Raw genomic sequence first — 72,089 nt, forward strand, 5'->3', positions numbered from 1 at the left:
TCAGCAGGTCAAGAGTTGGTGGGTAGGTGTCCGAAACAAGTTTCTATCTCCCCTTGCCCTTCACTGTAAATTTGCTTTCTAGTTGACCCCCCTATTTGTGCTTTGTGGAAAAAAGCCACTTAGTTAACTACATGCACATAAACACACACACACACACACACACACACACACACACACACACACTTTTCATTAATGGGGCCTTGTGAATAATTCACTGTTCACTCGCTCATCTTCCTCTCCCTTTAAAAGCAATCAATTTAATTTGGTAGCTTCTTTCCTGAGCCACCGGAACTTTGAGAAGCCGTTGCAACTTTCTTAGAACTCAGACCTCAAAAAGAACCCTTGAAAAGTCCTGCTGTTTCTCTCCTTAACTAGTCACCTCAATCTGAAGAACTAAGGGCCTTTCATTTTGAGTACGTCCTGCTGCTTTTTAATAATCTACGACTGAATTAGGCATTTTCGCCTTCAGGTTACAGCTGTTGCGAAGAATGTTTCCTTCCAATCACGAGGAAAATAGTTTAATACTTTCAGAGACTCTGAACAACCTGTTCTATGTAAAAAAAAAAAAAAAAAAAAAGTGCCCGGTTTCTCATCTAAATTGAATTAACTTCATTTGCAGATATCAATATAAAGCTGATTTTGAAAATACTGTTGTTTTTTCTTAATTAGAACAAAGATTTAAGAGCACATTTTTGCTTGCCAATAGGCCAAAGCAATTTTTGTTATTTAAAAAGCATTTTGATATTGTAATCAAGGAACAACCTTTCCTGTGTCTGGTTTCTAAGCGCTCACAGTTTGTGCCGATTAAGTAGCAAACCATTTGGTTGCACTCCTTGCCACCGGGGAACTGACAGGACACTAAATATCATTGCAGTGCAGCAAAGCATGGAGATGCTCTGAGGACAGCAGAGCTGAAAACATGAATACAATGCATAAGCTTTTGACTGGATGGCAGAAGGGCAATGAGAATCTGGGAATCTACAACCATCTGAAATTGTGCAGTGTTTGGATCTGCTCCATTTTAAGAAAAGTATTTTAGACAGCAGAGAACTGGTGTGGTGATTTTTCCATGCCAGCATAGAAGGATCAGCTGCTTTGAAAAAAAGGCCACATTAATGTATTTGTACCCAAACACTTGTAAAAGGCAGACCACCCACAGGGAATGCGTGCTTGTCAAAGCCGCAGTGGAGTGACCTGTGCATCGGAGGGTTTCTGTTGCTGAGGTGATGGGAGGGGAGGCTGGCAGAGACGGCCGCCTTCTGAATTTGCAAGAGCCCATCAGGGCAGTGGCACAGAAAGGGTGCACCCCTCTGTGCATTAGAATCAATCTGCTAATTGTTTCACGTATGGGATTCTGGGGACGGTGTGACTTTAAGGGGTGCTCCAAAAGAAGTTAACTTTTCTTTTCCCTGTTCTAAAATGCCTTCTGTTAAAAGAGCACTGATATAATGGAAGAATGTTACAAGGGCAACTGAGAAATCCTAGGACAGATTATGAAGACAACTGATTGAAACGTTCCTGGTTTTGGTATATTGTAGTGAGATTCACTGTCAGTCAAGAGACTGTGGTCCGTTTTTCATCTAGAAACAGCTGTGAACAGATGGGCATGGGTTTTAAAAAAGGTAGAGTGCTTTAAAATAGAACTTGAACTTTGTGAGTTTTATACTGTAAAATGCCAGTATCACAAACGATTCCAAATACTCCAAACAAATTCCTTCAAAGTCCTATCTACACAGGCCAGAAGATGATCCTCACAGGCTTGCCACAGGGTGCTGTTAGGATGCGAACAGCAACCCCCTTGGACGTGACTGAGTACCCCTGTTGACAGCCTGAGATGAGGGTGGCCCTGGCCATACGGCAGTTTTATACTGAGAACTTGACAATACCTCTCTAGTTTAAGGGGGAGGTAGGTATCGTTTGCCCTCAGTGAATCTTAATGGTTTTCAGGGTTTGGTCCTGCTTCCTTCTTGCACAGATCCCTCCCGTTCCAGTAAGCAATACCCTCAGGCCTCTCATTTAACATTACAGTGTTAGAGACATCACATCTGGACTTCTCAGTTGGGAATCTGTACCTTAAAAGCAGACCCTTGGAGTGGATATCATTTACTCCAAAGAAATCCAGAGAAATCCAGTGTTGGCAATGGCATTCTGGGCATGCCAGTGTGGGCATTTGTTCAGGCCAGTGCAGGAGGGACTGGGAGACAAGCCCAGAACCCCCCAAATTATTTCATGCCCGCAAACTGCCTAGAATTTTAACCGTACTCCGCCTTGCTATTGAGTGACAAAGACCTTATGATACAATCATTTTCTCCAAATTTTTTATCAGAACATTTAACTTAGAGGGGTACTTGGGTGCCTCAGTTGGTTGAGCGTCCAACTCTTGGTTTAAGCTCAGATCATGGTCTCATGGTCTGGTGAGTTCAAGCCCCACGTCTGGCTCTGTACTGGCAGGTCAGAGCCTGCTTTGGATTCTCTCTCTACCTCTCTCTCTCTGCCCTTCCCCCACTCGCACTGTCTCTCAAAATAAATAAATTTTAAAAAACGTAAAAAAATAGACAAAAAAGAGCATTTAATTTAGAAAAATTTATTTTTTTAGACGTAGAATTTGCCTATTGACAGATGCTGCCTTGTTATATTTTAAATTTGAGTGACATGTTAAAAGAAGATAACATTAGGCTAGAGACCATTTTTAGCATCTTGTGGGAACTCTTGATAAAGACAGTGATAGGCAATATATATGGTATATATTTTTATATATTTTACTCTGGTTAGGTCTATATAATATGCACCAGAAGGTGTTACAATGTTTAAGCACTGTTTTTGCTTGAAGATACGATTATGGTTCAAATCAGAAAACGACCAACAAACAGCCAAAAACCAAAAGAAAACAAGTCCCTTCTGTGATTTCAAATTAGCTAATATTATTAAGTGTGTTAAAAAACCAGTGTCCTAATTTTCTTTCACTCATCTCCCTGATTCTTTCTCGTTTTCTCCTCTCACCATCTGACCCGTACTGAAATCGGTCAGACACATTCTGACAAAACAGGACTGCCATTACACCATTCCTGCTCCCAAAGAAGCAACTCCCCGCTTCGGGAGTGACATGGGGGTTACAGGATGCAGTGGTTGGTTCCTGAACACAGGGAACACATGGTGGGCATTTATGATAACCATGCTTGCAGCTTCATAACAAATAAATTCTGGTGTCTTTAGTGCCCCACACAGCACCTGTTTCTTTTACCACTTTGTGAGTCATCTGTTTAAAAAAATTTTTTTTTAATGTTTATTTATGTTTGAGAGACAGAGAGAGACAGTGTGTGAGTGGGGGAGGGGCAGAGAGAGAGGGAGACACAGAATCCGAAGCAGGCTCCAGGCTCTGAGCTGTCAGCACAGAGCCCGATGTGGGGCTTGGTGAGTCATCTGTTTTAAAATTCAAGTCAGGTGGGATGCTTGGGTGGCTCAGTAGGTTAAGCTTCTGACTCTCAATTTTGGTGCATGTCATGATTTCACGGTTTATGAGTTTGGGCCCCGCATCCAGCTCTGAGCTGACATCATGGAGCCTGCTTGGGATTCTCTCTCTCTGCCCCTGTCATCTGCTCGCGTGCGCATTCTCTCTCTCAAAAGTAAATAAATAATCAAACAAACAAATAAATAAGTAAACCTTTAAAAAAAAGATTTAAAATTCAAGTGAGGCAGTTTGCCTGGATTTTGGGTCATATGTGAAGATGCATGGCAAATCAAGACTACATACTCTTCATAAAGCAGATGTTCTGTTAGACAAGAGCCCAGAGCACTGGGAGAGGGCACGTGAGTTGGGAAGGCCCACCATGTCCGTTTTTAGGAGTCTAGGATGCCAAGAAACGAGAGATGGATGTTTTCCCTTGTTCCTGAATAATTCAATGCATTTCCTCGGGGCCCTTATTTCTTTTCAAGCACGCAGCAGACACCAGAAAACCTTACTGGAGAAGGTTTAAAATTTCCTTCGCAATCAAAATCATCATATTGTTTCAAACCAGGAAAAGAAAAAAAGTTGAATAAGGATGTTGGAAGTTGTATTTCATACGGCCTCGCCTAAGCGCTTTGTGTTAAAGTACTTGAAATGCGTGTAGAAAAAAATTAGAAAAATTGAAAAGGCATTTTCATTTCAAAAATAAAATACCCACCGCTGAATGTAAACATGAGTTATAGTGATAATTTTTCTTGTGTGTTTGAATTGTAATTATAAAAATGCCAACTATGGAGTAAATGGCTGGTACCAGGAATTAATTAGCTCACACTTGTTAATGTGTGCAGTTTCTTTCATTCAAGAAGTGCCAAGTAACATACAAACACTGGCGTAAGCTGGAGGTCCACCTCAAACCTATGCCCATACATACACAAATGAAGCCTTTACTGGTTAAGTCTGTCGGTTCTAGTCCCAAATGGCAGACAACTGAGTTGGAGATCAGAGGAATGTTCTGCAGTGGTCCGCTCTCTTACAGGTCATCTGCTTGGCAGTAGGACAATGCTAGACCCATGCTAACAGGGTTAATTGCAGACACACGTAGGTTTTCTTTTTGGATGACAGGGCACTGCCTTGAAATTGATCCATGCACTGTCGAGGGACTAATTCTAGGCTTCCTTTCAGCCCCACCCTCACCCCCGGGACACACTACTGCTGCCCACAGGCCCTCAGACACACTCGCCTGGGTTTGCACCAAGTGTGGGAACAGGCGCAGAGCTGGGTCAGAGGGCATGGAGCCAATGTACATGCATGTCTCTGCTTTTGTGCTGGCCCTGGCTTCATCCTCCTCTATGCAGATTCCACCTCTGTGAGATCCAGATTGTGCCATATGGGATTCCTGTGTATTGCTAGCGAGGACACATGCCTGTGGGAACTATTCTAATGAAGGACCAACCCAGCCACTGCTGCCTGAGCAGTCGCTTTTCCCAGGAGAATTTCCGTGAGGGGGGCTGAGGGGTGGCGTCTGGGGGCAAAGACATTCTCAGTGTCTGGGAAAAGAGTTGTGTGTCTGGTTCTTTGCAGAGTGTGTGTATGGATGGAGATGGGAAGTTTTAGGATAGAATTTTCTAAAGAAAAAAAAACTTACTCTGTTTTCTTTGATTTCTTTTCCCCTTATTTTTTCTCCTTTCTTCCCTTTGTTCTTTTACCATTATTTGTGTGTGTGTGTGTGTGTGTGTGTGTGTCGCTTTCCTTCCTTCTAATTATGCTTAATTTTAAAATGTCATGCTTGGATTTTCTCTCTGATAGGTTCTATTGGTTATCGGTTACTTCAAGTCACATTTCCTTTGCAGATTCTGCGTTCCTTTATCAACCCTCATATATTTTGAGGCTGTACCTCTTCCTCTGTTCCTCCTATGGCTTATAACTTTGTACATCTCCATTCCTCAGCATCGATTCCACTCTCTTCCTTTTCTCCAGACCCTGTTGTTTGTAACTCTGTCATGTGGCTTCATTTAATTATTTTTTGATGGAAACATTCACTTTCTAGTTACTGAATAAAAATAAAAACAAAAAGTACTCTTTTTTGTCTTCTCTGTTTTCTCCTCAGTCTTCTTTACATCCTTGCCCCATTTTTAAGACATACTATTTTTTTTTCATTTGTCTTTCTAATCCCAGAAGTGACTCTTGCTTTCTAGTTCCTGAATGCGTTCATCTCTAAACCCCAATTTCTCTCCATCCATTTCTTATATTCTCTACTGTTTCCACTTCAAGGGAAGATTTTATTGATTGCAGATTTTATTTTGCTTTGTTTAAATAGCTACTATCCTCTGTATAATGCTATTACTTTTCAGAGCTGGGGATTGTCTTATGCAGTCAAAAGAGTACTTAACTTGAAGTCAGATGATCTGGGTAGAGGCCTGATCTAATCTCTTGTCATAGGTTCACTTATATCACTTGTTAGTTCACTCATTCATTCTTTACTGAATTTATTAAACATGCCTCAATGACTTTTCTGTGCCACCATGGTCCTAGGTAAATACCTATTCATTTGTGCCTATGATTACTCTGATCTCATAATCCTCTTCTAGACTGATTGATTCATTTTGGTGGGGCATTCAGGCTTTCTCCAACAAGGACAGTTATGAACCATGGCCATTTTTCTGATGACAACTTTTCACATTGTGAATAGAAAAAAAATATTGAGAGCTGGGATCTACAAGGTTTCCTCTGGCTTACATTTTACAACTTCAGTTGAATGACTTAATGTCTGTTTTCTGATAACCTTGGTCTTTCATAAAGACATATCCCTGGAGTTAGTTTCACTTATATTTATGGATGAAGGTGACTTGATAAGTAGGGCTTCTCTGGCTTGTGGATGGGACTTTTTAACAGGTGCCAAGGAGCCTCTTGGCTTCCCCAAATATGGGTGCTGCTTATACCAGATACTTTACAGTCAGAAATTCATTCCTTTAGTTTATGAAATAGTTTTATGTTAAAATGTAAATACTCCTGGGATGGTCATATATCCAGTCACTAATGCCTCATAAGATCTTTTCCCCTAAAAGGTACATTTTGGTAGCCACAGGAAGCCAGCTTTAGGGGGAAAACTAGAAATTGTAGGGAAGTTTTGTGGCCCTAAAGATACCAAAAAGGTGTATTTTGCTTACAACCAGCCCTACTCCAAAAGGAACTGTTTGCCATAGAATGAAACTTCTCATCATCCTTCATTGTCACAGTGTTTAAAGTTCTTGTTAAACCAGGATAACTTTTAATAGAGGCTCCTTTGACTTTCAAAACTATCCCAATTTGATAAAATATGTAGTCATCCTATTTCAAGATAACATGGTAGGGCAGAGGAATTAAAAGAGAAAAAAAATTAAGAACAGTGTTATATTTTTTGCTTTAAAAATCTATTTCATCATTAATTAATTAATTAATTTATAGTGTATTTGTTGCTGTCTTCTCTATTTCTTTCAATTGATATCTTTGATTCTTTATTCATTATCACTACTTCTTGGTGTAATTTATTGCAGTTTGGGTTCCTTTTCCTATTCTGACCTAAGAACAGATGTATTCCTCTAATTCTCTGATCTGATGCCCTGTGAATGGCTTATGCATGGACTTCTGTTATATGTGTTAGACTTTACTTGGGTGAGACCTTTATTCTGTAAGAATAAAGAAGAAAATCTTTATTCATATTATAAAATTAAGAGCAGGAGATTATGGGTTAAACTTTGAATCTGCCATTTATAGACTGTAAGACTATAAGTTTTGTTTGTTCATTCGTTTGTTTCTTTGTTTGTTTGTCTTTTAGTAGGCTCCGCACCCAATATGGGGCTCAAACCTCATGACCTAGAGACCAAGAGTCACATGTTCCACCAACCCAGCCAGCCAGGCACCCCATAGACTGTATGACTATAGACAAGTTATTTAACCTTCCTGTGCCTCCATTTCCTCTGCTATAAAGCGAGGATAGTATTATTTATCCTGTCAGGGATATTGTGACAACTAAATGAGATCATGTACCGAAGGTCTTGACACAGAGAAGCTGAACAAAAATGTATGATCCCTCTTTACTTCTGTGCATGATTTCGTTTAAAGTAGGTTATTCTTTAAAAGACATGATCTCTAAAGAGTGACATTATTATACTTCAGTTTATTAGTGTGAATAGCCAGGTTCCTTAGGGGATCACCTTCCTGGTGCCAATTTACTTGTGATTCTCTTTTTCCATTGTTCCAGATGTCATTGTAAGATATTCAGGAGACATGGAGGCATTATTTCAAGTTCCATCAGGAAGCAGTGTTGTTGAAAGTCAATTTTTGGCCAAAAGCACAGATTCTCCCAGATTGTCAAGGAAATGGTCATAAATATAGAACAGGCATTATTTCAGTTATGTTAAAAAAAAAAGAAATAGCCTTGAATTTCAAACAGCTTTCCAGGATCTCTGGGAGTTAGCTTGTGAGGCTCTCATAGCCTCTTCAGGTCTGCATTGCTCGGTGGTAGATTTTCAAACCAAGTAATCTCTTTGTTATCTCTCCCATTACCATCGTCCATCCTCCACCAAGGATTTTGGAGAGAAAAAAAGACCAAGCTTTTTTCAATTTCCTCCTTAGAAAAAATCAACTGAAATGTAATATGGAGAATGTTTTAAAATTTTTCCTTGGACTCAACACCCATGTCAATGTGATTATGTGATTTAGACTCAATTTAGATTTAAAAAATATTAGGAAAAAAAATTCTCACCCAAGTTGAATTTTGCTTCCTTTTGTTATTTACTTAAACATGTCATTGAAGGCATTATTATAGCATGATGGTTTTTGAAAAAGCTATGTTTACAGTAACTCCAGAGTCATACCATGAGTTTACCGGAATACCATGATTCATTCTAGATTTGGTGACATGTGAAGTACTGAAATTATGAAGGTAGTCTGCATGCAACAGGATCTTTCTTTGGCTGGCCTGGTATTGGTTATTGGGATAGATCTTATAGGCGCAATTTAGCTGAAAGCCAGAGTGAAGTAACTTTTTGATTTCAGGAGCTTGCATGAAGGGGGTACAGAAGCTTAAGAGATTTCTTATACATATCAGGCTGTACTAGTACTTGTACTGTAAAGATGATATTTGTGTTCATCCTTTCAAAAGAGGATTCTAAGCCCTGATTTTCCATTGCCAAAGGTGATAAGCTATTATAGAGACTCAACTCAGAGAGTTACTAATCCCCATAAAAGGCCAGCGAATTAAGAAGAGAGGTTAAGGTCATTGACTAGAGGCTATACTGTTCTTTACTGATACATGGAATGTAGGCTACAGCAAGTTCTCTTATTTTCAGAACTATTCTACCAAGGGAGAAAGCGTGAACTTGCCACTATAAAAAATAACCTTGTTTGAAACACAACGAAGCCATGTTTTTGGAGCTGTCCTAAAAGAATGAAGCATTCTTTGTGTAAAGGGAATAATGTCCTTATACGCCCAACTTTTCCATAATCGTTTTCTTTTTCATCCAGGTTTTGTTGAGTTGCCACATGTGCACACACATGCCACGTGTGTATGTTAGAAGAGATACTTCTCTGCTCAAAAGAATAGGTCAGCTCTGCTCTCTGATTCTGTGATAGCTTATGTATTAGTGTATCTGCTTCTGCATTTTCCCATATAGCAAGACTGAAATCATTTCAAGGTGAAACCTTAAAAACACTTTTATTCTTTAAATAGAAATGGAACTCTTCTACTATTTCCACTTCTACTGTATGGGGCAGGTGAGGGCCTTCCTGAATAGTGGCTTTTGTCAATCACATGTTTGGAGGGGCCTAAGGAGCCACTGAGATGCCACTATTGTAGAAACACATTTTACACGAAAGTGTGACTGACACTTCCCCAGTGTTTGTTCTCCAGGCTGCATCAGAAAATGAGGTAGACCATGGTACAGTACAGAATGTAGATAAGAGACAACTTCAAAACATTTACCAGACAAAGCCTTGGCTGAGTACTGAACACAGGGTTTTGGGTTTTTTTATTTAAAAAAGGTTTTTTTCATGTTTATTCATTTTTGAGAGAGAGAGAGAGAGAGAGAGAGAGAGAGAGAGAGAGAGAGAGAGAGAACACAAGTGGGAGAGGGGCAGAGAGAGAGGGAGACACAGGATCTGAAGCAGGCTCCAGGCTCTGAGCTGTCAGCACAGAGCCCGATGTGGGGCTTGAACTGACAAACCGTGATATCCTAACCTGAGCACAAAGTCAGATGCTTAACTGACTGAGCCACCCAGACAACCTGAGATTTTTTTTTCTGCTCCAATGTTGCCTTTCATTATTAAAGATATTAAAATATAATGGTTACCATTGACACATACAAACTGTTATTATAATGGCAATATGCATTACTGAGCCCCTTCTAGCCTACTGCAATTTGCCTTACTGCAAATATTCTATATTGCTTTCGATAGTGATTCTTGATTTACCCAATTCTGACCAATAAGGCAAGTTAGTTATCTGTGAATTTAAGTCATATTAATACCTTCAGATCTGGGATGCAATGATATATGAGTTAAGCTGCAATTCAAGTATAGTTGTTTCCTACCACTGTATAACAAATGACCACAAACCTTGTGGCTGAAGATAACATCCATTTTTAATCTAACAGTTAAAATGGTTACCTAGCAGTTCTGCAGGTCCAAAGTCTGTCACAGCAAGACTGGATTTTTCACTCAGGGTCTCAGAAGCCTAAAACTGAGGGGTTTGTGTGCTGCATTCTTCCATAGCTGCGTTCTGCTATGGTTGTGGCAGACATCAGTGCCTTGTGGTTATGGGGCTGAAGATTATATTTCCTTGCTGGCTGACACCTGGAGGCTGCTTTCAGATCCCTAGAGGCTTCCACATTCCTTGCCATGTGGCTCTTCTGTCTTTAAATCAGCAGTGGAGGGGCGCCTGGGTGGCGCAGTCGGTTAAGCGTCCGACTTCAGCCAGGTCACGATCTCGCGGTCCGTGAGTTCGAGCCCCGCGTCGGGCTCTGGGCTGATGGCTCGGAGCCTGGAGCCTGTTTCCGATTCTGTGTCTCCCTCTCTCTCTGCCCCTCCCCCGTTCATGCTCTGTCTCTCTCTGTCCCAAAAATAAATAAAAAATATTGAAAAAAAAAAAATTTAAATCAGCAGTGGAGATTCTATGTTGTAGAAGATTCCTTTTACCTTTTGAATCTTTTTTTTTAAAAAGTGTATCCATTTATTTTGAGAGAGAGCGTGCATGTGCTTGCACAAGTAGGGGAGGGGCAGAGAAGAGAGTGAGGCAGAGGGAGAGGGAGGGAGGGGAGAGAATCCCAAGTAGGCTCTGTGCAGAGCCTCTGGAAGGGCTGAACTCATGAACCACGAGATCATGACCTGAGCTGAAATCAAGAGTCCACCACTTGACCGATTGAGCCACCCAGGCACCCCTTGAATCTCTTTTATTTAGGAAAAGCTCTGTCTCTTTTTAAGAGCTCGGCTAATTGGGTTGGCCCCACTGAGGTTAGTCATTCTAAAGTCAACTGATTTGGGAATTAATTACATCTGCAAAAGTCCTTCAGTGAAGTAGGCATCTGTGGTTTCGCTTTCCCCTGTTTGGCTTTTGCTGTGGTTTCAGTTACCCATGGTTACCTGGAGCAGGGGGCGTGGAGGAACCATTTGATCCTTCTGACGAATGTTCAGAAAGTCAATAGTAGCCTACCTCTATGACCCAATGCCTGCCTCATTCACCTCACTCCGTGTCCACGTAGGCCTTTTACCATCTCACATCATCCCAAGAAGGGTGAGTAAAGTATAATAAGATATTTTGAGAGAGACCACATTTATAAACTTTTATTCCAGCTTACTGTTATAATTATTATACCAATAGTCCTTGAATTGTAATGGTTTGACCTAATGATCTTTCACTTTTGCACTGGTGAGAAAGTGATACGTATTCAGCAGAAACTTAACTTTAAATTTTGAATTTTGATCTTTTTCCGGGCCCGTGATAAGCAGTGCAATACTGTCTCATGATGCAGGCAGCAGCGAGCGGCAGCTCTCAATAAGCCACGTGTGCAGGGGGGTAAACAATTCATACACTTCCAACCATTCTGTACCCATACACCCACTCTACACCTCCTTTACCGTACTCAATAAATTACATGAGCTGTTCAACACTTTAGTATAAAAGGGGTAGATGATGTTGCCCAGCTGTAGTCTAGTGTTCTGAGCACATTTAAGGTAGGCTAAGCCAAACTATGATGTTAGGTAGGTTAGATGCATTAAATGCATTTTCAAGTTAATTTTCAACTTATGATGGTAGACTGGGATGTAACCTTATCATAAATCAAGGAAAATCTGTATTTTGTTATTGTTGTTAATGTCTTACTGTGCAGAATTTATAAATTAAACTTGGTCATAGGTATGTATGTATAGGAAAAAACAATATAGAGAGAGTTTTGTCCTATCTGCATTTGAGGCATTCAGTGGGGGCCTTGGAATATATCCCCTGTGGATAGGGGGAATTACTGGGTTAGTGTTTGGCTACTTGGAGAAGGTGTGTCTGTGCCAGGGAAGAGTTCTGCTTACCTCACTAAGAATGCTATTCTTTCATATCTGAGCTAGTGGGATTAATTTAATTTCCATATATTTTAACTCTAGAAAGAGCCCAGTAATAACAGAAGAATTTGGCCTTTGCCTTGAAGACCAACATCAAAGAACTTAATAAATTACTTAATCTTATGCAGTCCAGGAGAATCATGCCAGTTTGGTTTGGTACTTCTATTGATACAGATATAAAGATAAATAGAAATAAAGATATATAACCATGGATATATACTTTATATCCTTGTAGGGGACACACCTAACATACTGTCCAAACTGAAACCAAAAATTCATTGATCTGCTTAAATCAAGCAACATTTAGCACTTGCTGTGTTCTAGGCGCTGACCTCAATGATGAAGATAGAGATGGGGTGCTATATCTCAAGTTAATTTCTAAATCTAATTATATTTAAGCTAAAACATCACAGGCGTTTTTATGGCATTCTAATTTATGTTCAAGGACAAGAAGGCAGTAATAGTTAATTTTTTAAAAAAAGTATTAATAAGGGGGGATACTTTAAATGATACTTAATAATTTGGCAAGACTACAATGATTAGCAGAGTGGGTCAGCACAGAAATGTAGACAGATTCATAGGACATAACTAAAAACCTAGAAAAATCAGAAACATCTGATATGTATACATAAGACTTTAATATAATTTTAATATATAATAAAATTGCCATTTGAAATTACTGATGTTATGTTATGAGAACTGTGAACTATTTGGGGAAAAATGCAGCTACATTTCTTTTTCATCATACATAAAAATCGATTCCAAATGATAAAAAATGTAAAGATTAACAATGAAGACTTAAAATTATATGAGAATACGAGGTGCATATTTGTATTATCTGGGGGCAAGGAAAATCTTCTTAAGCATGATCCCCAAGCAGATGCTAACACAGAAGTTGATAGATTTAGCTCCGTGGCAAACAAAATCTTCTGCAGATCAGAAGACATCTTCAATAAGATAAAGTGGTAAGTTATGAAATAAGGAAAAAAATGTTTCCACATATATGGCACTGCTGCATAATGAGCTTTTAAAAATCAAGAAGTAAAACAATTCAGGGGAAAAAAAAGCAAAAGGAATAAGTAAGAAATTTAAAATGAATACAAATGACTTCCCTCAAAAGAAAAAGAAAAATGCTCAAAGTCACTAATAATCAAAGAAATTAAAACTAAAACAATGCGATGTAATTTTTGCCTAAGAAAACAGGCCAAAAATGTTTGCACAACAAGTGTTGAAGAAAATGTGGGGAAATGGGCATGCAGACCTTTTGGAAGCTAATCAATTTGCAGACAAGTCCTGAAAGTGGGGCACCTGGGTGGCTCAGTGGGTTAAAGCATCTGAGTCTTGATTTAGGCTCAAGGCATGATCTCACAGTTCATGAGTTCAAGTTCCAAGTCAGAGTCCATGCTGACAGTGCGGAGCCTGCTTGGGATTCTCTCTCTCTCCCTCCCTCTCTACCCCTCCCCTATGCAAGCACCTGCTCTTGCTGTCTCAAAATAAATAAACTAAAAAAAAAAAAAAAAGTCCTGAATGTACAGTCTTTTACCCAGAATTCAGTTTTTATTAATAGATCTTTTAAAATAGCTAAGAATAAATACAAAGATTTAACCACAATATTTATTGCAGTATTACTTATAAAAATTGTACCTAGTATAAATGTCCAATAGTAAGTCATAGTAACTTTATAATACACACTACTATATAGTATTTTTTATTAACTTTTTAAATCTTTATTTTTGAATGAGAGAGAGAGAGAGAGAGAGAGAGAGAGAGAGGCAGAGAGAGGCAAGAGAGAGGGAAACACAGAATCTGAAGCAGGCTCCAGGCTCTGGGCTGTCGGCACAGAGTCTGTGAAGGGGCTGGAGCTCAGGAACTGCAAGTTCGTGACCTGAGCTGAAGTCAGATGCTTAAATGACTGAGCCACCCAGGTGCCCCATATTATATAGTATTTTGAATTATCTTATAAAAGAATATTTCATTCCCTAAAGAGAGTTAATTATATGTATAATTAAAAAATCTTTTCCTCATTATATAACTATATATGAGCAGTTCCTCATAACTACATTCCTCCGTATATACATGTTAATTTTAGGGATATATAGATATAAAATTGTTTTTATATGTAACATTTTTATACAATAATGTTTTTTTTGTATATATATATATATATATATATATATATATATATATAGTATGTGTGCGTGTATAAAGTTTTATATCTATATATCCCAAAAGCTAATAATTTAATTGTGTCTGAATTTGGGGATTATGGGTCATCTAAATTTTATTTTAGTTGGTTTTTATTTTCTAGATTTTCTATGATAAACGTGTTATTTTTAATGATCCACCCCCCATCCCCTTATTATAGATAATTTTATTACCCAAAATAAGCTGGCCTTGGAACATAGAGCAGAGAGCACAGATTTTGGAATCTGGTGGAACTGCCATTGAATCCTGGCTCATAGGTCACTGCTTATCCTGTGGGATGATTGTCCTGGATCAGGTGCTTGCCCTGATCAGCTGTGGCAGACAAAGCCGGGTTATAGTTTCAAAATTTGGCTGCCTAAGGACAAGCCATCAGCACAAGTTGTGAGTGTTGTAGCTAGTCTTGGGGATATGGCAGACTGAATACTGAACTATAGTGCAACAGGAGGTGGTAAGCTTTTGGAATGAATAAAGTGCTATGGAATCATAGAGATGGGGATAGAAGACTCCTGAGAAAACATCACTGAAAAGGTGACTTTCAAATGATATTTCTAGGCAGTACAATTCACTAGCTGGTGAAGAGGAAGCAGGGCAGGTAAAATGTCATAGGAGCAGAAGAGGCATCATGAAAGAATGGTGGAGGCATGAAAACACTGTATTTGGAGAACAGTAGGCAAAATGGTTACTTGAGGAGTGCATGCAAAATAAGCCAAGAAAGGCAGGTGAGAGCTAGCTGGATTCTGACTCTGAATATTTAGGGCAATCCCTTTTGCCAGTTGGTTATTTCTGAAAATGATGATATTTCAACTTGAAGAATCCCTTGCTACCACCTGGGGATTCTCAGCCCCAGCAGCACTTTGGGGATCCCTTTGGAGCCTTTAAAAAACAGAGATGCCTGGGGCCCCAACTTGGATCCCAAATCCAAATTTCTGAGGGTTGGGCTTCAGTATGTGTGAAAAGATTCCTGGGTGATTGAAACAGCGACAAAGAAGGTCAAGAGCCATTGTTGTAGACCATGCTATTTGACTTGTCTCCCATTTTCTGTATAGTCTCTAACTCCCTGTTTCATTTTCAGGCTGTTTGAAAACACATGCCAGGCTCTCTGGGTATAAGTAGATTAGCCTTGGCCTATGGTTTTCTAAGACCATGGAATCCACTGCATGACTTTTAGTGCTTCATAACTCATCTCTGCTTTTAATAGTTTCATCGCTTTCCAGTTTCTTTATGATTTGCAACTATTATCTTATCTTAAAGATAAACTCACCAAGAAATTTCTTCCACCATTTAAACTTGGTCCCAGAGCCATTCTGCTGAGGCCTCTCTAATTGCCCTTCTGGGCAGGCACCTGTTTCCTACTGGCTCTTAAACTCTACCCTGCAGCACTTAACTACCTTTCTTGGCTAGACTAGTTGTTAACGGACTCTTCTTCCTTTTGAGATCTTTTACCTCTCAGATGATTCTTTGCACCAAAGTGGGTGTAGCTTTTCTCTAATCTTTTTATAGGGCAAATTTTTTCAAAGACAATCATTTACTCTTAGAACATCTATTTTCCCTTAAAATTTTCAATATCAGTATCCCTATTTTTTTCTTTGACAATGCTAGGCCTTCTTTACTATCACATTATTTCTGAATATGGCAAACGTGGAAGAATTCAAAGTCTTAAACAATGCTTCTTTTAAAAGAGAACTCTGGTAAGATGCAGATTATTTCAGTTACATTGAGGATTAGCCAGGTTTTCTCACCTCTAACACCTCGTGTAAATAAATCAGGAGATTCATTAACATAACATAAGAGGCACCAACTATGGCCCCATAGTCCTAGAACTAATGAGCACATAATAAATCCCAGCTCTCTCCAGCAAACTCCAAATGACACAGGCTAAAGAAACATGGTCTTTCAATCCATCAATTTCTATCTTACCTTGATAGCAGTCATGAATGCCTTCCAATGCCAAAGCAGGGCAGAGCTGTAATTCAAAAAGAGTAAGATTTGTAAACCTTGAAAAACCACTTTGGATTTATGGGCCAGAATCAAAATTTTATTCCTTCTTCCAAGCATGGAACTCTAAAAAAACAAAACAAAACAAAACAAAACAAAACAAAAACCAACCCCCCCCCCCCCCCCACCCAACACACACTCACAGTGGGAGGGCAAATGGACTTTACCTGCCTTGCCTTCACAGGGATGCAATAGAGTGTAATGTTCTTTTATGGGACTCAAATGCATCAACCCTAACTTTTTCAGCTTTGAGACTCATAATCTGTAAATATTCAAGAATCACTGTTACCACAATTTGCCTAAACATAAGTTTGTCATCCCAACTGTCAGTTGAGTGGATAATGAGGATCATTCTTCTCATCCAGTTAATTACTCTCTGCCTACTGGTTGTGCTTTGCTTCTTTAGATTTTGTCTTGGCTCTCTGAAGTCTTCACTACATTTTCAGCTTGGGGGATTTCTAGAGCCCTCATAGCTTTTGTCTTTTAATGTTATCTCCTGGAATCTTCAGAAAAAGAGTGATCATCTCTGAGAAACTAAATGCTGTCTTTTGGATGATACAAAACCTATACTTAAAGGGCTCTTTTAAATTTTCCTATCCGCTGAAGACATGTTCCTGATTTTCTGTGCAAACATGATTAAATGTTCAATTTATAACTTAATTTAGGAATACATTATGTAATCTACTCTTAGAGACTGTAATGGAACAAATATAGTTTTTTCCAGAATTGAAGTGAAGTGAAACTAAAAATGTTCAGTGGTTTGGCTTACTGTTAGAAATATAAAGAATTTTCCTACACAAGCAAAAATAACAGCCCCACTGTGGATTGACATTTGGAACATAGCTATTACACAGGAATAGGCAATCAGTTAAGAGATCAAAAGCTCTTTGAAAACATTTCTATCTGGGTGCCTGGGTGGCTCAGTTGTTAAGCAACTGACTTTGGTTCAGGTCATGATCTCACTGTTCATGAGTTTGAGCTTGCTTCGGGTAAAACACAGGCCCCACATTGGGTTAGCCCTGTTTCTCTCTCTCTCTCTGCCCCTCATGGGACTGTCCCTCCTGGGATTCTCTCTCTCTCTCTCTCTCTCTCTCTCTCTCTCTCTGCCCCTCACTTACTTGCGCCCTCTCTGTCTCAGAAACAAAATAAAACGTTTCTATACACCATACCCTTTTGTTAACCGTGAAGGGGTGATTAGAATGAAAAGAAACAATTAAAAATTAACATCACATTTTTATTGATAAAAATTGGCTATGGAAAGGGAAAATGTATATTAAAGCATCAATGTAGGATGATCGCGATGCCAGACTAGTCAGAGACCATCCAAGTCAGCCCTTCCATTTCTCATAAAGACCAGATCATGAAGGACTTGCTCAGTGTTCCATGGGAAGTCACTGATAACGTGCCTCTGTTTTCTCAGTATTAGAGATAAAGGTGGAAGTGGGGACTTGTATATGTATATACATACGTATAAATACTATGTATATAATACCGTAAAATTTATATAGGGTTAACCATGGTTAACCCTCTCCTTTATAAGTATATGAAAAAGTGACGAATGATCTAGTTAATTAGATCTAAAATCACTAGTATAGTTTCTGAGGTGACTGTCACTGATGCTTCATGCACTTTGTGAAATATCATAGTCTAACAAAGCAATAATTTACATGATATATTATCGATGAAGGTAACATGTAACTAACTTATGCATGTCTAGATCAGTGTTTTCAAATCACATCCATTGAGATGGCGGTGGTGGTCTCTGAAAGAAGGGCTTCCTGATGAAGTCATTCTGGAAAACCTGACTCAAAGAAAATTTAGGAAGATTCTTTCCCAGAGGGTTACTTAGAGCCTGTAATAATCTAAGAAGCCCTGTGAATCCTCCTGTTGGGGCAAACTATGTAATATTTCTCAAATATATTTGTGGAACTCTTACTTTTTCTTTACTAAATAACCATTCATGTTACACCAGAACGCTCGTGTTCTGAGAAACACAGTTTAGACATGCAGTTCTAAAATGTCTCTTTCAGCTTTTTGAAACTCAGTTTTTCATGTAACTCAATTCTAAATATTTATGTTGACACTTATGATCTCAATTTAAAATTTCCTAGAATTCTATTATGAGGAGAATATCATGCAGATGGGCTCTGTGACTTGCTGGTTGGCTCTCTATTCTCCCTACTCCATTTGTCCAGAAAATGTCCCTTGACATCCTGCTCTCCCTACCCCAGGGGACCCTCTTTCATTCCACTTACCATGGGTGTTACCATTGTTTGTTTGGACTGCTAGCTCCTTGAGGTCAGGGGCCATGTTGTATTCTTTGCATTCCCATTTTCTAGCACAAGGCCTATTGTTTATTAATTCAGCAAATATTTTTTTGACACTGCAAACAAGACAGAGAACTCAGCCTTTTTAGAGCTACCGTCCATTGGGGGAGTGAAAGAAGCATTTGCCTTAAGATGTAAGAAATGCTGTGATAGAAGAAATGCAGACTGTTCTCAGAAAGAACACTCTAGGGAAGGTCTCCTGAGGGATTGATACCTATTTTGAGACCCCAAAAAAGAACAGGAGATATTGGAAAGGTGCGTGTAGTAGTCTTTCATGGAATACTCACTAGAAGAATTAATATATTCCTAGAGAAAACAGAACCTCGATCAACTTATTTTTTGGAACTGTTCTTTGTCCTTTTATCAGAAGCAATTTCTTTTTAATTGTTAAAATGATCGAATCTGTTTTTGAAGTTTTATGAAGGTTTTGGAGACATCCTTAAGAGGTTTACTTTCACATTTTATTGCCCTCACATTCTTACTGCTGTTACTGCTGGGATTCATTTCAAATTTTTATCAATACTATTTTTTTGGTACATACTTTCTGTGTGAGATAACTTTTCTAACATTTACAATTAAAATTTTATGCATAGAAATGGCATAAAGCAGTGAAATATTTACATCCAGCGTGTGTCTGCATCAAAGTATATTTTACAGATAACTAACTTCTTTTATACTGATTTTAATCATTACTATGATGCTCAACAAGTTTTCAGTGCCCTTTTGCATATATTATCTCATTTGAAATGATAAATTCACAAGACTTTCACTCAGTCATTAACTCCCCAAACAACCCTGCAGAGTAGACAATACCAGCATTGTCCCTTTCTAAGTAGTTCCATCTCCACAGATGAAGAAGAAACTGAGTCAGAAAGATGACAAATAATTAGTCTGGCCACAAAGTGGTGTTATATAGGGCGCTTAGCTATTTTTGTATTTCCAAACATTTATTCATTTTGTTTCTTATGTAAATTTGGCAGATTTCTCTATCTCTCTGATAAGCATTTCATCGTAGAGAGCCTTTTGAATTGCTCATGGTCATCTTACATGAGAAATTATTTGTGTTTAGAGAAAAAATAATTGATGCTTTATTTTATGGACCACATAATGCCTAGGGTCTTAAGAAGGGTTGTCTGATAAGAGTTTTAGTTTTGAGTTCCTAGCACTTTCATATTCATTTGCAGAGACGGGTCAAAATGTCTAAGCTCTGTAGACCATAAACAGGTGCAGACTGCCTGAGCACACAATGTTTTGTCACTGGTTGTGTATTTTATGTTTTCTTAGCGTAGGTACCAAAGTGTCCTTCAGTAGTTTACAAGTGAATGATGCATGGGCAGCAGATTAAGATTTATTTCAGTCAGAGCTAGATTTTTTCTTAATACTAAAATAGGAACCTTTTGTTAACTAGTGATTGTCTATAAGGTAGCAGGAAAAGAAGATCATGGTGTGGTTGACACTTCAGAGGTTAAAAATGACCAGATCAAGTAAGTAGTCAGAAAGCAGTGTATTGAATTTAACTTTCCTAGTTGTTGTTGTTGTTGTTGTTTTTTCTACAGACTCTTATAGAGGTTTGAATATTTCAATATTAGGAACACCTGTTTTATCTAGAGATCATTCATTCATCTACTGGGGGATGCAGCTAAGAGGAAGAGTAGAGAAATTTTTGAAAAGCAAACATAGATGTCAACATGTTTTTGCATTATATTTCACATATTAGAGGTAAGAAGAATGCATCATCATTAGCTCACTTAATTCCAAAGTCAGGCTATTGGTTTTCCAGCCAATTAGAATTTGAAATTAGAATATAGAAGTTATTATGGGACACAGGAATATTGATAGCAGTAAGTAGGGACAGCTGAAAACCAAAAGAGATAAACATACATACATACATGTATGTATGAGGACGTACATGTATGAGAAGGTAAGGAAGTATGAAGTAAATTTCAGAAGGAATTTTATAAAAAGAGTTGAAGTCAACCAAAAAAGGTTTTGATATCAAGCTTCACTTGTATGGAAAAATTTCCCATCATTGCTAGAAATAGGAGGTCACTGTCCTTTGTAAAGTAGCTGGGGTCATCACAATGGGGTTGAAATTTCCCCCAGACATTTAAATTTTTAAAAATAATATTGAAAGTCCCAAAAGTCAGAAGCTTTATTTTCTGAGTGATCTTATGAAATGAAAGAGAGATCATAATAACTATTCCCTTTTTAATCATTTGCCCTTTCATTTGTTTTGTTTATTCTATTTTTCATAAGAATTTTGATGACTCTTGTCTTTGTGCCCTCTTCACTTCAGAGAGCTATTTAATGTCTGTCAAATGTCATGTTACATGTTATAATAACACCACATGGTTATCTATAATGCCATAAAAATATGTATGTGACATCTAGTCATAACTTTGACAAAGAAGATGATCCGATTCCATTATACAGTTTAAGAGTCTATATGACATTTACATAGGCTACTTGCATGCTTATCTCTTTGGTGCCAGTTTTTAAAACCATCTTTCTTTTTTTCCTTCAAATTAACCATCACATGGAAAAAAGATAACGCAAAATAAAAATTAAGTTTTATGCAGTTAAAGATACATTCTTTAAAAAACTCACTTTTCCTGTTAAAACCCTGGTGGTTGTTCCATAAATTCTAGACCATCTGAAACAAATTATTTGTGAACATATAGTAATGCCTCTCAAGCATGTTAAAACTTCCCCAAGTTTTAGAAAATTTGTATGAAAAAATTTATGAAACAAGTATAAATCGCACACTGTTATTTTTTGGGGGGAGAAATATCAGAACAAGATTATATATCAAACTAGGAAATATTATTGAACAAAATGAAAAAAAAAACCCACCGAAGTAGAGAATAGAAGAAAGAGTTGTACCTGGAAAAAGCAGAAAAGCTAGAGGAATTTTAAAAAGCTTTATATTTTAATGACCTGGTAACGGAGAGAAAGTGAAGTCACACTTGGTTTGGTTTGCTCTGTGATGATTTTGGTTTGCTCCATGATGACAACACCCAGCCTCTGAATTACTTCCTTTGCATCTGTGAAACAATCTTGGGAGGAATCCTAAGGGATTAACTTTGTTGCACTGGCCATCAGTGTGGGCATTTCCAGATGAAGACTCTCTGGTGTTTTGGGGAGGCTTTTGGGTTGTGTTTTCAGCAACTTTTCCATATCTTCAGGCGTTCCATTAAGAGAGTCTCATGGCAAAGATTTTACCCAACCACAGCAGAAAGCCTTTAGACAGAGCTGAAGTAGCTCATTTTCTTTTGATGTCTCTTAGAAATTAGCTAACTTAAAGCCACTTCATAATTTTAACACTATCAGAACTTAAAATGGAAGAGACAAAATGTTTAATATTCCAAGCATGACCCAAATACACAATACAAAGAGGTCTGAGAGAAAAGACTTTTGCTGAACTCTCTATAGAGAGTTCTAATTGAGAAGAAAAAACCCATCAAAATAACCAATATATAAGTAAAATAAAAAACCAAACCTCAAACCAGACCAGCCGTACACAATCTCAGTGGTTACTAACTTACACTCCGTGTCATTTTCTTTCATGCTAAAGGAATGACTAACTAATTAGAATTTTTGAATAAAGCTGTGTGACACCCCTCCTTTTTTTTTCTTTTTTCTTTCTTTCTTTCTTTCTTTCTTTCTTTCTTTCTTTCTTTCTTTCTTTCTTTCACTTTGCATCCTCTTAGGTATCTGCAAATACTATTTTGTGCCAATTGTCTGTGAGAAAAATATAGGCTAATTAAAATGCTAATCTTTAGTAAACACATAAGTACTTGCATGAAAATTAAACACTTGGGCTGCTAATTTATGAATACGTGCTCACACATCAGGAACACTGCAACTAGTGTGGACTTCACAGTCTTGGGCTTAACAGGCTCGTCTACATGTCAAATCCACTTCAGGGCTGAGAGTATCTACCATTGAAATCACCCAGTGTGCCTTCTCTCAAGAGCGTCTAAGGAGAAAAGAAAAGTGATGTGCACTTTGAGAAGATTATTTAAAGCCAGCAGATTCATTAGGGGAGAACTTAATTGTGATCGAATCTATAATCCTTTCAGTTCATCCCATAAATAATAACAGTCTGAACTCTATTGAATCACATGGCCTCTTTCGCACAAACCTATAGAGGAGAGTCCTTAAAATTGAATAGATGGAATTGAATGGACCTGGGAAGTGGGAACTGGAATTTGATGGACAGCCTTTCACCTCTAGGTTATTGGTTTGTATCTGACCCAGGTGATGAAAAGTCGTTGTTTTACAATGGCTGTTTAGTAGTTTTCTGTGTAATGAGCTGTTGGCTCCAGTCCATTCCTCAGTGGACAGGTGTCTGCTCGCATTCCCAAATCACTATTCCACTTGTCAGTCACATTTGAGGTCAAGGGCTAAATAGGAACGGGGGCCGAAATACTTTCTCATTCTGATGAGTACAGGCCTTCCTTTGTTGGTTGACTTGGTTAAAAAAACGAAAACCGCCAGAGTCACTGTTCAGGCTCTGCCTATTTTCTGTGTAAGAAGATTTTACTGTTTCGAACTTCTATCATAATGAAAAACTATTAGGTTCTCAAATGTGCATGTTTTTTATGGTTACATACCATGGAAAGAGATGCCCAAATACACTCCTAGACCCAAGGGACATTAACATTTGAATGTATTTGTCTAACTGCAGCAGGGCTATCTCATACTGAGAAAGCATTTGCATCTGACTTTACTTCACTGCTACAGGAGAATTGTGGTATAGGCTCCAAATCCTGATAAAACTTGCAGGTAGAAGATATTCAGTGGCTGAGCATTATATGGTATCTCGACTGGAAGAACACTCCTCTCTGAGTGCGGAGGTAGAAGAAGACATATAGGGAAGTCTTCAATGTTTCTTGGGATTTATAAAATGGAGATAAGCTGCTTTAGTTTAAGCCTGGCTTAAATACTTCTGTTTCTGTATTTTCTGCCATTCTAAAAATATGGATTTGTGTTTATTAGCATTTCTAGAAAAGTTTGTGGCCTAGAGTGACCAGTCAAAGCCAGAAGCCAGAAGACTCAGATGGTTTAGCCCTGAACGCTAGGGAGGGTTTTCCACTACCAATAAGTGATACGGTTTCCTACATAAACTGACGAGATATCTCAGACAAAGATGTGTTGTGAATAAGAGTTTTACAGTCCTTGTTTCCTTGCTCCTGTAGGTCTGGTCTCTATTTGCTTAAGAAAGATTGTATCAACTTAGGTTATTTTATTTTCTATCCTGATAGAATTGATTGCTAAATACTTTGACTTATTAAAAGGGACTGGATTGAATGAGAAACTTAAAACCTTTTATTCAACTTTTCTTGTCATGGACCTCCTAGCACATTTTTAAGCCTGAATCTCTCTTTGTGGTTACAGATTGCCAGCTTGCTCATCTCACTGTTTCTTGTACTTACAGATCTACTAGCAAACATTCTACAGCTGTAGTTCTTACAAACTGAAAAAAAATAATAAAATACTAGGAACCCTGAGATCTAATATTATACCAAGTGTTTTACATTTCTTGCTAAATGTATTTTCATACCTTTGGCAAGTTTTCTTGTCTTACTTTAGTACTTGTTTTTCTTAGACCCATTGAGAGAATGATACGTTTTTCTAGGTCTTTATTGGTAAAAAGGATATCAGAATTCCCATGGGACCATCTATAGGTGGGTATCAATTGTTTTCTCTATGCCTTCATGATACTGCGATTAGTAAATCTGAAGGATAAACATTCAATTTGAACTCTGATAATACCTGAATAGTTAATTTTTCTTTCCTTAGAAAACAAGTTTCATTAAGTTCAATAACTGCTTAACGTCTTAAAATACCAGCAATAGTGTAGATATTTATTGAATGCCAATTAGGTGAGAATCAGTGAGGTCAAGTGTTGTAGAAAAAAATTATGGTAAATTTTATTGCAAATTAGAACCAGTGTGAGTAATCAGGAAATCTGTATTACATTCTCCTTTAGTGAGAGTAGAATGATTACCTCTTTCTATCGTGGTGGGGTGGGGTTAGGGGAAGGTTCCTTAAAGCGAGGCTTAGGCTAGTTTATCAATAGTGATTCCTACTGGACTTCAGGCCTGTAAAAATCCTGACACACCGAGAATCTAATTACACCATGTCATCCATGTTTAACTTCTTTATTCTTACTGCTCTCATCTGCTCAATCTTATTGGTCAGCACCTACCTGATTTGACAGAGTTTAAGTTCTAGTGCTTTTCTGATACTTGATAAGTGATGCTTCCTATGATCCACATAGCTTTATGCCCACAAGACAGAACCCTGGTGACAGAGTATGGTAAGGGGATGCCACCCAAATTTCTAGGGCCTTATTCCATCACCAGATCCTCTGTCTGAAGAAATTAATCTTCAGAAAAGCAAGCAAATGCATATTCCTCCAGTTTTACTTAAAAATCATGTGGGATCCCAGTCATATTCAGTAAATGTGTGTGGAGTGCAAGTTTGGGCAGGCAGTAGAGGTGACTTGTGGCAACCCCCCTTCAGAGTAGGTGATGCTTGTTAAGGACAGACAGGTGCTGCAGTGGAAGAGGGCCTGTGTTGGAGGCTACACCATCGTCGAAGGTGTGGCACGTGTGTGTGTGTGTGTGTGAGTGTGTGTGGTGTTTCAAACACTACTGTATTCAGTTAATCACTTTGGTGGAAAACAAGTCTTGTGGTGACATTAGTAGGAGGTTTGCGACAAGTTATTCAGTCTGGCAATGATTGCAAATTAGAACTTTATTCAGGAAAGGATATCAATTTAAGAGTAGACAGAACACATTTACTATAGTTAATTCAGACCCTCTTTCAATGGGGTACATTTTCTTAGAAGCAGCCATAGAGATAAATGCATCATGTGACCATCAGAACCGAACTGCTGAATGAAGATATTGGAGGGCTGGAGCTATTCATTTCCATTTACAGAATCCAAATTGCTGAAAAGTCATGGGAAGGCAGGAAAGAGACTTGCTGTTTTCTAAAATGCTCCCTGGCATTTGTCTGCCTGCGTTATCCAATGCAGTATCTCATTCTGCTGCCACCCGGAGTCCCATTCACTGGTTTGTTTAACCTCAAAGTGGGAAAGTAACTAACACAAATACATTCATTGTCCATGCTCTAATAGAATTAAGATTCCCAATACACTGCCTGCATTTGAATGAGGTTTGTTACACACTAGCTTTTATGGTCACACCCTTTTCCCTTGATGGTTCTTAAGAATGGCAGAAGCAGGAGACCAGAAATTTTGTAAGCTCATAAATATGAAGCACACTGTGTTTAAATAATGCCAGGGTGGTGATACAAATGGACCAATGCCAGGAAGCTCAGAGTTAAAGCTAACAATTCATCCTTACACCATTATGAATGAGAAGGAAGGAGAAAAGGACACTGTATTCGTTACAGTTGTGCTGCCAGCAGACTGGGGTAGCTCTGTCTAATGGGCCACTGTGGCACAGAGCTTTGCATTGTGCACTGTTTACCCAGAAGACAGGAAAGAGGTCTATTCTACTCTAGAAAGTCCAACTTGATATTGGGGAATTACATAATGTTTATTTCAAATTGTACGTAATCAACAGAAGTGACTGTAAGCATTTGGAATAAACCTATATCTAGTCTCCTGCCAGGCGGTGGCGGAGACGGCACAGGGCATTGGAAATGGAAACAGCTACTCTGGGACCGTGGGCAGAACCAGTGCGGGTTGTCATCAGCTGTTCTTCTTACCCTGCTGCTTAGCTGCTGTCGCCTTCTCTTTCTTCCACATTCAGTAATAGCTGGAACTTAAGCATGGTCTTATAAACACTGTAGTGCAGAGTATCAGGCCACCGGGTTCTCTTTGTTCAGACATGGGCTCAGTGCTCTGAAACAAAATGCTACAGTAAAAAAAATTTTTTTTAATGTTTATTTATTTTTGAGGGAGGGAGGGAGTGAGGGAGAGAGAGAGAGAGAGAGAGAGAGGAGACAGAGCGTGACCAGGGGAGGGGCAGAGAGAGAGGGAGACACAGAATCCGAAGCAGGCTTCAGGCTCTGAACTGTCAGCACAGAGCCCAATGTGGGGCTTGAACCCACGGACTGTGAGATCATGACCTGAGCTGAATGAAGTTGGATGCTTAACTGACCGAGCCACCCAGGCACCCCCCAAAATGCTGCATTTTGATGGTTTTTAAAAATTAAAACATTTTTTTGCTTTGATATCCTGGAGTTTGCCATTTGGCTATTTGGCAATTGACTCTTAGGGATCTGGATTTTGCTCTGTCTTTGTCAAAGTGAAATTGGCAGGGTAATTTTGATGATTAGTGTGAATTACATTTGTGGTTGTGGAGATGCAAATGTTTGTCTTCTCTTAAGCCTAAGGTGAGAGGAAGATATATTTCTTTTAATTAGCAATTCTTGGAATAAGTAATTTTCTAAAATATACATCCTTAAAAAATAAAATAATAAATTACATGTCATTTTCTGCTTGATACGTGACTGTACTGAATTAGCCTACTTTCATGATCTTTAACTCTGTATTTCATATAAACTAAATTTCTTGTAATTCCCAGTTGCACATGCTCTGTTCTACCTTCTTTTGTTTCTTTTACAGTGGATTTTAGTGCTGGTCCAGATATCTCAATGCCTGGGCTAACCCATGATTGTAGGCAATGTCCATTTGACAATCATATTAGTTCTTTCAAGGCTCTAGATTCTCTTACAGGCCAATTAAACCTGAGAGGTGCTGGAATCCTTGAGGATCCTCTCTTCCAGGCTCATGACTCTAAAGGCAGCTCACTTAGGGTACCATGTTGGAGGTATATTTTTTTTCTTAGCAGGTTTTAAAGTATAATAGTGATGATGATGATACCACTAATATTCGTACCATTACCAGCTAATTTATCTCTGTGTGCCAGCAGTGATGTTATTTTTTATCAGGAAAAAAACCCATATTAATATCTCTGACAACTGGTCCCAACAGAAGACTATTACCACATTTGTGGATGTTAACAGATATGGCTGATTATCATGTGGCTCAGCGATGTCAGAACCACTGCCTCTAGGATTCTCTGGGCCTTTCCCTCAAGTTCTGAGATGATTGCCACGATTTAAGACATCCCCTCTGTGTTCAAAGCAAGAAGACAGAGTAAAGAGTAGAACCAGCTGCGATGATCCCTTTCACAGGAAAGCAAATGTGTCCCTAGTGACTCCCATCAGACAGTTGATGCTGTCTCACTAGTTGGAATGGCACCATATGACCAGCCCTAGCTGTATGGGAATCTGGTAGGCAGGTCATTAGCTCTTTCATCCTATGTGCATATAGGAGAAAGATGTTGGCAGTGGTTTTGATTTAGCCAGACTAAGTGCTCCGCACATCGAGAGATCAGGAAAGCAAGGCTCAGAGAGTTAAGTGGCTTTTTAAGGAGCTGCTAAATGGCAGAGCCAGAATATGAACTCAGGCTGTTTCAGAGCCTGTGCCCTTAATCATGATGCCACATTGCTTCTGTTTTTCTTAGGTTTATTTTTTTTTCCCTTATGGGGTCTTCTTGACCAGAAGAGATGCTTAAATAAAATAGTTCTCATCAAATTTGAGCCGAAGACTGCAGGACTCTTCCATTATTGGTTTAATTTATACAGCCCTCATTTGCCACCATACTGCTAAAGATGGAAATCTCTGAAGCATATTATCTAACTGTATTTAAACAGGCTATCATCTTGTCACTTTCATGTGTTGTTGAAGATTCTCACCACTTATGGACAAATACTGTTATTTTAAGAGCTTTAGTTCCTTTTATTATTATTATTTTTTTTTTCCTGCAGACTGAGCATGCCCAAGTATGCATTGTAACCTATAATTAAGATACAGGCTGTCTTATTGCCAAGCAATTTTTCCTTCGCACCACAAACCCAGTAATAGTTTCCTACTGCAACTAATTGTCAGAGATATTAATACATTTTCTCTTAATAAAAAAATAGCGTCACAGCTTCCTCTCACTTTTAAGGTCCCTATTAACTTTGTTATCTGACCAGTAATTAGTTGTAATCATGGACATTTTGGGGGATATGCGTGTGTCTTGCCGGAACATAAGAAAGATAGAAGATATACAGGGGTTCCTTAACTAAAAATTAAAGCAACAGGGAATGGCTTTCTTCAGTTCTCACGCCACTCTTTTCCTTTGCAGTTTCTAGTGAATAGAGCAGGTATAATACCTAGCAGTACCACATATATTATACACGGGTTTTATTTGGTTCATAATAAAGGTGATGCATTCCAATTCCAAAATGGATGAGACTTACATAAAGTCTAAAAAAAAATCCAACAACTTTACACTATGAAGGTCCTAGAATATGTAAACATAAAATATGTAATCTATCTTTGATTTGCGCCATAATGCTCCTTTGCTTTGAAATCATGGCTGTATTACCAAACTGACAGTTTTAATGGAAAAAGTGGCTTTCAAAAGCTGCTGTTGAAAACACACTGCATAATTCTGTAAGTCGTGAATATTTTACTACCAACATATGCAGGGAGGCAGTGAAAACACACTGGCATTTTATTCTCTGCAAGCTGGGATGGAGGAAATTCACTGGTGTTAAAGCTGCATGTTTGTAATATGATGCAAATTCATAACTACCTATGAATGCACACTGTTGTTATTGGCAGGCAGCAACACTTTGTAGAGTCATTTGGAAGGTGATAAACGGATATGCTTTCATTTGTAATTTGCTCATTCAGCAAACATCTATCAGAAGCCCACTATATTTCAGGAACTGTGCTAGGCTCAATACAAAGATGAGCAGGGGAAAAGCCTCCACGACTGCTTTAAATGTCTCATGGGGGTGTTTCATGCAGAAGGCTCTGGGCAAACCCTGCCTGGTCACTTGGTCCAGCTGAAGCTCCTGGGCACTGGTCATCAAGTGAATCGCTCTTTGAGTGTCCTGCATCCTGCGGAGTGTGTGTTTCGGCTAGGGCACGGTTCATATAGCCCTATTTGACTCTGTACCGGGAGAATACACCTTGACCTTTTGAAGCTGTCACTGTTTATGATGGGAACATAAGAGTGGCCCATGGGGTGATGACTGGTGGACTGGCAGGCACATTTTTTTTTTTTTTTTTTTTTTTTGGCTCAGGTGCTGAAGAGTCTAAGCATCAGTGTTAGCTCTTTAGGGGAGTGATGACAAATACCAGCTTCCTATACCTGGAGATTTTGGACCCCTGATTCTTTGGGAAGGAAAGATGGGGGGGGTATGTTTTTTCCCAAGTGAGGGATGGGTCCTGCTTCCTGCTAGCTCATGGATAGGCCGTCTAAAATGAACCTTGATTGGATCCTGGATAAAAGAGAAAAAAAGAAGAAGCTTTAAATGACATTTTGAGGATAATTTGGGGTATTTTTCCATCTCACTGTTAATTCCTGCTATCCCACTGTCCACTGACTTTTTGACAATGGAGCAGGTGGAAAAAGAAAATGAAGAGTGTTAGGAACTGAATTGTGTTCCTCCTCCCTCCCCTCAATTTCTATGCTGAAGCCCTAACCCCCAGTAATTTAGAATGTGACTGTATTTGGAGATAGGGCCTCTAAAGAGGTTATTTTTTTTTCATAAAATTACTTGGTTTTATTCTCCATAATATGTTTACCTATTGCTCAATGCTTCAATTCAAAAAACAAAAAGTTTTAGAATTGCTCACCTATATCGCTAAGAAAAACAAATCTACTAACTAGAGTTGAATAAATCTAAAGCTTGCCTCATCTTTAAACTGAGTGTATATGGTAAAAACAACTGTATTTAGAAGTTAACTAGATTATATTTCCCTTTATTGTGCTTTTATTGCTCATTTGAAATATAGTTAATTGTATTTGTTGTTGTTTGTATTTTAGGGCTAAAGAGGTAATTAAGGTTAAATGAGGTCATAAGAATGGGCCTCTAATCCAATCTGACTGGTGTCCTTATAAGAAGAAGAAGAAATGGCAGAGATGTGCCTGCACAGTGGAAAGGCCATGTGAGGACACAGCAGGAAACTGCCTTAGAAATAATCTTCATAACAGGGCAACTCTTTAATTTTTTTTAATGTTTAATTATTTTTGCCAGAGAGAGAGAGAGAGAGAGAGAGAGAGAGAGAGAGAGAGAATGAGCGGGGGAGGAGCAGAGAGAGAGGGAGACACAGAATCTGAAACAGGCTCCAAGTTCTGAGCTGTCAGCACAGAGCCTGATGCGGGGCTCGAACTCACAGACCGCGAGATCATGACCGGAGCCAAAGTCGGCCGCTCAACCGACTGAGCCACCCAGGTGCCCCTTGACTTACTCTTTACATCAAAGATCCCAGTTGTACTAATAGGTGAATCAGTTTGTGTAGTTTCTTACCCAATAATGTTTATCAATATCTGACAATTGGAATCACCAAAGAGGAGAGAGAATTTTCTATTATTGCTGGGTAGAAGTAGGTATGTTAATAGGCAATTTGTTTCTGAGGATTCTGCAGCTGGTCTTATAGTTAATGTAGTGAAAGATGAGGTGCATGGCCAACTTGAGCAATTTGCTACAATGCGCAATGTGGAGAACATTTTCCAAAAGCCGTTTTTTACCTTTTACGTTTGTTTTTTACCTTTGGTTTCTCATAGGCTTGAACAAAAATATGTTTGCAATGTGTACATCCTGAGTCTGGGTCAGCCAGCATTTACTGATGATTAAGTTGTGTACATAACATATTCTACTGGGTTTGAAGGAAGGGGAAATAGAATTCTTGAGACATTTGTTGCAATTATAGACTTAAAAACATTATTTATTTAAAAGCAAATTAGTTAATATACAATGTAGTATTGGTTTCAGGAGTAGATGTCAGTGATTCATCACTTCCATATAACACCCAGTGCTCATCCCAACAAGTGCCCTCTTTAGTGACCGTCACCCATTTAGCCCATCCTTCCACCCATCTTCCCTCCAGCGATCCTCAGTTTCTTCTCTGTATTTAATAGTCTCTTATGGTTTGTCTGCAATTACAGACTTTTTGCTAATTGTCACCGAAAGCAAAAGAACTGAATAATCTTGGTGGTAAAATATAAATTATATTAGATAAGGACCAGGTATGTTTCGCTTACTACTTAATCATAGTATCAAGCATAGCGCCCGTCACACTTTATGTGCTCCTAGTGTTAAATTTTAGTTTAGTTTTGTTCATTTATTCTAGTTTGATTTAGTTTCTTGTGCTTGAATGGAATAGAGATTTTAAAACACATTCTTATGACTTGATGCCAAGACACTAAGTGCTGGTAAAACTAATATCTGTTTGATCAGTGTTTATATAATATATTAATGAAAATTTAACATTATTTAGTCGACCCAATTAGATTGATAACTAGTCCAAATTTCTATTGATATATTTGGCAGTCTGAACAGATATAAATAAACATATATTAAAATTCTAATTGTTTGAATTTGGCATATATAAAGCCATAGACATACTCTATAAACTACTTTAGTAGTGTCTACTACTAAAATAAATGATAGACATGTATTTTTAAACTTTTTATTTTGAGATAATTTCAGACTTAAGGGGGAGTTGCAAATATGGCATAAAAACTTTCTGTTTACCCCTCACCCAGCTTCCCCTAATGTCAAATCTTACGTATCAGAGAACAGTTGTCAAAGCGAACAAATTAACATTTGTGTAATGTTATTCACTAAACAAGAGACTTTGAAGAGTACTGGCCAGGTATTTTGGAGAATGTCCCTCAAACTTGGATTCATTTAGGTTTTATCATGGTTGTATTGAGGTTATGCACTATCAGGAAAAATACCACAAAGGTGAGATGTCCTTTTCAGTACATGATATAGGGTTAAATTATATAGATCCATCTTGTTACTGGTGATATTAATCTTGGTCAGTAGGTTAAAGGAGGTGTCTGTCATGCTTTTATACTGCAGTGTTACTATTTTTCTCTTTGTAATTAGCATATATTTATTTTGGGGGTAGAATTTTGAAATTAGGCAAATATTTTTGCTTAACTTTTACCCACTGATTTTATCATCCATCAGTGCATCTTTCCTGCAGCAGTTATTGCTGTGGTGTTCTAATTGTTATTGTCCATTTCTTGTATTCCTTGTATGTTTATTAGTTGGAAGTAAGTCAAGAAGTGTAGCCTCTTCTGCTTCATTTATTTATAAATAAATATTTTTAGTTAAATAAATATTTTATATGACGTGTACTTACTTTATTTTTTGGATTATAAGCCAATATTGTTGTTTTGCCCAACTTGTTATAGATTTGACCATTTGGGGTACTTTCAGTTTGACTCTTATATCCTTTCTTTTTTTTTTTTTTTTTCAACATTTTTTATTTATTTTTGGGACAGAGAGAGACAGAGCATGAACGGGGGAGGGGCAGAGAGAGAGGGAGACACAGAATCGGAAACAGGCTCCAGGCTCCGAGCCATCGGCCCAGAGCCTGACGCGGGGCTCCAACTCACGGACCGCGAGATCGTGACCTGTCTGAAGTCGGACGCTTAACCGACTGTGCCACCCAGGCGCCCCAGACTCTTATATCCTTTCTGTACGCCCCCATTTTTTTTTAAAGCACCATAAAATGCCCCAGGCTTATCTTATATTTTACCTGACTCAGCCTTAGAATCAACTGCTTTTCCAAGGACACTTGGTTCTTTTTATTAGAAATGGTACTTAGAAACCCTGATCTGGATACCAAGTGTGCTGATTCTTACTGGGATGTCACTGTTTCTAGGCCTTGTCAGCAGACAGAGCTAGGGAATCTATGTGTGTATAGTTACCCTTTCATACACATATCTATATATAGTTTTGTATTTCTATATATGTATTTAAAAGGGAATGAAGCATGGGTTCATACTGATATGATGAGATTCATACATGAGTTCATACTGAAAGAAACAGAGTTCATTGTAGCCTTTCCCTTTCATTTATACCTCTTTCTTTGACAGTGAGAAACTTAGTTCTTAACACTGCAGCAGATTTACTTACTTGTTCATTCCCATCAGGCATACAAAGTAGTTTTAGGATGACTAACCCATCTTCCGGTGAGAAAAAAATCTTTTCAACTGGAGTACAGAAGTACACTGTTGTGACAGTTCTTCTTGTCTTTATCTTGCCATCTACTCAAAACACTGTTTTCCAGAATTATTTGGATCAGCCCCTTTATTTCCCACCCTTTTTAGTGTGGATATGTGATTTATTGTTATAAGATTAATTTGTCACAGTGTGTGTTTACTTCTGGTTTTCTCATGTCTTGGTTATTTAAAAAATTACATACAATAAAATTCACTGCGTGGTATACACTTCTATGGATTTTGACCAATGCATAGAGCTATGTGTATACCAGCACGGTTCTGTACATATTTTCATCATGCCACAAATTCCCTTTGCTACTCCTTTGTAATTAATCCGCAAATGTCTGTCTTTACTACTAGAGAATTAACTTCTTGAGAGTCTGCCCCCATTCTTTGTATTCTAAGTAGTTATAATGCTAAGGTGATGCTCAGTGAATGCTTACTGAATAGTCTGTGCCCTAACAGTTAGTATAGAATTGGCACTGAAAAAAATTTTAAGTGAATGAATAGAGTGACTCAATGGGCTTGTATGACAAAGGTGACATGAAATGACATTTTTGCAGACTGAATCACCTAATTATTGTTGTTAGCAAATCATATCAAAACTCAGTGGATTAAAACAATAAACATTTATTTAGCATAGGAGTCTGGGTCAAAGTTGACTGATGTTGGTCTTGTTCATGTACTGTGGTCAGCTAGTTGGTCAGTTGGAGTCTGTCTTGTATAGGTTGGCCTTACTCATTTATATGGTCGGGTTAGTCTGGGCTCATTCTATCTGCAGTGGCAGAATTCCGAAAGAGAGAGAGAGAGTGAATGGAAATGTGCATGGTCTCTTGAGTCATAGTCTCAGAACTAGACAGCATCACTGCTGCTGGATTCTGATGGCCAAAGCAAATCACAAGGCAAGCCCAGATTTAAGAGGTGGGACATAAGATCTGCTTCTTGTTGGAGGGAGCTTCACAGTCAGGTTGCCAAGGACGTGGATACAGGGAGGAGTGATGAATTGCAGCCACTTTTGCAATCAGTCTATCACAGAATCTATGGAAATATCCTGGAGGCTTTTAAAATACTCTTAATATAAATATTAAAGCCATCCTGCCCTCTACTGGTCACGGTCTTGGGTGTTAATTTTTCTCACCTGCTTCTCCCTACCCCAGCATGCCTTTAAAAAATAATAATAATAATATATAAATTCTGATTCTGAAAAGTTGACGTGAGACTCAGAGACCAAAAATTGGCTCTTACAAAGGGTTTATCAAGATTTGCAAATGAATTTTCATTTGTTAGCCACACTTTCTCCTTTTTGCTTGCTCCATTATTTCTGTCCCTTTTGTTTGTACACAGTTCTTCAAATCTAAATTCATAAAGCCAATGAAGAGAGCCAGTGAAATGATCACTGCACGTTCACATGTAATAAAAGGAAACTTTCAGAAAATTGGGAGCATAGAACTGAACTATATGCTGAGAATTGAAAGGCTTGATCTTACTATATTCTCCTCGGTTGGATGCTTACTTCTTTATTAATAGGGTTAATTACTTGTACACAATCACTTGTGTAGATTAAATTATCTTGCATGATATTATTTCTGGCATTGAAATGTTTTCCTCATGGTCACCCCATTCCAATCAAGTTTTTCATAATATTTCCTGTATTGTTTTCCCTTCATGGTCTTTATACTACTCCTGGTGACAGCTTTCATTAGAATATAGTCAGTTTTGCTTTAATAGTTCTTCTAAGCATTTAACAGTGATGGTGGTTGTATCAGGGCTGACATGTTCCATCAATCTAGGATACTTGAAAAGGAATGGTTAAATTGATGCCCCAAAGTTTGATTTTTGCTTCAATACTTTTTGTTGGTTTAAGCAAACTGCTGGTACAGATGTCTCAAAGTCCCCAGACAGCCTCTGGGAAATTCAGCACATCTTGAATAAAAATGTGTTGGAAAAAAGAAAATGATATCCAGAGTCCAAACAGGTGCATCAGGCAATGCATTTAATGAAGTTGCTAAATTTTGATTGTGCAAAACAAGGCTTCAGTAGAAAAAAAACCCAGGAAAGATGATAACTGTGTGATTTGCAACAATTGCAATATGTGTATTGCTGTCTTTAGGGAGCAATGAATTATTCTAATAAATCCTACATCTATCGTGGAGAAAGAAATCCTCTTTAACTATATTTAATAGTGTTAGTTTAGAGGCAAATGATATTAAAATGACTGAACATTTGGGAATAAAAACAAAAATACCTTACATTTAAAATCCTTTAGTCATTTGCTAAAAAGATAATTCTTTCTTATGGTAAAATCACCCAGGAATTGTACCTTTAGGAAATGAAGAGGAAAAGCAGTTGAGGCAGCATGGTAGTCAGCTACGCCAGAGCAGGCATTTTTCAAACTGGGTTTTTGGGATCCCTAGGGTGTTAGGTCTCAGGGATTCTCACGTGAAACTCATGCTGGTAAGGATCCACCTAAATCATTCTCCCCTTTCTATCCACCATCACCATCCTCCATTGAAGAGGGTAATTATAATTACATTTATTTTGTATATTAGGTTTGTTCTAAAAAACCCAAGGGGATGTGGTTAAAAAATGGGCAGAGGAACTGAATAGATATTTTTCTAAGGAAGATATGCACATGGCCAACAGACACATGAAAAACTGTTCAACATTACTAGTCATCTGGGAAATGCAGATCAAGCCACAATGAGATATCTACCTCGTACCAGTCAGAATGGTTAGTATCAAAAAGACAAGAAACAAATGTTGGTGAGGATGTGGAGAACAGAGAACCCTCATGTATTGTCAGTGGAAATGTAAACTGGTGCAACCACTATAGAAAACAATATGGAGGTTCCTCAAAAAGTTTATTTTTATTTTTATTTTTTAAAAAGTTTTTTATTTATTTTTAAGTGAGAGAGAGAGAGAGAGAGAGAGAGCGAGCATGTGAGACTGGGGGAGGGGCAGAGACAGAGGGGAAGAGAATCCCAAGCTGGCTCTGAACGGACAGCACTCAACATGGGGCTTGATCTCATGAACTCTGAGATCATGACCTGAGCTGAAATCAAGAGTTGGATGCTTAACCAACTGAGTCACACAGGCACACCAAAAAGTTTAATAGGAATACTGGCAATTCTACTTTTGGGTATTTATTTGAAGAAAACATAAACACTCACTCAAAAAGATATATGCATCCCTATGTTCATCATGGCATTTTTTTTTTTACAATAGCCAAGATATGGATGCGACCTAAATGATCCAATGCTACTGGATATTTGCACAAAGAATACAAAAAACGCCAATTCAATACATGCACCCCTATGTTAATTGCAGCATTATTTGCAATAATCCAATTATGGAAGCAGCCCAAGTGGCCACTGATTGATGAATGGATAAAGAAGAGGTGAGATATCTATCTATCTATCTATCTATCTATTTATATATAAATATCTATATATATTTATACATACACACACAAATACATACACATATATACATGTACACACACACACACAAACACACAATGGAATATTACTCAGCCATAAAATGAATGAAGTCTTACCATTTGCAATGACATGGATGGAGCTACATAGTATAATGCTAAGTGAAGTCAGAGAAACACAAATAACATATGTTTTCAGTATATGTGCAATCTAAAAAACAAAACAAATGAACAAACAAAATGAAACAGAAACAGATGTAAATACAGGGAACAAACTGATGGCTGCCAGAGGGGAGGGTGGGCAGAAGTGTGAAACAGGTGAAGGGGGGGGTAAGACATACAGTGTTCCAGGTATAAAATAAGTAAGTCACAAGGATGTAAAATATAGCATAGGAAATATAGTCAACAGTATTGTAATTGTGTGGTGACACATGGTAACTTGACTTACTGTGGTGATCATATTGTAATATATATAAATGTTAGATTGCTATGTTGTACACCTGAAACTAACACAATGTATCAACCATACTTTAAAAAAGAGAGAGAGTAAAAAGACAGAGAAATAACACTACTAGCCTGGAGTATTAAAAAAGTGGGGAGTTGGGGCACCTGGGTGGCTCAGTCGGTTGAGTGTGCAACTTGGGCTCAGGTTATGATCTTGGGGTCCGTGGGTTTGAGCCCTGCATCAGGGTCTGTGCTGACAGCTCTGAGCCTGGAGCCTGCTTCAGATTCTGTGTCTCCCTCTTTCTCTGCCCCTCCCTTGCTCACAAAAAGTTTAAATAGGAATACTGGCAATTCTACTTCTGGGTATTTATTTGAAGAAAACATAAACACTCACTCAAAAAGATATATGTATCCCTATGTTCATTATGGCATTTTTTTTTTTACAATAGCCAAGATATGGATGCGACCTAAATGATCCAATGCTACTGGATATTTGCACAAAGAATATAAAAAATGCTAATTCAATACATGCACCCCTATGTTTATTGCAGCATTATTTGCAATAATCCAATTATGGAAGCTGTCTCTCTCTCTCAAAAATAAATAAGCTTTAAAAAAATTTTAAAAACCTGGGGGGTGCTGAAGTCAGAATAGGTCCTTTATATACTGTGTCTTATTTCATATTTTAAAGGTGGATAAGGCCAGAAACATAGGACAATGTCAGATAAATGTAAATCAGGATGTTACAGGAATGTGTCTATGTTTATAACGCCTTTTACTCACATGTTTGAATTGTCCCACCCACAACTCAAAATAATGGTGACCAAAAATCACTGCTCATATTTTTAATTCCTACATGATTTATTCGGTTCTTTAAAAAGTGTATTATTTTGATATTACCTTGTTCCCTGTCCTGTCTTTGATTCCATGTTGTAGTTCTTTACCATTAAGCATATTTAGTTTGTATTCTTTGTAAGTTGTGTATCCAATAATAATAACTATAAGTTCGTAGGAGTCTAATGTACTGTCTGGTGTTTCTGCTAATTCTCTCTCTTGGTAACTTATTTCTTATGTGCGATTTTGGGTTGTGAGATTATATTTTGCTAGACGTTGTCTTTGGGCATCCTGTAAGGCCTGGATTATGGTTGCATTTGCTTTGACAAGTGTCCCAGCATGCCAAGTCCACTTTAGATTAATTTTCAGTCTGGCATTTCTTGGATCACACATAGGTAGTATGAATTTGAACCTCAAATCTGTACGAGGAAAGGCCTGTAGCTACAAATTCTCAGGAGAAAATTTTTTCCCCACTTAGAGCCTAGGCTGAAATAGATAATTTCCTTCACTTTCTTTATCAGTGGAAAGACTTTTTTTCCTGGCCTACCTTTTTACTAAGGCCTTGCCAATGTCCAAACTTTATATTGGGGTGCTCAATTCTAGTACCTCACTTTTGCAAGTCTAAGGTCGCTTCTCCTATCCCTAGTGTAGCTGTTATTATCCAAGAACAGCAAATGCCTAACTGAGGTAGCTTCTGGTTTGCAACTGCTTTGTTTTAAGCCCCTGAAGACCTCTTCCTTTTTGTGTGTGTGTGATTAGAAGGATATTTGTTATCATATGTGTGTTTTGGTATTGGGAAGTTTTTCAGGATGGCTTGTCCCTGGTATTTCCTTCAAATGAAAGCAAATCAAAATCCAATAGCACTGTTTTGAAGATGTTTAGGGAAGGCAGGCGTAGTGCATACGAGACCATGTGGATTAGGATCGTGAAAAATATTGGACAACCCTAAGGAAATTGTGAATCAGTCCTTCTACACAGGAGCAATTCGAGTTGTCCATCTATGTTCAATCATTAGGTGGTATTTCCCAGGATCCTGAAGTTTACGGACAGTAAAATTTTTAAAAGTTATGAGGAACAGTCTAACAAAGGATATTAAGTTTATATTCTTTGAAGATGTTCAACAACAAAAACCCCAACCATATCTACTGACATCATCATTTCATTAAAGAAAGTATGTTTTAACACCAACACTCTAGGAAGGGTGAAATCCCAGAAATCTCATACTATGTAGTAGCATGCCAGCCCGTCTGCGTCTTCTCAGACAAGTCCAAACTGTATTCGTTCTACTCTGCAGGAAAGTGAAGGTGGGGATCTGAATTGTTTTGTAGTATTTTCTACTGATGAGACAATAGAATCTTTTCCAAAACATTTGGAAAAGTAGTTCACTCAGGCATGGGATTATCATGGCTGCCCTAGGATGTCCTGGAAATGCAGATCATACTAACCCATTACAGTTTGCATCAGAGAAGATCATGCCTAGGAAGTAGCTCTAGAGTTTATTGTTGGCTCCCTAGACATACCTAGTTTTCTGTGACTTGACCCAGATATTTATGATTAGGTGATTACATCAAAAACACAAAGTGGCTTTGTCACAGATCAGATCTCAGATCTATTAACATTCTGTTAGAGGCTCCATGAGGTCGGGAAACATATTGGTTAACATTTATTGACTGCCTCATATGTTTCAGGAAGGATAGTAAGATTTTTACATATGTGTGCCATTTAATCCTCAAATGCCCCTTATTGACAGTTGCTGTTATCTCTTCTTTACTGATGGGAAGTTAAGACTTGATAACGTGGTAGTTTAAATAACTTGTACAAGAACACACACACACACACACACACACACACACACACACACACACACACAGATTGAGAGAGAGAGGCCAGCTTGCCTGCAGCAGCCTGGGTTGGCAGGGTGGTGGATAAGTGGGAGGAAGCCTTCCCTAACTCTGCTCTTGCTATTCCCTTCTATGGGCAATCACTGCCTCACTTCCTTCCATGGCAGGAATCAGTAGCATTGGTCCATTTCCTAGAGCAAGAGTCTGCTGAGAGGTAACAGGGTAGGATTTAAGCCTTACTCTGGTGAGGATATGAAAGTGGGTGCTTGCTCCTGGCCACTCTTAAACATTCCCTCTTCTCTCTGGTACATGAGCTCACAAGTGAAAATAACAAGATGCCTGAGGAGTACAACTTACAAAAAGAAAGACAACTGTGGTGGCCACTGTTCACTTTCTGCAAAATTAATTCTTCCCTTGCTGCTAAGTTAGATAACATTTCCAAGTCTCCCTTTCAGTTAGGTGTGGCCTTGTGATTAAGTTTTCATCAATGGGATATAAGCAGAAATGATATATGCTGGGATGCTGGGCATGCCTCCCTCCTACAGGCTTCTTGCTCCTCCCCCCACCCCCACCCCAGTGGTTAGGACCAGGACCATCATGATGGTGAGCCACTTTCAACCATGCAGATGGTTCCAGTGAGCCCAGGGACAAACTAGCAACACAAGAGAAGGAATCTGGTGTTCTGAATGTTCACATGGGCCACAGCTGCCCCAATGACAACTGCTTTCTTCAGGTCTGTTAAATGAGAAAAATAATGCCTATTTCCTTAAGACACTGTATTTTTGGATCCTCCTGTAATAGCAGTTTAGCCTTATTCTAACTAATGTAGAAATAAATTGGGACAATGTACCTATCTTACAAGATCCTAAAACAGATTATTGAAGCAGAATAACCATGAATTTAAAGGAAGTGTGATAAAATATACTTGAAGAAATTAGTGAAGAAGGTAATAAAATGAAACAATAAGAAATGGTAACAAAGTAGAGATTTTTGGTAACACAGTGACTCACTTTTTCACTTTTCTGCTTTCTCTAGAAGTCACACATACCAGCTAAACCACAGGTGCTCCTCATCTATCCACTTTCCTCCTTCCCCAAGCTGTTGACATCTCTTGTCTGCTGTCCTTTCCTCTCCTGTTTGTCCTTGTGAGTTTATATCACCTACATTCCTTTGCTGTCATTTTAGGAGGAAGCATAGAAAAAGGCAAATGTGTTCATATTCCTGTTTCATGGAAGGTTCAGCTTTTTCTCATAAATATTGGCTTTTGGATCATGGGTTCTTTTTACATGTTTGCATTTTCCATAGTGTAAGGCGCTTTTTAATAAAATGTAACACTAAAAAATACTGGTTGGGTATTAGGGGAAAGTTAAGTAAATTATGGTATTAGTGTGTTAAAATATTATTTGGCCATTAGAAATGATGTTTATGAAGGATTTTTAGTGACAAGAAAACATTCGTGTCTAATGTTAATTAAAAACACCCATACAAAATTGTACATACATTATGTAACTCTAGTACGTAATATAAAACATGCATCGGATAAAGATCAGCAGGAAGTCTGAAAGACTCTCTTGTTACAACTCAGAGCTGGGGTTACTTTTCTTGAGCATTTTCTGATTCTTTTCTCAAATGTTTATTTGCTAAACAAAAAAATATGAATCAATTGTTTCTTGGATTTACACGTAGCTTTTCAAAGCCCTTCTTAGATGATTCTTCTCTATTAAAAGCTTGTAGATAAATAATATATTTTTCTTTGACCTTGTATAGGATCTGTAGCTCTGTGATGTGCGGCAGGGGTTGGTAAATCATGGACTGCAGGCCAAATGTGGCTTGTTCCTGTTTTCATACATGAAGTTTCATTGAAACCCAGCCACACTCATTCATTTATGTGTTGTCCATTGACGCTTTCATGCTGTAATAGCAGAGTTGGATAGTTGTGACAGAGTCCACATGGCCTGCAAGACCTGACATGTTTACTCTCTGGCTCTTTACAGAAAAAGTTGCTGATCATTGATATAGGGGAAGAATTGCTTTGTCATGTCTTACACATAATACTGTTTCAGAGTATCTTGCCAGAGGTCTTCTAAGATGAATTGATACTTTACTCATAATGTTGCAGTGAATTGCTCTTAATAATTTGAAAAGCATTCAAATTATCATTCATTTAGTTTTAATAATTTTAAAGCATTTCAGAATTGATCACAAAGTCGAATTTGGTGACATCACAGGAAGTCCAACAAGGATGCTTCTCCTTGCATGGACTCCAGTGATTATTGGAGTCCAAAGACGATAGGATGGAGTTGGCTTGTGTTTAGGAGTCATGTTGTTGGAAAAATATGTACATTTAAATATAGAGTTACAATCAAGGCAGTGAGAGGCTCACATTATGATAGTTATGGGATTGCTGTGGTCCACAGAGGGGACGGAAACTCACATCTAGAGCTCAATGACTTTTAGAACCAGAGCGATCTTAGCGATTAGATCATTCAAGTCATTCCTAGTAATAGTGCCCTGATAGGGAAGCACTCAGGTTGGTATGATTAAGTTCACAAACACTCGAGAACCTAATGTATGCCAGGTGCTTTCTTTCTGTAATTAATTCATTTTTTTTTGATGAATTACTTTCCCTCTCTCCCTGTGTATATTTATTTTAATTCCAGTATAGTTAACCTACTGTGTTACATTAGTTTCTGGTATACCAGAGGCTTTCATGTACCATTATTCCATTTATAAATACAATGATAGAAAACTCCTGTCATGAGAGAGCCTACTTTGGCAGCTCTAATTGTTAAAAAATGACAGTGTATGTCGTGTATTAACATGCCTTCCTACCAACTTCAATTGCAATCATTGATCCTAGTTCCAGTAAACTGAATTCTTCTGCTAAATGGCAGGCATCCATACAGTTGAAGACAGCTATCGTGTCTCCTTTGAATCTTGAATAATCCCAAACTCTAGAGCTCCTAGGAGCAATTTGAAAATCAGTATGGAATGGATATATTGAATTGCAAGTTCTATTTTTTTTTTTTTTGACAAATTAAAAGAATGTCTTTTTAGCAAAAGGCTTAAAGATTTTTAAGTGAAAAAACATTTCGATATCCTGGAAACCATAATGCTATTATGAAATGTTTAGTCATTTTAAGCATCAGTAGGAAGATTTAGTAGCCTATAAATCGAAATTATATCATTTATTTCAAGTTATACTTTATGATCCTCTTTGATGATGATTTGTCTATGAAATTTAAGTTAGGCTTTGAATTATCACTGACCCTAGTGCTGTTCTTCTTTCTTTTTCTTTTAATTTTTTTTTGACATGTTGGAAACCAGTAAGACCAAGTGTTTCCATCATCATGGATGCAAAGAGTAATAAAATCTCATCACATTTAACCCTAGGGGAGGAAGGAAGGGTATTTAAATAGGTCAGGTGATTCTTCTTTCTCTTTCTCAATCAGTGAGTGCTAGGTGTGAGTTTTTGTCCCCTCCGTGGACCACAGCAATCCCATCACTCTGATAGTGTGAGCCTCTCCCTGCCCTGAATGTAGCTCTAGTATTTAAATGTACACATCTTCCAATTAAATGACCCCATAATACAAATCAACTTCGTCATCTGGTCATTAACAGAGGAAACAATCATTAGAGTCAGTGCAAGAAGGAGAAACACCCGTGTTAGACCTACTGCTATGGCACTGAACTCTGTCTACTTTGTGGTTAATTTGTGGGATTTTAAAAAATGATTATGACTGTATTTCCTCTCTGTTTTAACTTAAAAAAAGATTTTATTTTTAAATAATCTCTATACCTACTATGGGGCTCACACCCACAATCCTGAAATCAAGAGTCACATGCTCCCCCGACTGAGCCAGCTCAGCACTGCATTTGTTTTGACTTTTAAAACTTATCCACGATAAAGTAAGATTTAGCTTAAAGGCTAATGATTTTTTTTTTATTCCTCTAAATGAATAGTTAGGGAAGCATTCCTTGGAACACTTTATTGGGGGGGGGAAAGAAATTTTTAATAGAGAGCCTAGGAAAGGGTTTGACAGGCACTGCATCAGCTGTTGAATAACTGTGAGCCAGACTGAGAAGTGGAAATACAAGTATTAGAAGCCCATTCAAATGAAAGGAGGTGGTTTTGGCTATAAGCTTAACATATTTACAAGAATAATTGAGAATTTGGCATTTTCTGCAAAGATGCAGAAATATATGGATCGGTGGAAATCTCAGCATGTTCCCCTGGAAGTTACTCTCCACCTGACCAGTGCTGACTGATAGAGACTTCAAGAAGCAATATGAAAAAGTGGTTGCTCCAAAGAGATTAGAAGGAAGATAATAAAAAGCAAACCCCTTTAATCCTTTCATGTCATTTCCTTTTGGGATTTGTGTGTTTTCTAGAAGTTCTGAGTGCTTCTCTGAGTTGGAAATGGAGAGATGCAGTAGTCACTTTCCTTGTCATTTACAATGTTTTGCTTATAGGAATTTGAGACATATGAGTGACAAGGTGAATATACGGGATAGAGAAGAGTTGTTGTGGAATGATGAGAACAAAATTGAGTGAATGTTGCTGTTCAACTTCAGGCATGTTAGCCTAGTGATTTTTAAATAAAAATACTTTGGGTTTTCGTTAATCCTCCATCTCTACAATAGGTACCAGGTTTTAAAGCAAAATGGAATTTCTTTGTTTTAAATACACATGTTAACATAATAGAAGACTACTAACATTTTCTTCTCTGTTTTCATTTTTATATAGGAAATAGTCAGTGTTTATTAAGTGCCAGGCACTGTTGTAAGCACTTGATAGATATTAATTCATTTCATTCTCGTAACAACACTATGAGGTAGGTACTTTTATGTCCATTTTCCAGATAGGGAAACTGAGGTATGGACAGGTTAAATAACTTGTTTAAGGTCATTTGGCTGGTAAGGGGCAAAGCCAGATTTAGCCTCTTCTGTTTAACTCCAGAGTGCCAAATAAATACTTTGTTAAAATGTGTGCTCTGATGAAAAAATGGTTGAAAAGTTCTAGAGAACAAAAACAAAATAAAACAAAACACAAAAATCCTACCACTACAAACAACAGATGTTTAAATGCATGGCTCGTCTCCCTGGAAAGTAATCACGAGGCTCTAGGAATAAGCCTCAATGGTGCGCTCAATACCTGCTACTGTAGCTACTATGCCTGGAAGTGGCAGACAGAATGGATGGTAGAGATGATTAGTCATGGTAATATAAGGATTTTATTGCTCCTCACGTGAAGACAGCACATTAGGATTTGGGCTTATCCAAAGAGGTCAGTTAAAATGGAAATCTCCATATTATCCAAAGATTCTCAGAAGGATAGAATTTCAGTAAAAGTGGGAATAGAAAAAATACCTGCCATTTTCTTTTGACCTGGATTTTGGATGGAATGAAAGAGCTCTTTTTAGAATGCATAACCATAGTCTGTGCTTCATGCAAGCCCCCAAACTGAGAAATTAAGAGGTTTAAGGAAATTATCCATCCATGAGGCAGCAAAGAGAGTTATAGGTTGGAAATTATAAAAGAGGAATGGAGGGTAAAATGAAAATCTATGTCTAATAGGGTTGCCAGAAGGTATGTATACAGATAATGAGGGAGAGTTTTTCATGATCACAGTGAGTCCCAAGGGTGATAAATAAAATTTTTCTCATACTAAGGACATCACAGTAAAACTGCAAAATACCAAAGACCAAATGAAAAATCTGAAAGGGAACAACAAATAAAAGAAGGGTTATTTGTAAAATAATTCCAACTAGACTAAACTGTAAAAATTTCAACAAGAAGCCAGAAGACAATGGAATCCTCATGGAATCTTCAAAATGATGGTGAAAGAAATGAACCATCAACCTAGAAATGTGTATCTAGCTAAATTCCTAACTATCCAGGTACCCAGGAAAAATACATTATCAAACAAACAAAACAAATATCTACTACAGCAAAAAGGAAATTTAACCGAGGGGAAAGGACTAAGATGTAAGAATGTTGAACAAATACATTTGAAAACTTGTCTTTAAATTTAAACATATATTGAGTATAAATATTGAATAATTTGGAGAAATTCACTCAAATAAAGTGGAAATAAAATGCTTGCATAATTAATATATGAATGGAGGAGAGACTAGAAATTAAAGCCTTCTACAATTCTGCCTTTGTTTTACATTTATCCTCTTTTATTCAGTTTCTGTTCAAGTCTTTAGCCTTAAAAAAACTTTTTTTAATATCAAATTTATTGTCAAATTGGTTTCCATACAACACCCAGTGCCCATCCCAACAGGTGCCCTCCTCAATACTCATCACCCACCCTCCCTCTCTCCCACCCCCGCCATCAACCCTCGGGTTATTCTCAGTTTTTAAAAGTCTCTCATGGTTTGCCTCCTTCCCTCTCTGTAATTTTTCCCCCTTCCCCTCCCCCATGGTCTTCTGTTAAGTTTCTTGGGATCCACATAAGAGTGAAAACATATGGTATCTGTCTTTCTCTGTATGACTTATTTCATTTAGCATAACTCTCTCCAGTTCCATCCACGTTTCTACAAATGGCCAGATTTCATTCTTTTTCATTGCCAAGTAGTATTCCATTGTGTATATAAACCACAATTTCTTTATCCATTCATCAGTTGATGGACATTCAGGCTTTTCCCATAATTTGGCTATTGTTGACAGTGCTGTTATAAACATTGGGGTACAAGTGCCCCTGTGCATCAGCACTCCTGTATCCCTTGGGTGAATTCCTAGCAATGCTATTGCTGGATCATAGGGTAGATCTATTTGTAATTTTTTTAAGGAACCTCCACACTGCTTTCCAGAACAGTTGCACCAGTTTGCATTCCCACCAACAGTGCAGGAGGGTTCCCGTTTCTCCACATCCTCGCCAGCATCTATAGTCTCCTGATTTGTTCATTTTAGCCACTCTGACTGGCACGAGGTGACATCTCAGTGTGGTTTTGATTTGTATTTCCCTGATGAGGAGTGACGAGAATTTTTAAAAATGTGCTTGAGGGGCTCCTGGGTGGCTCAGTTGATCTAGTGTCTGACTTTGGCTCAGGTCATGATTTCACAGTTTGTTGATTCCAGCCCTGCATTGGGCTTTGTACTGAAAGCACAGGCCAGGAGCCTGCTTCAGATTCTGTGTTTCAGTCTCTCTCTGCCCCTTCCCTACTCTCACCCTGTCTCTCTCTCTCTTTCTTTCTCTCTCTCAAAAATGAGTAAACGTTAAGAAAATGTGCTTTAGTTTTCAGAGTTTTTTATACATCCTTGGTACAAGTCATTTTTAAGCTATGTGGTTTACAGATATTTTCTCACAGTCTGTAGCTTACCTTTTTTTTTTATAGCACTATTTTTTGCAGAGCAGAACTTTGAAATTTTGATGAAGTCTAGTTTGTCAATTTTTTTCTTTTATGGATTGAACTTTTGGTGTCATATCGAAGACTACCTTTTCCTATTCAAATTTTCTCCTAAAAGTTTTATAGTTTTGAATTTGACCTTTAGATCTGTGATTCTTCTTGGATTAATTTTTGTAAAAGGTGTGTCATTTAAGTTGAGCTTTCTATTTTGGCATATGAATGTCCAGTTATTCCAACACCAGTGTTGAAAAACTATCCTTTCTCCCTTGAATTTGCCCTTACACTTTTTATCAAAAATCATTGGGAATCATTTGTATTTCTGTCCTCCATTCTCTTGCATTGATCTGTATGTTTACTCCATCATCAGTACCATACTGTCTTACTTAGTATAGTTTTATGGTAAGCCTTAAAATTGGGTACTGTGAGTGATTCAACCTTACTCTTTTTGAAATTGTTTTGGCTGTTCTAGTTCTTTTACCTTCTCATATAAATTTTGCAATACGCTTGTCTTTATATACAAAAAAATTCTGTTGGTATTTGGATTGGAATTGTGTTATATCTATACCTTAATTTGGGGGAGAATTGACATCTTTAGTATGTTGAGGCTTCTAGTCCATGAACACAGTATGCTCCTACATTTACAGATTTCATCTGTGCTTTGTAGTTTTCAGCATTGGTATATCTCCTCCGGATTCAAATGTAGAAGTCCTGATCCCCAGTTCCTCAGAATGTAACTTTATTTGGAGACAGAGTCTTAAGAGAAGTCATCAAGTTAGAATGAGATCATTAGCATGGGTCTGAATTCACCATGACTTGGTGTCCTCAAAAAAAGGAGAAATTTGGAGATAGCACACACAGAGAATGCCAGGTAAGGTGAAGGCAGAGATCATTGTGATACAGAAGGCAAGCAATGCCCATGATTGCCAGCAAACCACTAGAAGCTAGAAGAAAGGCATGCAACAGAGATCTCCCGCATGACCCTCAGAGGGAATCAACATTGCCCACACACTGATCTTGGACTTCTAGCCTCCAGAACTGTAAGACAATACATTTCTGTTGTTTAAGCCCCTTGCTTTGTGGTGCTTTATTATGGCACCCCTAGGAAAACAAATACAAACATCAAATGTACATATTTTGTTAGATTTATATCTAAGCATTTCATTTTTTGAACTCTAAATTTCTAAAGTTTTATCTCCCTGGTAAATGTTGAGTATTGCATTTGCCTCATACTAAGACAAGAATTTCTCCAATTTATCAGTATTGGTGATATTTCAACTAAAAATGCTTTTATTCAGGAGCACCTGGGTGGCTCGTTCAGTAAAGCATCCGACTCTTGGTTTTGGCTCAGGTCACAAATCACAAACTGCAAGATTGAGCCCCGTATTAGGCTCCACGTTATCAATGCAGAGCCTGCTTGGGGTTTTCTCTCTTCCTTTCTCTCTGCTTCTCCTGCTCTCTCTCTCGCTCTCTCTCTCATCAATAAATAAACTTAACAAAAATAAAATGAAAATGCTATTATTTAAAGGGAAACTACAAATTTCAAGTCAGTTCTCTGGGGCCTTATCACTACTTACTTTTTTTTTTTTTTTTTTTTTTTTTTTACTTTTATTATTCTTTAACTTGCCAAATTAAATATCCCTGTGTACTATTTGGCAGCTTCATCTCATGCTTGTGAAGGAATGCTTTGAATCAGATTCTATCTTGGCATTTAACAATTTATACAACATGTGTTTCTTGAAAGTTGAGCTAAACCACATACTCACTGAATCTCCCATACAGGCCAGCAGTCCTTAGAAAAAGATTTACATATGATGTAAAATTAAATTCGTTACATTTTTACTAAATTCATTTATTTTCAAAAAGAAGGCATTTGAAGGCCATGGCAATGAAGTCTCAGAGTTTTTCTTTAACTTCTCTACTCCCCAGTGCCCTCACAACCATCACAATATGAGGCTAAAAGTGGCCTTGTATTACGTTTGAAAATCAAATCAATTTTCTCAATGTTTCCCTAATCCATGCCCAGGTCTTTGTCCCTGGGATGTCTTCCATGGTTGTTGTCTGGCTCTCCGTGATGGAGTAGGGGCCTCCAGGGTGAATCCCATTGATAGCACTCTATATTCCTGTGTATCATGAGATGCTTGAATGCACTTTGTGGTTCCTCTTTCCCAAACGGTAACTACCTGCTGGCAGGGACTAAGTCTGCCTGCTCCCTGTGGGTCTTCAACCTTAGCCCGGTACTCAGTCACCATGCACTTAGCCCCAGTGTATGGCAGCACGTGCCCCACATCTATCTCTGCATTTAATGAATGAACAAAAGGGGGAAGAAAACATAGCTAAGCTGAACAGTTTTTTCAAAAAAATTCCACGTTTATAACCATTTAATGTAGACAATTATCTTTTTTTGGCATTTATAATCCATTTTACTGGAAGGCTAGGAAATCCAATGTATTTGATTTTACAGTTATAACCGAAGTTAATTATACCTTACCAGCCAAATTGGCTTTCAACACTTCATTCCAAGCTTATAATACTGGCCTGTTTGGGCATTCAGGTTTCAAATAAAATCTAAGCAGCCTAAACTTTCTTAGTGAGTTTAAACCTAAACATGCCAGGAATTTCAAGGTCAAAGATTCTTTTTCCTTTGCTATAGGAAGCCTGACTTACTAGTAAGCACCCTGCGGCATGGAGGAGTCTCTGTTTTCCAAAATTGAAACACTATAAGGTTGCTTCTGAATGTTTCACATGTTGGGGAGATTCTATCAAGTAGACCTACGTTAATCTGGGTAAGTGGTAACAGTGATGAATCTCACATACATGCAGAGGATTCCTGTGACTAGTTTGGTATAAAAGACAGTCTGGCATAGTGGATGCAGTCTTGCCTTAAGGGTCTGGCAAGCAGGTTTGTATTCTCAGTTTCTTCACCTGGGCAAATCATCCTAAGGTCTCTCTTTACTTTCATTTTCTATTTTTATGATAGGTTTAATGGTTCCCACCTTGCAGAGGTCAGTAGGAATTAACTTCACGTAGTCCTAAGACTCCATAGAAAAGAATTATATATTTTCTTAGAAAATGATTTTTGTACTGGACTGCAATAAATAGAATCCAGGTCAACTTTATTTAATGCTTATCTCCTAGGACATTGGCAGATAGAAGGTTAGGACTCTAATGTGGTGAAGTATTCAGCATGGGCATAGGCTTATGTCCACCTAACTGTGGCTTCACAACTGAGTTGTTCTGTTTTATCTGGATAGTTGGAGTTGCTTAGACATAGTCTGTGAGTGCTCAGGAAACACTGACTTAAAATATTTGGTGAGTGAGTCATTCATCATCACATGTTCCTGAGAGGTAGGTAAGATATTGTCACCCTCACTTGCTCATTTCTATTTGATAAATGCTAATTGATATTATCTGACTTTCAAATGAGTTGTAGGAAGGTGGGTTTGTTACATCCCTTCTTATTAATTTCGGTTGAACAGTTCTTTTACCTAACCCTGATGAATAGCTAGTATCTGGTTGTCTTGTGTTTGGTTCATGCCTCACCACTGTTCAAAATAATATAAAGGAAAGCTGCCTTCCCTAAAGAGGGAGAGCAAAGGAAAACCTAACTCAGTATAAAAAAGATAACAGAAAAATGAATATAGGGACACCTGGGTGGCTCAGTTGGTTAAGCCTCTGACTTTGGCTTAGGCTGTGATCTCGTGGTCAGTGAGTTTGAGCCCTGCATCCGACTCTGAACTATCAGCACAGAGCCTGCTTCAAGTCCTTCTTCAAGTCCCCCTCTTTCTGCCCCTCCCTCTCCCTCTCTTTCTCAAAAATAAACATTTAATAAAAAAAAGAATCAATATAATGGTAATACAGAGATTCATAGATTCTTAAAAATCATAATAGTACCCTCAAAATAAAAATTTTCGCTGGTGAAGAGTCTGAGGTCTTAGATATTTTCTATTAAAAATACATGTTAATGAAAAATTTCAAGTTAGTATTTAATTTTAAATATGGTCATTTTTTAAAGATTTTATTTTTAAGTAATCTCTACACCCATTGTGTGGCTCTAACTCACAAACCTGAGATCAAGAGTCACATGCTCCACCAATTGAGCCAGTCAGATGCTCCTTAATTATGGTCATTTTTAAGTGAATAGGTACAAACACACAAAGTGAAACAATATGTTTTTGTATATGTGTAGATTGCTTGATGATTAGTAGACTAATAATGTTTTAAGAAAACGAATCTTCTCATCTTACAAATTTTTCCAGCATGTCAATCATTGAACTCAAAACCAGTTACCGGGTTTAAAAATTAAAAATATACTTTGTAGAGTAAATAATTCTCCTTCCTGTAATTGTTGTATGGCCGTAGTTTTTCAGACTTTTTCCTATTTTAGCAGCAAATCAATTGAAAATAGAGTAAATGTTGACAGTACAGAGCCAATTCACCATAATTATTTGTGATGAAGGAATTAACCTCAAGCTAGGCTACATTTTCATTTACTCATGACCCGTTTCAGGGACACTGATCACAGAAGGAAATGGAATTAGATTTTTTTACCTGTATTTTTTGGTTGCACTATTTTTTGGTTGACACTTATTAATGGCTCTCCTCCCTAAACTTTTTTAAAAGGAAAGGAGGGGCGCCTGGGTGGCGCAGTCGGTTAAGCGTCCGACTTCAGCCAGGTCACGATCTCGCGGTCCGTGAGTTCGAGCCCCGCGTCAGGCTCTGGGCTGATGGCTCGGAGCCTGGAGCCTGTTTCCGATTCTGTGTCTCCCTCTCTCTCTGCCCCTGCCCCGTTCATGCTTTGTCTCTCTCTGTCCCAAAAATAAATAAAAAACGTTGAAAAAAAAAATTAAAAAAAAAAATAAAAGGAAAGGAGTATCTGTTGTTTCCTAAGTTGTTCATTTTAGCCACTCTGACTGGTGTGAGGTGGTATCTCAATGTGGTTTTGATTTGTATTTCCCTGATGATGAATAATGTTGAGCATCTTTTCATGTATGTTGGCCATCTGGATGTCTTCTTTGGAAACATGTCTATTCATGTCTGCTGCCCATTTCTTCACTGGATTATTTGGTTTTCAGGTGTTGAGTTTGGTAAGTTCTTTACAGATTTTGGAAACTAACCCTTTATCCAATATATCATTTGCAACTATCTTTTCTCATTCCGTCGCTTGGCTTTTAGTTTGTTGATTATTTCTATTGCAGTGCAGAAGATTTTTATCTTGATAGCTCATTTCTGCTTTTAATTCCCTTGTCTGTAGAGATATGTTGAGTAAGAAATTAATGGAATACTACCTGGCAATGAGAAAGAATGAAATTCTGCCATTTGCAATAATGTGGATGGAACTGGAGGGTATTATGCTAAGTGAAATATGTCAATCAGAGAAAGACAGATATCCTATGTTTTCACTCGTATGTGGAAGTTGAGAAGCTTAACAGAAGACCATGGGGGAGGGGGAGGGGGGGAAGTTACAGAGAGGGAGGGAGGTAATCCATAAGAACCTCTTAAATACTGAGAACAAACTGAGGGTTGATGGGGGGACAAGGGGAGAGGGGAAATGGGTGATGGGCATTGAGGAAGGCACTTGTTGGGATGAGCACTGGGTGTTCTATATAAGTGATGAATCATGGGAATCTACCCCCAAAACCAAGAGTACAGTGTATACACTGTATGTTAGCCAACTTGACAATTAATTATATTAAAAAAATAAAATACAGTAAAAGTACCCAGAAATTAAAAAAAAATAATAAATAAAAGGAAAGGAAAGGAGTAGCTGTGTGGCCAATGGAAAAGATTGCAGAGCACCTAGAGCTCTCTCTATGGAATAATTTGGGAATTCAGATGGCTGGAAGTCTTGACATGAAATTTGGTTTGGAAGGCACTCTCAAAATCACTCTCAAAATGCACTCTGTCAATCATTGTTTTCCACGAAGTCTACAACATTGTCTTATGGGAGCAGTGGAGTTTCGACAAAAAGAGTCAGTGACTTAAAAAAAAAAAGTTCATACCAACAACATCACTAACATCAAATTGCCCTGCAGAGGAAGGTAAAAGAGTGAAAGCTGTGAGGAATGGAAGCACGGAGATCAGGCCATCACACTACCATTTTCTTCAGCTTCCTAAACTGTGATAAGTACCTGATCATAGCTGTGTCTCAATTTCTAGCCTCTGAGCCAAGTTAGTACCACCTGGTGTGATTTGAAATGACCCCCAAAGAGCTGGTGATGTCTCATGTTAAATTGTGAAAGACATTCTATTTAGCAGGTATTATCCCTCTCCATGTCAAAAGGTTATTATTTTTTTCCCAGTTCATTTTGCCCCCTTCATTTCTGACATTAACTCAGAGTATCTTTGCTCATCAGAGGATCTGTTTCAGCTTTCTTCACTCCAGCTTTTGCCTTTAGCTTGGGATATAACAGTAAAGCTCTGTTCTTATAAAGAAGTTTGGTCCAATATATCATGGATTATCTGGCCAATTGATTTTTCAGGTGTATGGGTTATAGTAGAAACTGCCACTGGAGTTCTGTTGCTAAGACTTTTATTTTATGTCTGTCCATAAGTTCTCTTTCCAATCCTGATCCTGGAATTTCAATGGACAAGTGAAGGGAAGTAAAGAGCAGAGAGGGCAGCTTATTGATAGGAGTTTCTATCAGCACTCTTTCCTAAATCCTACCTACTCAAGGGTATTATAATTTCAAGAGACACTAAAAGCCGCAGGACACCATTTTGTTCTATGGGCCAGTCTCGCTGATGATAATGTGCTGATTGGCTAGAGTCCAGAAAGATGCCTTCCTTGACCCCTGCCCAGTTCTGTGGACGTCAGGGGTACAGGTTGATACTAGAGAACTCCAGTCAGAAAACCTTAGGGAAGCTTCAGGAGAATTGGTTTGGCAACTTCCAGTCACTTTGTCTCTAGGCTAAGCAGCCTGGCTTTAGGAGTGCACAGTAGCACTAGAAAGGACAATATTTTTAAAATGTCATGGTTATCTGCTTTGGAGTCCAGTGAGGACTCTGGTGTATTCTAAAGGACCGCCCCCCCACCCCCCACCCCCGCACCACACACAAAAAAATTCCTACTTCAACTAAGACCTGAAGAATACCCCTAAGAAGATGAAATAATCTGGTTTCTCCAGTCCATGACAGAGATTGGGAGATGACATAGGCTTTTAGGGGGAGACTGAGAGTCTTTGATGTTTCCATCAGTCAGGTTCCAAGTGTATGGTGACCTTTTAACATGCTCTTTATATACTTTTATAGCGATTTTGGCCTAGGGAAAAGACACATGCAAGCTCCTTTACTGCCTACCTAAAGAGTTGTACATTAAGGCTCTTCCTTTTTTTTTTTTTTTTCTTGACTTAAAACTAACCTGAGACTAAGGGAGGTGGTTGACCTGTCATTGCCTAGGTTACATCAAGAGAAAATAGATGAGAAAATGAGGAGAAATGAAAAGTATCAGAAAGTAAGAAATGTTGACTGCTTATTTCAAATCTATTATTCTGTAACCTAAACAGTTTCCCAGGTCAGTTTTCCCTTCTTTAATAGGGAGATGCCTCTTCCTATTCATGCTTCTTAATGAGAATATTGTGATATTTATCAATTGTTTATGAGGAAACAGAGTGGAGGATATTACATAAAATAGCACTATTATTTTTATTTATGTATCTTTAAGTGGACGGTAGTTGTATGTTACTCAAAACTGTTTTTATGGAGTCCAGTCCAGCTGGTAGGGCAGGTTATACACAGATAATAATTTATCTCAGAGTGTCCTGTTGCTTTGTACTGGCACATTAATAGAAAAAGTTCTCTAATAGTCATTTTGGTGAACAATTAGTTTAAGAGAAATGTCCTGGACATATTGTAGTCTTGTATTACAGAGTTGAAATTGAATGATTTCAACACAGTTGTCTTCAATGACAACATAAACCAGAGATAAGTTTTTATCTAATCAGTACACTATGTTTAATACATGGCCTACAGGTTGCGGGAACCAACTAATATTTGTATGCAAATTATCTCAATTCTTAAGTGGAGGGCGTTGTAGAAGTTGTAATATAATACATTGGGTTTAGTTAAAAAAAACAATTCTAACTTGTATAGTGCATGGAAGAGAGGAACTGGAAAAGAAAAAAAGACATTTTCAGTTAGGCTAATACTTTCTACCATGCAAAGTAACGTGGATGTTTTAAAGAAGAGAAAAACACTTATAAAATGATTCATAAAACTAGTATTGAAAAGATTGACAAAGAGTTTTTTTCCCTCTGCTCCTTTCTCCAAAGGCTAACCTCCAAACAAAATCTTAGGCTGAGTTTTAAATGTCTGCTGCAGACAATTGCCACTTTCCAAGTACAGACTGCCAAGTGCACAAAGAGCAAAGTTTAGTCAAAGTTCATTTTCAGGTCATCCACCCTGGAACCATCAATCTGGGCAACCTCTGGGTAACCTCTTCCAAGCTTGTGGACTGGAGCGGGATCCTTTGCAGCCTCATTAGAGCATGCAACGATTAATTTGTGTTAAATAGGAAATTAAACAGTCATGTACAGTGTAGAGTGGAGGTCAGAAAGTGGATCTTGAGGTGCATTCACAACCTCTGTTTGGTAGTCGTCTCAGGCCTGCAGGGAGGTGGGTAGATTCAGAAGAGAAATAATTGTGCAGGACAAACATTACAAAACCTAAATGACAAAAAAGTGTACATAAATAGAGAAATTTGACTTGAGAACAAATCGCCAGTGTTTTAAATGTTGCTCAGACATGCTGTCTTTCAGAAGACTTAGGGTGAGAACTGAGGCAAAAATGACTTCACAAATCGGGTGTATTAACCCAGAAAACTCACTGTTGTCCTTGAACTTACTTCTGATTGTAGCCTAGACTGTATTCATGAACTAGAGATTCTGTCATGAGAAAATGAGAGGAAAGGTCTAATGTGGAGGTCTATTGAGTCAATGCTATTTGTGAATTCATGGTGAATTAAACCATTGTCTTCCGAGATACCATTCTGACATAATTAGATAAACTGAATGGTTAGCAGTAGCGATGTACACAGGAAATTTTGAAAAATAGATAGATTTGAAAAATAGATTCATTTCTTAGCAATACAAGAATGCAACATTTCCAACTACTATCTTATTCCAAAACTGTTTTATCTATCTGTCTATGTCTATATCTATATCTATATCTATATCTATATCTATATCTATACCTATCTATACCTATCTATATCTCTCTATATATCTATATCATCTATCTGGAATTTCACTATAATGAATTTCACTAGTTGGAAGTTAATTTTACATAGTAAAATAGAAATTTAAAAAACATGTCATTCGATGTTATATGTGAGGATGTGATCAGATTTATAAAGGCTTTTAGTCTCTATGTTTTTTGATACACTTAATACAGTATGTCTCTAATGACAAATTACAGATTAAATAAAAGAGTATGCCATAACATGTGATAAATAATAAAAGTTAAATAATGAAATATAAATACCAGTGGTTGAAACAGGAATTGTTTAAAGTTACAATACTTTTATAAGAGTTATAAAACACTCCCCATTTCTTCTAATGAGAATCACATATTTTTCCCCCTCTGCCTCCATGAAACTTTATTCCTTCTTTCTTCTTGTACTTTCTTGTGTTAGGTTTTATGTGATGGTTTCTCCTTTAGTACGTTTGAAGTAAGTGATGAGTATAAATGCTACTTTAAGATCTCTAAGACAATTTCAATGTTATATAAAAAAATCCGGTTTTTAAGCAATGGTTACAGAGTCATAGTTACTATAATATTACCATAGTTTATTGCATATCTTCTTAATTGAGGAGAATACTGAATTTGAATTAGAAGTTAGTGGAAATAAATATTTAATTTTTCCTATTTAAATTCACACCCGCTTTTGTGAAGAATCTCTGTTATAGAGTATAAAGAAGGGAAGAAGGCAAGGATAGAATCATGAGGCATTCTAGTGTTTAAGGACTGAGTAGAGGTGATGGAAAAGAGGCTGAGAAGAAATGTCCAGTGTGGTAGAAAGGGAATTGAAAGAGTGATTAATTAAGCTAAGGAATGGGAGCACCCAGGTTTAAGGAAAGAGACCAAGAGAAATTAGTATTAAAAAGAGTCTGTAGGATTTGATCAACAGAAACCTTTGCTTGAATGATTTCTGACTTTTATGGCAGCCATTAGCCTTATATACGTTTGGGAGGAGTAAGTTATTTTTTTCCTCTGGCTCATCAGACCATCAAGTTTGGATTTGTAGAGCTTAGAGACCAAATCCTATAACACAAAAGATAACCTTGAGGCCTTTTCTGGCCATAAAAGTATCAGTCTCATAAAATGATTAAAAGTGATAATGTTCAGTCTATAAATTAATCAGGGGAAATGGGGACATAAATTTTAGCAACTTTGTGTCATGAGTTTGTGTAAAGGATTTTGTTAGAAGAAATAAAGATTTAAGACCACGTGACAAGTGAACTATGTTTCCAGATAAGGAGATGACTGGGCAAATGAATCCTTGTTTAATCACCTGTTCTATTTTTTATGATTTAATATATGAATCTCTTTTACATGATTGCATTTTAGATTTGATTGATTTTGGTTTTTAATTGTTAAATATGGAATTGATTAGACTTAGTTTTATGGGAATATAATTGGATGTAAATTAGGCTTTGGGTAAAATTTAAATTGAAAATATATTAGGAAAATTCCTTAACCTTTTCTTTTTTTTTGCCTCAGTTTCTTCATTTGTAAAATTAAAGCATTGGACTAGATGACCTTGAAGGTCCTTATGAGGTCTAATAGTTGAAGACTACTGTTTTATGTAGAGGAAATAACTATGTAGTTAATCAAAGCCTTCATTTTTCAAGTGATTATTTTGGCTTCTGAAAGCCTATGAGAAATCCCTTCACTTATGACTATTTGTATCCATTCCCTAGACATTGTCCTCATGTAGATGGGGGCTGGTAATCACATCAGTCCTAACATGGAAAATAGGGTCTTTCTTTCTCATAGCCACACTTTAAACACAAAGGATGGCAGGTTCTAAGCAACCAGTGCTGTCTGACTTACCTACATTGAATTATTATAAAATCATATTCATTTTTAGAATTGCTCCAAATCTTGAGAAAATCCCTACCAGGTCACAAGACTAAGAGGCAGAGCTGCTTGCCTGCAGCCTGATGCCATGCTGTGGAGTTTTTTCCTGTTGTCCCCACCCCCACAGTCAAAGCCAGCTGCCTTTCATGTTATTTAGTAAAGTTGTCAGAGTATGGCATATGCTATTTCCAGAACCTGAAGAGGCATACCAGGTGTCATTCTTAGTGACAGGAATTCCGAGATATAATAATTTGTGTTTTACTTTTGAAGGGATGTTCTGATATCCCGGATCGCTTGACCCCTTGAAACTTCACTGCTTGTAAGGTTTTCCCTGCACTCTCTGAAGCACGTGTACAAGACTTCCCGCAGACTTGTAAGTTCTTGCTCGTCTGGTCTGATTAACATGATCTCATCAGTATAATGGGCCTTTGTGATGTTTGGTGTAATGTCTAGATGATCCAGGTGATTTCATTTGGACCATATTATGACAGAGGGTGCAGAGTCAACATAGCTTTAGGTGAGACTAAATGTGTCTGATTGTCTATCTCATGTGAATATGAACTGCTTCTGATCCTCTTTCCTGATAGCAGTGGGAAAGATCACATTTGTCAGATAAACGGCTATATAGCTTATACCTGAGGCTATATTAATCTGCTGTAGTAAATATACCACATCTGGCACATAGTTGTAGTTGATTAAGTTTGTGGTTATCAAATGTCACGTGCAGGATCCATCTGGCTTCGTAGAGTTCATTAGGGCTATGATGAATTTAAATAGGATATTATGGTGACCACTACCTCTGCTTTCTTTAGGGCTATACAGGCAGTACTAACCTTTGCCACCGGCACCAAGATGAAATACTTTTAGTTGTGAAAGGGAAATTGCAGAGGTTTATATCAGGCTTTCTCTACTATGATAGCTTTTACCTTATATGTTAAGGACCAATTGTAGAAGTTCCACAGACTACCCAGTATGTCCATTTCGATTATTGATCTGGAGACCAAGGCAATGACCACCATGGACTTAATGGACCTGCTGTAAGCCAGACTTGGACCAGGACTGTACTTAATACCTGGCTCCTGTACATCTCTATTCTAATAGAGGGCCATGATGAGTCTTTGGACCTCTAGTTCACTGTTTATTAGTTAATTAATTTTATTTTAATTCCAGTATAGTTAACATTTAATGTTATATTAGTTTCACATATATGATACAGTTGATTCAAAAATTGTATGAATTGCTTAGTTCTCATCAAAATGAGTGTACTCTTTAATCCCCATCACCTATTTCACTCATCCCCCTGATCCACCTTCTGTCCTGTAACCATCAGCTTGTTCTCTGAAGTTGAGTCTGATTTTGGTTTGTCTCCTTTTTATGTCCTTTGTTCATTTGTTTTTTTCTTAAATTCCACATAGGAGTGAAATCATATGATATTTGTCTTTCTCTGGCTGACTTATTTTGCTTAGCATTATACTCTCTAGTTCCATTCATGTTGCAATTGGCAAGATTTCATTCCTTTTTATGGCTAAATAATATTCATTGTATATATATTCCAAATCTTCTTTATTCATTCATCATTCAGTGAACATTTATGCTGCTTCCATAATTTGGCTATTGTAAATAATGCTGCAATGAACATAGAGGTGCATGTATCTTTCCAATTAGTGTTCTTGTATTTTTTTAAAAATTTTTTTCAATGTTTATTAATTTTTGAGAGGGAGAGAGAGAGAGAGAGGGAGAGAGCGAGCAAAGGAGGGGCAGAGAGAGAAGAAGACGTAGAATCCAATGCAGGCTCCAGGCTCGGAGTGGTCAGCACAGAGCCCAATGCAGGGCTCAAACCCATGAACTGTGAGATCATGACCTGAGCCGAAGTTGGACACTTAACTGACTGAGCCACCCAGACGCCCCAAGTGTTCTTGTATTCTTTGGGTAAATGCCCAGCATTGTGATTTCTGGATCATAAGGAAGTTCTGTTTTTAATATTTTGAGAAACCTCTGTATTGTTTTCTACAGAAGCTACACCAGTTTGCATTCCCACCATCAGCCAGGGTTCCTTTTTCTCCACATTCTCACCAACACTTGTTGTTTCTTGTGTTTTTGATTTTAGCCATTCTGACTGGTATGAGGTGATATATCATTGTAGTTTTGATTTGCATTTCTCTGATGATGAGTATTGTTGAACATCTTTTCATGTGTCTGTTGGTTATCTGAATGTCTTCTTTGGGGAAATGTCTGTCCGTGTCTTTTGTTCATTTTAATTGGATTATTTGTTTTTGAGGTGATGAGTTATATAAATTCTTTATATATTTTGGATACTAACTCTTTATCAGATATGTCATTTGGAAATATCTTTTCCTTTTCACTAGGTTGTCTTTCAGTTTTGTTGATTGTTTCCCTCACTGCGCAGAAGCTTTTTATTTTGATGTATTCCCAATAGTTTAATATTTGCTTTAATTTCCTTTGCCTGCGGTGATGTGTCTAGAAAAATGTTGCTGTGGCTGATGTCAGAGAAATTACTGACTGTGCTCTCTTCTAGGATTTTTATGGTTTCAGGTCTCACATTTAGTTCTTAAAAAATTTTTTTTTGTTAATGTTTATTATTTATTTTTGAGAGAGAGAGAGAGAGAGAGAGAGAGAGAGAGAGGGCAACAGGCAGAAAGAGAGAGAGACACAGAATCTGAAGCAGGCTCTAGGCTTTGAGCTATCAGCACAGCTCATATGTGGGGCTTGAACTCACAAACTGTAAGATCATGACATGAGCCAAAGTCAGATGCCGCCCAGGCGCCCCTCACATTTAGGTCTTTATTTTGAGTTTACTTTTGTGTTTGACATAAGAAAGTGGTCTAGCTTCATTCTTTTGCATATAGCTGACTAGTTTTCCCAACACATTTGTTGAATGTCTTTTTCCCATTGCATATTTTGCCCCTTTGTTGAAGATTAATTGATCGTATAAATGTGAATTTGTTTCTGGGCTTTGTATCCTGTTCTATTGATCGATGTATCTATTTTTGTGCCAGTACCATACTGTTTTGATTACTACAGTTTGTAGTATAACTTGAAATCTGGAATTGTGATACCTCCAGATTTTTTTTCTTTTTCAGAATTGCTTTGAATGTTTAGGGTCTTCTGTGGTTCCATACACATTTTAGAATTGTTTGTTCTAATTCTGTGAAAAATACTCTTAGCATTTTGGTAAGGATTGCATTAAATGTATCGATTGCTTTGGGTGGTATGGACATTTTAACAATATTTGTTCTTCCAATCGATGAGCATGGAATATCTTTCCATTTGTTAGTGTTGTCTTCAATTTCTTTCATCGTTGTTTTATAGTTTTCAGAATATAGGTCTTTCACCTTCTTGGTTGTTTATTCCTAGCTATTTTGTTATTTTTGGTGCAATTATAAATGGGATTGTTTTACTTTTACTTTTTTTTTGTAAATGGGATTGTTTTCTGAACTTCTTTTTCTGCTGTTTTATTTTTATTGTATAGATATGCAGTGAATTCTATACATTGATTTTGTATCCTATGACCTTACTGAATTCATTGATCAGTTCTAGTAGTTTTTTAGTGGGGTCTTTAGGGTTTTCTATGTATAGTATTATCATTTGCAAATAGTGAAAGTTTTACTTCTTCCTTACCAATTTGGATGCCTTTTATTATTATTTTTTTGTCTAATTTCTGTGGTTAGGACTTCCAGTATAATGTGAATAAAAATGGTAAGAGTAGACATCTTTGTCCTGTTCCTGACCTTAGCAGAAAAGCTCTCAGTTTTTCATCATTGAGTATGATGTTAGCTGTAGATTTTTCATATATGGTCTTTATTATATTGAGGTGTGTTCCTTCTAAACTTACTTTATTGAGAGTTTTTATCATGAATGGATGTTGTACTTTGTCACATGCTTTTTCTGAATCTGTTTAAATTATCATATGATTTTTATCCTTTCTCTCATTGATGCCATGTGCCATGTTGATTGATTTGCAAATATTGAGTAAATTGGGAATAAATATAATTTCATCCTGGTGAATGATTTTTTCAATGTATTATTGAATTCCATTTGATAATGTTTTGTTGAGGATTTTTGCATCTGTGCTAATCAGAGATATCAGCCTGTAGTTCTTTTTTTGTAATATTTGTTTTTTGATATCAGGGTAAGGCAGTCCTCGTAGAATGAATTTGTAAGTTTTCCTTCCTCTCCTATTTTTTGGAATAGTTTGAGAAGAATAAGTATTACCTCTTCTTGTTAATGTTATTTTAGATCCAGCGTTCAAGAGACCTCAAAAAGTATTGGTGTTTGTCTTTATCAACTTCATGGTTATCTGAGTAAATGGCTATAGGCCCTTTTAAGCAAGAACTACCATATATATTTGCTGTGCTGTTGCAAAGTTCTTTTTCCTAGGGACCCACTAACTCTTTCAGTCACTGGATTTTAGGTATAAGAACAAGATCAGGTTTGCAGAGTGGGCTTTTTACAGGGGCACCTGCCTTAAACCTCTTAATTATCCATCCTTGATTTCTTTCTGTTGTATAAATTAAGAAATATACTTGTTGGCTGTCCATCTTTTCCCCTTAGGAATCCTGTCCTCTTTGAATCATCTCCATAGCTTCTGGTGAGCAATTACCCACTCATAATGATAATAGCCCCTAGCTTGCTTCTGATGGTTCAGCATCATTACTCTTTGGCCTCCATTTCTATTCTTATTATCCCTACTGTACTCTATCATGTCTACTGCTTTCTGTAATAGCATCTCCTACCATTAGCCTGGGCCTATAGAGATGAGCCACCACTGAGTTTGTCAATGATTCTGGTACCCTTCAGCCAGTACATTCCTTAATATGTTCTCTAAGCTCGCCCATAGAATGTAGTCCACTGATGGGTTTCCAACCATATGTAGTCCATCTACTGTAGAATGCCCATTTCCCTGAACTCGTTCATCCTTTCTTCCACATCAGTCATTTCTACTTCACTTTGTGTGGATCATAGCCTTTTTTAGACTTTCAAGAGTCATACAGGAGCATGTTTGGATTGTTACCAGGTCCTTACCAAGGTGTTAACTCCTGTGTCATGGGAGAATATTTCCACATCAACAGATTTTCCCTTATGCAAATGTATGCTTTATACATCCTTGATCCAGCACCATCAGGGTCTAGTCCTACTTTCCTGGCTCCTACTGGTAAGTATTTTCTAGGTCCTGTAATTTCTTCAGTATATTTTGCTTTTTCTCCCTCAATAGGCCCAGAACTTTCTTGGCCAGTGTATGTCATGTCTTCACCCTAACAATGGGTTTGGTAGCTACGGAAGGAAGTGGAGGTTGTTCCTGAGGAGAACACCTATTCTTTTTCAAGGCAAAGGCCCTGCATCACCTGCAAGGAAGGATGGAATACTAGTTCCATACACAGGTTCAGAGGTTTCAGTGAAACTTAAGGATTCTAAATTTTTGAGTGTATCAACCCAAATGTTCCCCTCCCATGTTTCATGGTTCTATTCCTTCCTCATCAGAGTCCTGAACTTGAAACAGCAGACCTATTGAGGCTGAGAAATACAGCATTTTCTGGAAATATTCCGTATCACAATTAAATATTGTGTTTGCCACTTAGCTTTTCCTGCCCTTTGGCTGCAAAAATGTAGAGCCCCATTGTATGCTGCTAAGGAGGCCCTCTGGCTTTCACATTTTGCCTTAAACTAATGATTAGTTATCTTTAGCCTTTCATTATAATCACCATTGCTCAATCCTCCAGACTTCTCAAATACCCGAGATACTGCTTATACCAATGCATTCCCTTCCACCAGTTTGTGATTACTGAGAGTTATAACAATGGAACTGCTATAGCATCCCGGAGACTATCAGTAATCTACCTAGGCCCAGTGACAGGGTCCACGTTACCAGCTAGCTGGCCAATGGGTGATCGAGTTACAAAATTTTTTTCTAGATTCTGCTTCCTAGGATTGCTCTTGGTATGGTCTCAGATAAAATTCCCTGGAAAGAAGATGCTGAGATAGACTTGTGTATTCACGAAGTGTATGGGGCAGTGTTCTTGGGCATGAGATAGGTAAAGGAGTAAAGGAAGCAGTATTGGGCAAAAGGAGAGATTGAATTGTGATGCAGTTACAAGAAAGGCCTCAGCTAATCATATGAGGGGCTCTAGAGCTGGGATGGCCCTAAGAGCTGTCCCAGTTTGAGACAGGGAGGCCAAATATTTGTATTCCCACATAAACCAGTCACTAAATGAAGGTTACCCTTAGAGATGGAGTGAAACTTAGGGCAGGTGGTTTCCTTCTATCTGTAATGGGCAGGCCATTTACAGAAGGAAACTGACTGTAAGCAGTCATCAGCCAACATCTGGCCAGTAGGAAAATAAATGTCAGGGTCCTGCATGGGGATCTTGGCAGTACACCACGGCATTTGCTACAGATGTCATGGAAAGTGGTGCTTTAGCATTCTTAAAGTTTTTCTCTGATTCATGTCATTTTTAAATATTTATTTTTATCTATTTTTATTTTATTATTTTAAAAGTTTTTATATGAATTCCAGTTAACCTACAGTGTAAAATCAATTTCAGGTGTACAATATAGTAATTTAATACTTCCATACAACACTGTGCTCATCACAGCAAGTGCCCTCCTTAATTCCCATCACCCATCCTCCCTGACCACCTCTCCTCTGGTAACCATCACTTTGTTCTCTATAGTTAAGTAATTGCTTGGGGTGCATTGGTAGCTCAGTCAGTTAAGCATCTGACTTCAGCTCAGATCATGATCTCACGGTTCGTGAGGTTGAGTCCCATGTTGGGTTCTGTGCTGACAGTTCAGAGCCTGGAGCCTGTTTTGGATTCTGTGTCTCCTTCTCTCTCTGCCCCTCCCATGCTCTCACTCTGTTTCTGTCTCTGTCTCTCAAAAATTAAAAAAACAAAAAAACCAAGAGTCTGTTTTTTAGTTTGCTTCTCTCTCTCTTTTTTCCCTATGATCATTTGTTTCTTAAGTTCCACATATACGTAAAATCATATGGTATTTGTCTTTCTCTGACTAAATTATTTCACTTAGCTTAATACTCTCAAGCTCTTTGCAGGCCATTGCAAATGGCAACATTTAGTTCTTGTTTTTTATAGCTGAGTAATATTTCATTGTATATACATGTACCATCTTTCCTTTATCCATTCATTAGTTGTTGGACATTTGGGCTCTTTCCATAATTTTTCTATTGTAGATAATGCTGCTATAAACATTGGGAATTTTTATTTTTTTAATTTTTAATTTAAAAAGTAACCTCTACCCCCAATGTAGGCATTGAACTCATCACCCAGAGATCACAAGTTGCATGCTCTACTGACGCAGCCAGCTAGACATCCCTGTGTCATTTTGTTTTAGTACTATTCTTAAAAATGAGTGTTCTTATTTATGAAAAAATTGACTTCATCCAAAAAAATAATTTCTAAATTTCTGATCTTTTTTCTTCTCTAATTTTTATTTTATTATATTTTATTTTATTTATTTTTAATATAATTATTGTCAAGTTAGCTAACATATAGAGTATACAGTGCACTCTTGGCTTCTGGAGTGGTTTCCCATAATTTATTATTTATGTTCAACACCCAGTGCTCATCCCAACAAGTGCCCTCCTCAATGCCCATCACCCATTTACCCCTGCCCCCATCAACCCTCAGTTTGTTCTCTGTATTTAAGAGTCTTTTACGATTTGCCTCCATTTCTGTAACTATTTTTTTTCCCTACCCTTCCCCCTTGGTCTTCTGTCAAGTTTCTCAAATTCCACATATGAGTGAGAACATATGATATCTATCTTTCTCTGACTTATTTCAGCTAGCATAATACCTTCCAGTTCCATCCATGTTGCTGCAAATGGCAAGATTTCATTCTTTCTCATTGCCAAGTAGTATTCCATTGTATATATAAACCACATCTTATTTATCCATTCATCATTTGATGGACATTTAGGCTCTTTCAATAATTTGGCTATTATTGAAGTGCTGCTATAAACATTGGAGTACATGTGCCCCTATGAATCAGCACTCACTCCTGTATCCCTTGGGTAAATTCCTAGCAGTGCTATTGCTGGATCATAGGGTAGATCTATTTTTAATTTTTTGAGGAACTTCCACGCTGTTTTCCAGAGCAGCTGCACCAGTTTGCATTCCCACCAATAGTGCAAGAGGGTTCCCTTTTCTCCACATCCTGACCAACATCTGTTGTTTCCTGAGTTGTTAATTTTAGCCACTGTAACTGGTGTGAGGTGGTATCTCAGTGTGGTTTTGATTTGTATTTCCTTAATGATGAATGATGTTGAGCATCTTTTAATGTGTCTGTTAGCCATCTGGGTGTCTTCTTCGGAAAAATGTCTATTCATGTGTGCTGCTCCTTTATTCACTGGATTATTTGTTTTTCAGGTGTTGAGTTTCAGGTGCTAAGTTCTTTACAGATTTTGGACACTAACCCTTTATCTGATATGTCATTTGCAAATATCTTCTCCCATTCTGTTGGTTGCCTTTTAGCTTTGTTGATTGTTTCCTTTGCTGTACGGAAGCTTTTTTATCTTGATGATGTCCCAATAGTTCATTTTTGCTTTTATTTCCCTTGCCTTCAGAGAGGTGTCAAGTAAGAGGTCACTGCAGCTGAGGTCAAAGAGGTTGTTGCACTGTTTTTCCTCTAGGATTTTGATGGTTTCCTGTCTCACATTTAGGTCTTTCATCCATTTTGAGTTTATTTTTGTGTATGGTGTAAGAAACTGGTCCAGTTTTATTCTTGCTGTTCAGGTCTCCCAGTACCATCTACTAAAGAGACTGTCTTTTTTTTTCCACTGAATACTTCCTGCTTTGTCAAAGATTAGTTGGCCATACATTTGTGGTCCAATTCTGGGTTCTCTGTTCTATTCCATTGGTCTACATATCTGTTTTTGTGCCAATGTCATACTGTCTTGATGATTACAATTTTGTAGGAGAGGCTAAAGTGTGTTTTAGCCTCACTTTTTCTTTTTCAACATTACTTTGACTATTTGAGATTTTTTGTGGTTCCATACAAATTTTAAGAATGTTTGTTCTAGCTCTGAGAAGAATGCTGGTGCCATTTTTGTTAGGATTGCATTGAATGTGTAGATTTCTTTGGGTAGTATCGACATTTTAACAATATTTGTTCTTCCGATCCATGAGCATGGAATGTTTTTCCATTTCTTTGTGTCTTCTTCAATTTCTTTTATAAGTTTTCTATAGTTTTCAGCCTACAGATCTTTTATGTCTTTGGTTAGGTTTATTGCTAGCTATTTTATGGTTCTTGGTGCCATTGTAAATGGGATTGATTTCTTGGTCTCTCTTTCTGTTGCTTCATTATTGGTGTATAGAAATACAACCGATTTCTGTGCATTGGTTTTATGTCATGTGACTTTGCTGAATTTGTGTGTCAGTTCTAGCAGTCTTTTGGTGGAATCTTTCAGGTTTTCCATGTAGAGAGTATCAGGTTTCTGTGAAAAGTGAAAATTTGACTTCTTTGCCAATTTGGATGCCTTTTATTTCATTTTGTTGTCTGATTGCTGAGACTAAGACTTCCAATATTATGGTGGGATTTGACATTCCTGTTGTGTTCCTGATCTCAGGGGGAAAGCTCTCAGTTTTTCCCCATTGAGGATGATATTAGCTGTGGGCCTTTCATATATGGCTTTTATGATGTTAAGATATGCTCCTTCTATCCTGAGTTTCTTGAGGGTTTTTATTAAGAAAGGATGTTGTATTTTGTCAAATGCTTTTTCTTCATCTTTTGACAGGATCATATGATTCTTATCCTTTCGTCTATTAACGTGATGTGTCACATTGATTAATTTGTGGATATTGAACCAGCCCTGCAGCCCAGGAATGAATCCCACTAAATCATGGTGAATAATTCTTTTAATATACTGTTGAATTTGATTTGCTGGTATCTTGCTGAGAATTTTTACATCCGCGTTCATCAGGGATCTTGGCCTGTAATTCTCCTTTTCAGGGGGGTCTTTGTGTGGTTTGGGAATGAAGGCAATGTTGGCTTCATAAAATGAGTCTGGAAGCTTTCCTTCCATTCTTATTTTTTGGAACAGCTTGAGAAGAATAGGTATTAACTCTGTTTTAAGTGTCTGGTAGAATCCTGGGAAGCCATCTGGCCCAGGACTCTTATTTGTTGGGAGATTTTTTGTTAACCAATTCAATATCTCCACTGGCTATGGGTCTGTTCAAATTTTTTTATTTGTTCCTGTTTGAGTTTTGGTAGCATGTGAGTATCTAGGAATTTTTCCATTTCTTCCAGATTGCCCAGTTTGTTGGCATATAATTTTTTATATTATTCTCTAATAATTGTTTGTATTTCTGTGGTGTTGGTTGTGATCTCTCCTCTTTCATTTGTTTTTTTTAAGTATTTTTTAAAACTTTTTTTAACGTTTATTTATTTTTTGATAGAGTCAGAGTGTGAGTGGGGGAGGGGCAGAGAGAGAGGGAGACACAGAATCCAAAGCAGGCTCCAGGCTCTGAGCCTTCAGCATAGAGCCTGACGCGGGGCTTGAACCCATGGACTGTGAGATCATGACCTGAACTTAAGTCAGATGCTTTACTGACTGAGCCACCCAGGCACCCCTCTCCTCTTTAATTTGTGACTTTAACTATTTGGGTTCTCTTTCTCTTTGAGAAGTTTGGCTAAGGGTTTATCAATTTTGTTTATTCTTTTAAAAAAACAGCTCTTAGATTTATTGATTTGTTCTACTGTTTTTTGGATTCTATATTTTTTTATTTCTGCTCTAATCTTTATTATTTTTCTTCTTCTGCTGGCTTTGGGGTTTCTTTGCTGCTCTGCTTCTAGTTCCTTTAGGTGTGAGGTTAGGTTCTGGATTTGGGATCTTTCTTGCTTCTTGAGATAGGCCTGGATTGCAATGTATTTTCCTCTTAGGATTGTCTTTACTGCATCCCAAACGTTTTTCACTATTGTGTTTTCATTTTCATTTGCTTCCATATATTTTAAAATTTCTTCTTTAATTTCCTGGTTGACCCATTAATTTTTTAATAAGGTGTTCTTTTCTTTTTTACTTTCTATAATTTATTTTTTATAATTTACATCCAAGTTAGTTAGCACATAGTGCAACGATGATTTCAGGAGCAGATTCCTTAAGCCCCTTACCTATTTAGCCCATCCCACGTCTCCCAACCCATCCAGCAACCCTCTGATTGTTCTCTGTATTTGAGTCTCTTATGTTTTGTCCCCCTCCATGTTTTTATATTATTTTTGCTTTAATAGGGTGTTCTTTAACCTCCATGCATTTAGAGGCTTTCCAAACTTTTTCTTGTCGTTGATTTCAAGTTTCATAGCAGTATGATCTGAAAATATCCATGGTATGATATCAATCTTTTTATATTTGTGGAGGGATGTTTTGTGATCCAGTATGTGAGATCTATTTTGAATAATGTTTCACGTGCATTTGAGAAGAATGTGTATTCTGCTGCTTTTGGATGAAAAGTTCTGAATATATCCATCAAGTCTGTGGTCCAGTGTATCATTCAAGGCTATTGTTTATTGATTTCCTGCCTAGATGATCTGTCTATTGCTATTAGTGGAGTATTAAAGTCACCTACAATTACAGTACTATTATCAATAAGTTTGCTTATGTTTGTGATTAGTTCATTTATATATTTGGGTTCCTTCAAGTTGGGGCATAAACATTTATAATTGTTAGCTCTTCTTGATGGATAGCCCCCTTAATTATGGTATAATGCCCTTCTTCATCTCTTGTTACAGTCTTTATTTTAAAGTATAATTTATCTGATATAATTATGACTATGCCAGCTTTCTTTTGATTTCCAATGATTTCCAATAGCATGATAGATGGTTCTCCATCCCCTCACCTTCAATCTGTAGGTATCCTCAGGTCAAAAATGAGTCTCTTGTAGACAGCATATAGATGGATCTTGGTTTTTTATCCATTCTGATACCCTATGTCTTTTGATTGGGGCGTTTAGTCCATTTACTTTCGGGGTGATTATTGAAAGATGGATTTAGTGTCATTGTGTTATCTGTAGGCTTTGTATTTGTGGTGATATCTCTGGTCCTTTGTGGTTTTCCTTGCATTTGACTCACAGAGTTCCCCTTAGGATCTTTTTCAGGGCTGACTTATTGGTCATGCACTCCTTTAGTTTTTGTCTGAGAAAGCCTTTATCTCTCCTATTCTGAATGACAGCCTTGCTGGATAAAGGATTCTTGGCTGCATATTTTTCCCATTCAGCACTTTGAATATTTCTTGCCACTCCCTTCTGGCCTGCCAAGTTTCAGTGGACAGGTCTGCTGCTAAAGGTATGTGTCTACTCTTGTAGGTTAGGGGCCATTTGTCCCTAGCTGCTTTCAGAATTCTCTCTTTATCTTTGTATTTTTCCAGTTTCACTATGATATATCATGGTGTTGACCTGTTCTCATTATTCTGAAGGGAGTTCTCTCTGCCTCCTGGACTTGGATGTCTGCTTCCTTCTGCAGATTATGAAAGTTCTCAGCTATCATTTGTTCAAATAAAACCTACTGACCCTTTCTCTCTCTCTTCTTCTTCTGGAACTCCTATGATATGGATATTATTGTGTTTATTTGAATCGCTTAGGTCTCTAATTATCCCCTTGTGATCTAGTATTTTCCTATCTCTCTTTTTCTCAGCTTCATCATTTTCCTAATTTTATTTTCTATTTCATTTATTTCCCCTCTTCTTCCTCTGTCCTTGCTGTCATTGCATCTTGTTTATTTTGTATCTCATTTACAGTATTTCTCAATTTGTCATGACTATTTGTTAGTTCCTTGTTCTCTGCAGCATTAGATCCTCTGCTGTCTTCTATTCTTTTCTCAAGCCCAGCTATTAGTCGTATGACTATTATTCTAAATTCTTGCTCAGATATGTTGTTCATAACTGTTTTGAGCAATTCTCTGGCTGTCATTTCTTCCTGGAATTTCTTTTGAGGAAAACTCTTTTGTTTCATCATTTTGGCTTTTATATGTTTTAATAGCTTGTTAAGTGTCCTGTACCTGTTAGCACTACTATAGTAACAAGGGGTCATACACTGTCTAGGGCCTGGCACATCAGGAAGTGTTTTTGGAGTATGTTGCATGCTGTCTCTTGTTGTGTCTCTGGTTGCTTTATCTCCCTGCTCGTAGTGGTGGTTTGGACCTTCCACCAGGTATGCTTTGATTTGTTCATTGAAGTAACCCTCTGTCCTGACAGCTGTTTTTTCTGGGCCCCTGGAGATGCTTCTGTCACTCTCTAAGCCAGATTCCTGGGATTCCTGGGAATCTGACCTCAGTAGGGCTGAGTTTGAGTGATGAGAGAAACTTGCCCCCCTCTACTTCTCCACCATCTTGACTCCTCCCCCACCTCTAACTGATTTTTAAATTGAATTATCTCAAGATTTGTGGTAATTAGAGAAACTGATATGGTTTTGGAGTACCTTAATAAATGTAAGTCAGCAAAAATTAATATCAGAAAACA

This window comes from Neofelis nebulosa, chromosome 1 (assembly GCF_028018385.1).
Source record: "Neofelis nebulosa isolate mNeoNeb1 chromosome 1, mNeoNeb1.pri, whole genome shotgun sequence".
Lineage (NCBI taxonomy): Eukaryota > Metazoa > Chordata > Mammalia > Carnivora > Felidae > Neofelis > Neofelis nebulosa.